We start from the raw sequence: 72089 nt of genomic DNA on the forward strand, positions 1-72089 counted from the left end.
TGTAATCATGTGTACTCATTCTGTGTCTCCTGATGACATCACAAAGTTACAGCCTGTACATGTTAAAAGCACTGGTCCCAGATCTGACCCTGTGGAGCGCCATAGTTCAGTTTGTCACAACACTGGTGCCTCACAGCAACAAGGTCCTGGGTTTGATTCCATCACCTGACCCGGCCGGTGGAGTTTGCATCTTGTTCCCGTGTTTGTGTGGCTTCACCCAGACAAAGACACGCAGTTAGTCTATCTATCTATCTATAGATAGATAGATAGATTAAATGTCATTTTTAAAGTTAACCATTTTCAACTAGTTTTAATGTGCTCTCTCACTCTACTGTCATGCTGCTTGTTTCATCCTTCTTGTACTTTTTAAAGATCAAAACAGCGAGCACAACAACGATCAGAACAAGTAATAAAACAGAAGCTACCACTGCACCATAATGTCCTCTAGCAACTCCATCTTTCACCTCTCCATCCTCCATGTCTCCTCCTGGTGGAGCTGCAGGTGAGAAAAAGATGTGAGGTGTCAGCTGATCACATCGCACATCCTCAACAACATCTTTAGAAACAAACATCAACAACCAGGAAGCAGCTTCACCTCTGATCACACACACACTCAACTCTACTCACTCACCTGGAGGATCAACACTCAGGTAGATGATGCTGATGGGTTTCCACAAACGGGTTCCTCTCATGACGACACGACACTCGTATGTTCCAGTGTCATTAATCGTCACATCCTTCAGACTCAAAGACACGTCTCCATCCTTCATCTGTCTGTCCTGCAGATCCACCCGGTTCTTAAATGATGGATGCTGGTTGTCTGGAAGAAACTGATCATCTCGATACAAAAGAACATATTCTGGCTCCAGATCAGCTCTGCTGCAATTTACAACTATGATGTTGTTGTTTGAAGCTTGACATGTCAGAGTGACATTCTGTCCAGACTCAGCTGTGATGATTTTATGGCCTGAAAGGGAAACAACACAGAGCAGAGAGAGTAAACAGAGGTCTGAGTATAACTGTTCATTTCTACAATTTCCAGCTTCTGTAAACCTGCTCAGGCTCCCCGGCTCAGTTCTCACTAATGTCCCTAATGTGTACACACATTAGGGACATTAGTGAGCTTGTGTTAATAGTACAGAGTTGAGGGGTGATAGTCGAAGTAAATGTAGATTTTTATTTATAATCAGAAGTGTCTGAATCAATAATAACAAACCTTTACAGCAGTTTTTCCATGTTTATCTGACATTGTTTTTACTATGTTTATTATTTTATCTCCGTTTTCAGTGACCGAAAATGCCGTTTACGTGTGGACGAAAGGTGCAAACGCATAGAAAAATCTGCGTTTTCAAAAATACCCGGGTACGTGTGGACATAGCCTGAATGTATGGTTTTCCCTCTGGTGTTGTTGTCAATAAAAGAAACGGGAAAAGTAAGCCACAAAAAAAGGGAGAGAACATGGGCGAAGAAGAAGAAAACTCTTCGAGCTCAACACTCTGTTTCAAATACTGCTCTTCAGGAAACATTCAAGGCACATTTATTTCTGTTTCTATATTCAAATATTTTCCTTTTAATACACTGGCACCACTACATCTGAAAGCTGACTTATATGGGTAATAACAAACTTTTCAAGCTGTGGTTAACTGAATAAAGTCTGGAGTGAAATAATTAATTCAATGTGAATCATTTCATATCATAACTGTTTCAAATCAGATGGAAATGGGCTTAAACAGGCTGATTGTTGCTAAATTAGTCTAACCTTTAAACAGCACGACTGTCGATCCTCATACGCATGCGCACAGAGCAATCATTTCGAACCTCAGCAGCTTCCTGTTTTTATAAATAGCTAAAGACTGAAATTTTTTGCAGAGATTCTTGAATGTCGCCTGTGGAATCACTGACCTGTACACTCAGGATGTCTGTAGTTATATTTTGTTCAATTTAACATTTATATTTTTATAAGTTTTTTGACTTTGACTTTTCATATTTATGAAATATTTTATCTGGGAGCAAAAACAGCATATTAATACGTGGAGATCCTGAAGGCTGCTCCAAAAATGATCTGATTTATTTTAAGTATTTCAATTATCCTCCAAATTCCAGGAGCTGTCCTGTAAGTGTCTACTAAAATAAAAATTAAAGCGTTCTAAAATCTCGTCTGGTTGTTTTTTTTATTAAGGCATACATGTGTACTATTTTTATTAATAGAGAGATTAAGATTGTCATGTAGTCATGTGGTGATTGTGCTTAACGGTATGAAACTTATTAGACATTATGAAACAGATGATCTGTAAGCTACGTGTAGCGATTCGTATTTTGCCAAAGTGCTTCAGATACTTTTTAAATTTTCTTTTTGTCTTAAAGAAATCTATTACGTCATGTGCATTTTTTATGTCATGTGTAATTTCTATTGCAAATATTAATCAGAGTTAATTTAAGAGGAGGCGGCAGTAAGAAGATGTGATGTCATCAAGTTAACTGCTGTGGGATTAGAGGAATATTTTACTGGTATTGTTCATAATCGTCATCATTACAATTGCATTAATAACATAATCTACAGCATTGATATGCATTCAGATGTTTAAACATACTGGCATCATATTAACCTTTATTGCAGGTGCAGTTATAACCACTTTAAACTGTTGAGTTAAATTTATAATCTTAAATGCTTTTGAATGCTTTTTTATAATCTTAAATTTTTATATGCTGATTATATGGGGTTATAAAAGAAACGCTCAACTCTGAGTATAGCAGAGATCATGAGGGTGGCATGAGGGCCCGACGTCCACAGGTGAAGGTTGTGCTTACAGCGCAACACAATGCAGGATGTTTGGCATTTGCCAGAGAACACCAAGATAGCAACTTTGCCACTGGCAATGAAAGCAGAATCACACTGAGCACATGTGACAGACGTGACAGAGTTTGGACAGCGTGGAGAACCTTCTGCTGCCTCCAACATCCTCCAGCATGATGGTTCAGCAGTGTCTCCAAAAGTTGAATCTGTTCATCTGGACGTAGCGTTTTGTGGGAGAAACGTTTTGTCACTCATCCAAGTGACTTCTTCAGTCTCAGCTGACTGCAGGTTTCCCCAATCTTATAAACAGTACATTTGCATAATGACTGAAACCAGCCCACCGAAGGAACAATGGGCTGTGAGGTCAGCTCCTTAATTATAATTATGCAAATTCCCATGACCATTGATCAACAACCACTGACCAAAACCCACTGATCAAACAACACTGATCAATGGCCATGAGTACCATTCACAGAGAGTTGGGGAATGGCTGCAATCACAGCATTGTAAGATGGTGAAAGATGTGTTGTAGCGTCCTGATGACACCCAGTTTGTGCTCCAGTGGATGATGAGAGTCAAACCTTAGATGCTGATCCGTTTGTGTAGGTTTGCGGTACATGTCTGCTTTTAGATGTCCCCCATTACTGATGGAAATCTCACAGTCTAAGAAGGCTAACCTGCCACTTTTCATATCCTCCCTGGTGAATTTGATGTGTCGGTCCACCGAGTTAATGTGATCCGTGAAGTGTAGTACGTCCTGAGATTTGATTTTCACCCAGGTGTCATCCACATATCTGAACCAATGGCTTGGTGGTGTTCCAGGGTAGGATAGCAAAGCTCTCTTTTCCACTTCTTCCATGTACAAATTGGCCACGATGGGTGAAACTGGGGAGCCCATGGCACACCCATGTTTCTGCCTGTAGAAGCAGGCAGAGTGTAAGTGTAAGTTATTTTGAGGAGCTGTTTGGATGATGCTATTTGAATAACCAGGTTATTAATTATTATCTTTTATTCATTTATATCTTTTGAGTAAGCTTTTAGTAGTGGTTTTTGATCAAAACATTTGTTCAACATATTACAGATATAGTTTCAGTTAGGTTAGGTTATTCAAATTGTAGAGCAATGGTGCTGCGTTCTCGTGTTCTCGGCAATTGCGGACAAACAAAGTCTGGACTTCGCGTGAACGCGACTACGGGCTCGCGTACTCGGGAATTGAGAAACTGCTATCATAAGTGGTTGCAGGTTATCACTGTCCCCTCAGGGTAAGAAGACTGCTGCAGTAAATTCCGCTGGCCTCTTTCTGTGTGCAGTTTACACTCAGGGTCGATTTCCTCCATCACTGCTGTCTACATCCATCCAGTACTAGTCAGCTGTTAGCCATTATAGTCTGTATTCTCTGTAAAGGCCAGCAGACTACTTAATTTATGAACTCAGTCACTTGTTTTCAGTCATATTGAATAAAAGATTAATTTGAAAATCCTTTGCATCAAACTGGAGGAATGCCTGAGTTTTATTGTTGAAGACCGTCTCCTCCACCAAAGAAGTGAGACCACGACGAGGTTTGGAAAAGCAGATTGAGTCAGATGGTTCATTGAGGGTAAACGTACCTCCTCTCCCTTCTGCAGATACACTAAAGGTGACCCTGAATCCTCCCTTAGTTATGCTGCAATAGACGTAGGCTGCCGGGGATTCCCATGATGCATTGAGTTTTTCCTTTCCAGTCACCTTTCTCACTCACTATGTGTTAATAGACCTCTCTGCATCGAATCATATCTGTTATTAATCTCTGTCTCTCTTCCACAGCATGTCTTTATCCTGTTTTCCTTCTCTCACCCCAACCGGTCGCAGCAGATGGCCCCGCCCCTCCCTGAGCCTGGTTCTGCCGGAGGTTTCTTCCTGTTAAAAGGGAGTTTTTCCTTCCCACTGTCGCCAAAGTGCTTGCTCATAGGGGGGCGTATGATTGTTGGCTCTTTCTCTGTATCTATTATTGTGTGATCTACTCTGCAATATAAAGCACCTTGAGGCGACTGTTGTTGTGATTTGGCGCTTTAGAAATAAAATTGAATTGAAAATTGAATTGAATAAAGTCTAGATTTGTTTGTGCTTCCTGATTTTTGTGCTTCTGAGTTAAACAGTGACTTTTATATTTTTGAGACAGGAGGACAAAGACAGTCCTGCAGTCTGCCAAAGGACTGCAGCTCATAACTATACTGGAAGCTGAAGATCTTTGTCCTCTTGGCGTCCTGCAAATGACCACATCAGCAAATTAAAACAAACAGCATCTATTTGACAGCAATTTGTTGTTTTTATAAATCTGATGACTGTCATGAAAGTTTAAATACTTTTTTCTAACGTTAAACTTAAAGAAGAAAAACTTCTTTTGAAACAACTTCCTTGTTGACACTGAAACACTGATGCGTCTCCATTTTGTATTGACTCCATCATAATAACTTTTCTTGTAGATGTTTAGGTTTTTTTTAGCAGCATAAAGAGATCACAAACTTGTTATATGTTTGATAAAGAGAATAAATCTGTAAATTTTGAAGTTTGAGACTTAAAGTGAGAGAAGGTCAGTGAGCAGGTTTTCCATCAGGTTTTCCTGCAGTTTGATTCTTGGTTCAAAAAAGTGTCCCTCCGACAGCCAAACCCATCTGTTCTCTGATTGGATTGTTACATTTGTGATTGCCATGACATTGTCCAATCAGATGAAAGGAAGAAAAATAGGGTCAAAATTCTTACTTGGAACTTTCAGAAATTCACATATTTTTTGGGTTTTTTTTTTTTTTTTTTTTGGCCAAGTCCACACACAAATCTTTTTTACACATACAAATCCTGTTTTACAAGTACAAAATATTTATGACCACATTTTGAGCCCAAAATTGGCCAACATACCTTCTATCACACAGGTGATGCAGGTGCTGCTTACTCTACAAGGACATTTAAATCTAAAACAGGAGGCAGACAAACACCAGAGTCCAGCAGAATATTTTCACAGCATCCATCTTCTGTTTTCTGTGGGTTTCAACATCTCTCATAATAGTCTCATAATAAGGATAAGTACACTTATAACATTTTCATTATTGTTCCCACTGTTTTCTATAGAAAGACTGGAAATCATATGCAGCCATCTGCCACTAGATGGCGCTGTAGCCTCAGTATTTCCAGCTCTGTTAAATTGGCTGTGATTAAATTTGACTGGTTATCTTGAAGGCCTATTTTTGTTTTCTCTTTACTTTAGATTTTAAGCCTTGTAGAGATGGTTGTCATGGACTGTGGGACAATGTGTGTCATTCATAAGACACAACACAATCTGCCACATGCTTTAGTCAATTATGTTTCTTTAACAGATGTTCATTTGGCAAATGTAATATTAGATCATATTAGATATTTTAATATTAATGAACATCTTCTACAGTAATGTGTTTTCATAATGCACAACAAGTTTAAATTATTAAAAATGCAATTTTCTTCCTTCTTTTGTAATTTGTGACATAAAAGGTGTTTAAAGTCTAACATGATGTATCATAATGTGCAGTCCAGACAGTAAAGTGACATTTAAAGTAGGATTCATGGTTGAAAATGTGATCAGCAGTTTACTTCACACAGTCTGACACTGAACATTAAATGTAACTTGATATCTGAGTGATAACTCGAGTAGTTTAGACTAGTTGAGTAGTGGAGTTTTCTTAGTGATGTAGTTCACCACAGTAGTCACACACCTGAATGTTTCATTCGGCACAGTTTTTAGAAACTTGTCTATGGTTGGAATCAAACCAGCAACCTTTGCCAAATCAAAGTGTTAATCACTATAAGAAACACCAACAATGATCCTCGTAAGTCCCCTGAGGCGACTGTTATTGTGATTTGGAGCTGTATAAATAAAGTTGAGTTGAATCATCCTGTGAGTAACCACTTGGCAACAGCGGGAAGGATGATCCTGTGTTTTGATTGTTTTACAAAATGTTAATGTTAATGTTAAATGTTGTTATTATAAGCTTACCAGGTGTTTAACTCAAGGATAAGTTATAATCCTACTAAAGTATTTTAGCAGTGATTACATCGTGTTTTCCAAATATATTTAAAGTACCTCAAGTTGTACTACTGGTTCAACATACCCAGACTATCTTTGTGGGCCTAAATTTCCGGATGGATGCAAAGATATAAAGGATGGAGCCACTCGCCTAGCTTGGGAGTCATCAAAACTAGTGCTCCGATTACCACTGGGACCACCGTCACCTTCACCCTCCACATCTTCTCCAGCTCTTCTCTGAGCCCTTCTCGAGCTTCTCGAGGTCCTTCTTCCTCATGTTGCAGTCATTCAGTTTTGCTACATCTATCACTGCAGCCGTCTCCTTCTGCTTGTCCACCACTACTACAGTGGCTTGCAAAAGTATTCGGCCCCCTTGAACTTTTCCACATTTTGTCACATTACAGCCACAAACATGAATCAATTTTATTGGAATTCCAGGTGAAAGACCAATACAAAGTGGTGTACACGTGAGAAGTGGAACGAAAATCATACATGATTCCAAACATTTTTTACAAATAAATAACTGAAAAGTGGGGTGTGCGTAATTATTCAGCCCCCTGAGTCAATACTGTGTAGAACCACCTTTTGCTGCAATTACAGCTGCCAGTCTTTTAGGGTATGTCTCTACCAGCTTTGCACATCTAGAGACTGAAATTCTTGCCCATTCTTCTTTGAAAAACAGCTCCAGCTCAGTCAGATTAGATGGACAGCGTTTGTGAACAGCAGTTTTCAGATCTTGCCACAGATTCTCGATTGGATTTAGATCTGGACTTTGACTGGTCCATTCTAACACATGGATATGTTTTGTTTTAAACCATTCCATTGTTGCCCTGGCTTTATGTTTAGGGTCGTTGTCCTGCTGGAAGGTGAACCTCCGCCCCAGTCTCAAGTCTTTTGCAGACTCCAAGAGGTTTTCTTCCAAGATTGCCCTGTATTTGGCTCCATCCATCTTCCCATCAACTCTGACCAGCTTCCCTGTCCCTGCTGAAGAGAAGCACCCCCAGAGCATGATGCTGCCACCACCATATTTGACAGTGGGGATGGTGTGTTCAGAGTGATGTGCAGTGTCAGTTTTCCACCACACATAGCATTTTGCATTTTGGCCAAAAAGTTCCATTTTTGTCTCGTCTGACCAGAGCACCTTCTTCCACATGTTTGCTGTGTCCCCCCACATGGCTTGTGGCAAACTGCAAACGGGACTTCTTATGGTTTTCTGTTAACAATGGCTTTCTTCTTGCCACTCTTCCATAAAGGCCAACTTTGTGCAGTGCACGACTAATAGTTGTCCTATGGACAGACTCCCCCACCTGAGCTGTAGATCTCTGCAGCTCGTCCAGAGTCACCATGGGCCTCTTGGCTGCATTTCTGATCAGCGCTCTCCTTGTTCGGCCTCTGAGTTTAGGTGGACGGCCTTGTCTTGGTAGGTTTACAGTTGTGCCATACTCCTTCCATTTCTGAATGATGGCTTGAACAGTGCTCCGTGGGATGTTCAAGGCTTGCGAAATCTTTTTGTAGCCTAAGCCTGCTTTAAATTGCTCAATAACTTTATCTCTGACCTGTCTGGTGTGTTCTTTGGACTTCATGGGTTTGTTGCTCCCAATAGTCTCTTAGACAACCTCTGAGGCCGTCACAGAGCAGCTGTATTTGTACTGACATTAGATTACACACAGGTGCACTCTATTTAGTCATTAGCACTCATCAGGCAATGTCTATGGGCAACTGACTGCACTCAGACCAAAGGGGGCTGAATTATTACGCACACCACACTTTGCAGTTATTTATTAATAAAAAATGTTTGGAATCATGTATGATCTTCATTCCACTTCTCACGTGTACACCACTTTGTATTGGTCTTTCACGTGGAATTCCAATAAAATTGATTCATGTTTGTGGCTGTAATGTGACAAAATGTGGAAATGTTCAAGGGGGCCGAATACTTTTGCAAGCCACTGTATGTCCGGTTGATTAGCCACCACCAGTTTGTCCATGTTGATGTATGTTGTCCCTCCATGGTTGGTCAGGAGCTTTCTGGTCTTGATGTCAGCGGCTTCTATCGCCTCCTCCAGCTTATTGTCCCAGCAGGGTACCTGATCACAGGCAGAGCGTAGGTGTTGATAGCTTCTAGGTGTGACAGTTGATCTCACTGAGGGGGTTCAGGCCTACGCAGAACAGCAGTGGAGACAGTGCATCTCCTTGGTAGATTCTGCACTGGTGCTGTGAGCTTGAAGTTGGCCTCTGGTGTTGTTCCCCACATCCCCATTGAGTTCCTGATGAAGGCTCTTAGGCAGTCTTGAGTAACTGCTTCATTTACCAGCAGCTGGTGTTTTGCACTCCTGGTATTTTTGCTTATTCCTTTCTGTGCCCCGCTCATGTATTGACCCATGTGCCTGTTCTGTTATGATGCCTAACAGGAGGTTCCATGTGGTACTGAGGCAGGTTATTGGCCAGTAGTTGGATGCAACATGTGCTATGTGGTGTCGTCCATTTAGTCTATTTTTATATGACATTTCTTTTTAGGATGCGGAGCGCAACTGGAGTCAAATTCATTGTCCCTGTGCACACACTTGGTCACAGCAGCAGCACTGAGAGGTACTCAGTAATAAAATCATTACTGGAATTAAAAGGATGACTTTCGTCTGTGCACGCAATCACCAGATCAGTAGTTTCCTGCATGCAACATCTCTTTAGAGTAGCTACTACTCGTGGCTACAGATGATTGTTGAGGAGTCATTTGATCAGTGAAACGCTGGTGTGAAATTAGTCATTTGCTGCCGACACCGCTCCTTTTAAGTGAGCCGACAGAGGAATCCTGGGTTAGCTTAAGTTTACGGCTTTGGGAAGTAAAGAGGCGTCGCAGCAGGGAAGCAGCCACCTAATACAAAAACAAATGAACAGATAAAGGTGTTTGAACACTTTAACACAATCCCTGATGATTTCTTTGCCAGAAATGTGTGAATCAGGTCGATTACATCACATCTGCAGTATCATAACCTGCATCCAGCTGAAGGAGAAATTTGGCTTATTATGAGCTACAAATTAAGCAGTAACTTCACAGCCCTGGCTATGTTGCAGAAACATCTTTAACTACGTGACATGCTGTTTACAGTTTGCATTAGGGCCGATTAAAATATTATCCACGTTTTTAGATCTGTTCTGGTTAATTGTGTGCAAACAGGCTGTGTCCTCACTGGTGTGTCTAAAGAGCCTGGCATACTTTTAATGGATTCATACGGAGTTTGTGGCTGACATGTGCGTCCTGCCAGCTTTACTTCTTATATCAATTACATAAAATAACACAGGCCTGTAAAAAGTAAAAGTACTAATGTGTTGGCTCCAAACATATGACCCTGGAGGAAATAGACCCGTGAGACTACAAACAGAAGACAAGAGCAATACGTACGATTTACTTGCAAGGGAGGTGGGAACCACAAGCTGACACAAGCACACCTGTAGCCAACTCTAAATTCCAGCCTCTCTGTACCTGTTTAATTTCAGTGAACACAAAAGCAAAACTCATATGTTGTCATACAAGTTAAGGCACTGTGTGTGTGTGTGTGTGTGTGTGTGTGTGTGTGTGTGTGTGTGTATGCATGACTCCCTTCATCACCATGGATGTTTACAATCTCCCGAGCTCTCAAGTCATAAAAAGGGTCCTCTCCCTTTACCTTAATATATGGCTTAGCCCTTTAACTTTTCACCAAATATAAAGCTTAGGTGAGGCCCTACAGGGCAGAAAGTAAACATCCTTCTGAAGAATACCTATAACCTCCCCCAGCACTCTACATACAGGGGAGAAGAGTTCAGTTCTTCTCATCATCATATTTATTATAGAGCACCAGTTTATGGTTCTGTCTGACTGTGGATTCAAATCATGAAAGCAGTGCTCCACATTTCCCATTTCATCACATTTTATTCGATGTGTCGTTGTTTTAAACTGCGGACTCAGATCTGTCTGTTTAAAGACTGAATAAGAGAACTATGTGACAAACCTGGTTAAAGAAAGAATTGAATTTTGAGCTGCAGTCAGTCCTCACACCTGAACACAGTCCTCCTTCTGACAAACTGTTCCTGCTCCTCCTCTTCCAGACTCTGCTCTTCTCACTGAAGCTCCTCGAGGACAGACTGCACTCTTTTCGTGTGTTAGCTAAGAAATCTAGGAAACACAGCAGGCAGTAAAAGGCAGAAATAATAAGTTTATAATAATAATTACATGGAAAAATCTGTTTGGTCAAACAGCAGATGTGGAATTTATGTTTTTCAGGGTTTTTATCATTAACTCAGTTTCCCTGGGTCTTTTTCCGTGTGTTATGAATACATTTTCTCTTTTATTGCTATCAGTACTGGGTTTATTTTGTTGTATTTATCCACAACACGTTAAAGGCCGGTCCGTGAAAATGTTGTCGGACATAAATTGGTCCGTGGCGCAAAAAAGGCTGCTGCCTTAGATAGGAAACCTGTGCCCCCTGGTGGATAATGATAGTACTGCATTACACACCTGCCACACAATATTGTACACACCAATATGGGCAACAGATGTTTTTCACTTTGAGCAGCTGCAAACCTGAATCTTAGTTCCTGTGCAGCCTCATGTGTGCTGAAGTCGTAACCATCTGTGACATCATTCAGTGTGAGAGAGTGTGGAGATGCTGCTGGTTTGATCCAGTTTACACATCTGCTCAATGAGGTTTGTTTGAGTCCAGCTCAGATTATTCAGCTTCAATTCTAGATTTGTTCATGAAGCAGCAGGAAACAACAACCGTCTGAAGGGTATTTTATAATAAAAAACATTATAAACAGAAAGTCCCTGAAAACTGCATGAACTGAGTCAACAGGTCAGAAAATGTTCTGATAAAAACAGATTTAATATTAAAGAAAGAAAAGTAAACAAGATTCATGCTCATAGAAATAAATATACTGAATACAGTGTGCAATAATAAAGTTAAGAAGTGCATGCAGTGCTTAAAGCTGTATATAATAAACATTAGAAGCTTCTGTGATAAAAACATGAGTGTTTTAGCAGCAGGTAGTTTGACGTTAGCTCAGCAGGAAGTCGAGAACAGGAAGTAGCAGCTACAGCTCACAGTATGAAGACAAGTTTAGTCTGATAAACTAAACTTCTTATGAAGACTTCAGCTGGTGTTCATGAAGGTCGATGAGCAGACAGGGAGGAGCTAAAGACACAACTTTCACTTTGGGACAGTTTTCTACTTCTTAAAAACTATTATGGACGTTTAAACATGAAATATGAAAATGTTTGTTGATGTTTTACACCAAAGAAAAAGAAAATTACAAAAGAAATTAATGAAAATCTTATTTTGGCACTTCTTGAAGGCACGGTGGCATATCAGTCTACTCCTGTTTCACTTATAATAACTAATTTACATTTCCTGAAGCACAAAAAAATCTGTTTGGAATAAATAAATGTTTAGTCTAATTTCAGATACTTAACATCAAAACTTGGTTGTCATGGAAATTAATTTCAGGACATTTTCAAATGTCTTTACCCTGATTGCTCAGTGTCACCTTGGAGAAGCTGGAAGAGAAGCAGGAGACTCAGAGGAGGAAAAAAAGAAGTTCTGACACATTTCAAACAGGCTGCTGTTCAGCTGGAGGCTGGTAGGGATCCTTATTCTGTTGTTGTTTATGTTTTCTGTAGATCAAAAAACCAACAACAGCAGCAACAAGAAACACAGCAGGAACTAACAGACCGACTATCAGTCCAACAGATCCATCCTCTGTGTGTCCTCCTGTGTGACCTGCAGGTGAGAAACAGGTGTGAGGTGTCAGCTGTCAGGTAGGTGATGAGTGAAGAACAGAACAGAATCCATTTCCTCTTCAAACTGCTGTCAGACATTATCTACTGCACTCTGATCACATCACTCAGACCAGCTGCTTTCTACAAAGTCTCATCAACAACATCTTTAGAAACAAACATCAACAACCAGGAAGCAGCTTCACCTCTGATCACACACACACTCAGCTCTACTCACTCACCTGGAGGATCAACAACACTCAGGGAGATGATGCTGATGGATTTCCATGAGCGTGTTTCTCTCATGACAATACGACACTCGTATGTTCCAGCATCATTAATCGTCACATCCTTCAGAATCAAAGAAACGTCTCCATCCTTCATCTGTCTGTCCTGCAGATCCACTCGGTTCTTATATGATGGATGCTGGTTGTCTGGAACAAACAGATCATCCCGGTACAAGAGGACATAATCTGGCTGCAGGTCAGTTCTGCTCCACTCTACCACTATGATTGATGTTGTTGTTTGGAGCTCGACATGTCAGAGTGACGTCCTTTCCAGACTCAGCTGTGATGCTTTTGTGCCCTGAAAGAGAAAACAACACAGAGCAGAGAGGTTACAGATGTCTAAGTATAGCTGTTCACTTTTACAGCTGTCCCCCCCCCCCCCCCAATCATCTTTTTTTTTGCCTTTGTTGTGATGATAGTTTACATCAGAGCACAGAGGGAAAAGCTCATTTGCTGCCACCTTAAGTGGTGCGATGTTGATTTCCGCCAGTAGGTGGCAGTGGCGGCTCAGAAGAAAGAGTTACTGGCAAAGTAATCCCGTACAAAAGTAACGCAGGCCAGTTATTGTGATGGAAGCTGCCAGTAACACAGAACTGCTGCTTTGTTGTTTCAAGTGAGAGCAGCATACGAGCACTGTATACATTCATGTAAAGTTGATACTTATTTAAAGTGACATGTTTGGAGGGTAATTCCTGTTTATGAGGCCTTTAATGAGACCAGATAAAGAAGTTAATTCAGGTTATCCGTGGCTAACACTAGTAACGCCAAGTGATGTTAATCTCCTGCATTAGACTGTGTAACCGCGCTGTTCCATTAGAAATGTGATAGAAAACAATTACAATTAAGTTACTCTGATTACTAAAGTTCCATTACATGTAATCCCTAAAAAAAAGTAACGTAGGCCAGTTAACGGAAGCCGTGAGTAACACAGAACTGCTGTTTTGCTGTTTCATAGCAATAAATCTCAATGTGCACCTGGATGAACCTTGTCTTCCTTCAGTGTGTGACGTACACACTGGATCTGTCACATCAGGCTACACACACATGTTTATACCAGTGTACCATCACAGTGCAAAATATTCAAAATAAATATAAATAGATATTCAACTCCAGCTTCTCTAAACCTGCATTTCTGTGCAAACAGAGTTTGAATGAATTTTTCCTCCTTAAGAAAAACAAAAATATGTTCTTAATAATAATAAAAACGATCTATTATTTATTGTAACGCTTGTTTTGTGAATTTAACTAAAAGCAGACAAAAATATATTTTGCTTAAACAGTCAGAATATGTTTTTATTCCACAGGAGAAAAAAATACAGCTGCTGCAAAATAAAACCAAGACAGTGATGTTCATTTGAGTTCTGTGGCTGATCAGTTAGTGTGACCACTGTGGGACATCAGAATGCTCTCAAGGTGATGATGAGCTTTTATTTCAGGCATATGAAACACACCAATATACACACACATGCCTGCATAATATGTACGCACATAGACACAACGTTCAAAATGGAGGAGGGAGCAGTACACACGTTTGTCAATCACTACACCACGATCAATACTTGATTCACCATCAGCACTTGTAAGGACTCAAAAGAAACACATTATGTACACATTTAATGACAGCTATAATTCAGCTATAGTTTATGTCTACCATCTAATTATATCCACCGTTTCATTCATTCATCATTCATCCACCGTTTCTCCCAAAAGGTTTCCAAGAGTTTTTTATGGAATATCACCTGAACATTAGTAAACTTGTTGCACAGTTTTACTCCACAAATGGAAATAAAAAGGTTTAAACTGTTGTTAATGCATTAGGAGTTTTAAAGTTTATCTTTTCCTCAGGTTACAGTCCTCTTCTCTGTCAAAAAACATCTTTTGCTAGCATTATATTTGGCTTTATACATGATTTGTGTATTTTATATTTTATGAGGTCCATGGACTTTGAGGTACTTGACTTAAAAAACAGAAAGTTAATGTGCAAATGTGTAAATCCAGCCTAAATAACAATCCTGACAGCTGTTTTCTGAAGTTTACATAAACATTTACATGTTGCCCCAGACTTTACCACTGTCCTCTAAGTGTGGCAAATCTAAGTGTGCATTACAAATCCCTACTTCACTACAGTGAAGTAGGGATTTGTAATGCAAACTTTATTAGTTGTCAGTGACATAAACGGTAGTAACCAGACCGAAAAGCAGCATTTCGGTGCTTTTCTTTTTTTTCCTGAGATGTGATACACTTTGAATTCTAGCCAATCATTTTACCTTTGCAAGCATACACCGTAAAAAAAACAAAAAAACTGTAGATTTTACGGTAAAACGCTGGCAGCTGTGGTTGCCAGAAATCTACCGTAAAATTACGGGTGAAACATTTTCTTCTTTAACGGTAAGAAGGTATTGTTATTGTTGATTTTATGGTTAAAAATAGTGCTAGGGTCAATATTTTACCGTAGAAGAAAATGTTTTAACTTGAAGAAAAAATTTTATTTTTCCCTAAAATTAATTTGAAAATTAACATATAAAATAAAGTTTGTGCCAGAAAACAAATTTTTTCCCTGTAAAATTAACTATCAAAAAAATAATAAAATACAATTTTATTCTGTAAAAATTGTATTTTATTATGATACAGAACCGTTTTTAGACTAGAGTGCTTTTAAGTGTTCTACTCTGTAAGCTTAATACACAAACTATGATTTTATTCAAATTACTAAATGTAACACAAAAATGTCCACCTCAAATTTCCAAAAAAAAGTATTTTATTTAAAATCTTTGATGTTTTGAACATCAAACATTTACAACCTTACAACAAATCACAAATAAGTTATCTCCATGACAGTAACAGTGAGGAATCACAGAATTCTTACAAGTTCTGTTCAAACAGTGCTGTAAGTTGAGCACACATTATCTTTAGCAGAAAATTCAGACACCTTTAAGTGTTTTTGGTGCTGTTCTCACTACATAAATGTCCGTACACGTAGAATCTTGACTTTTCAAATTATCCAAATACAAAAATAGAGAATGAAACATTTTTTCTATAATTGAAAGAAAATCTGAATTGAAGAAATTACAGGAAAAAGTTTACACCCACATATTTTGCACACAGAACTGAGCAGTAAAGCTGAAAATGTACATCTTTAAACTGCATCAGGTAACAAACAAAAACTTTACACTTGTTTTGAGAACTTCAACTGCAAATTTTTGGATAACTACAAAATTCCAGCAATGTACATGCAGCATACTTTTACACTATTGGAATACAAATATCTTTAAAACTGGGAAAATTAAAATCCAAGAAACAAAATCGCAGGTTTACCACATTTTTACCAGATACATTTTTCAGATATAAAACAGTGAATCAAAAGTAGAACATGTACTATTAGAAATTGTGTCTAGTAAAACTTCACATTGTTAAAAACTTCCTACTCACAATCAGAAATGTAACAATGTTTCAAAAACAGAACATCTGTAGAGTAACATAGTATACCTTTATCACTTTGTCTCAAACAAGAGGGGTAGGACTAGATCCACTCATGGTCAGCAATGTCTGAGATGAGAGTGAGGACTCTGGGATTGACTGAGAACACTTTTTTTCTTCTTGGATTCAACCTTGGTGCCTCTCTCAGGATTTATGGAAAAGAAACACCTTCATGAAAAAAGGGCAAGAGAGATTGAGGAAATTAACAACCTGAGGTGGGATATCAAATGGCCAAGTTTGATAAGCACAAAAATAAATCCATAATAAAATAAATTTTACCGTTGAAGGAACTCCAGTGTTGATCGTAGTTCCACAGGGTAGTGTATGTTAAAGCAGTAGTAACTGCCAAACATTAGGCAGATAGCAGAGGTGAAGGTTGTGATGCGGTCGTTGACAATCTTCTTGTCAATGTTCAACATGAATGTTTCAGCAGCGAAACAGGAGGAACCTGAGAATTAAAACAACAACAAATTAAAAACTTTAATAACGAGCTTTAATGTCAGTCATATTGTGGTTGTGTTATCCAGTGTATTAGTGTGGAAGCAACAGAACATGAAACTAAACAAGCCAAGAGTACAAGAACATGGCAGTTACAACAGGAACAACAACAAAAAAAAGTTGAATTTTGCTCTTTCGGCTTACCGCAAACAATGATGAAGGGCGTTGGTGGCTGTCAGGGGAAAATTTTCCAAATAGAAGGCTGCCAAAGTAAAACAGAGACACAGTGAGACAATATAATCAATCACATGTACATGGGTGAACGTCTCGAGAGAGAGTCACACAGTACTCTTCTTTATTGCAGGTTATATAGGCACGTAGGTTACACAGCAGACGGAGGCAGTCTCCGCCTGTTCTCAGAATATATATTGCTTAACTGACAAATGCATATCTTACTAAACATTCTGTCCGTACTATACTAAACGTCTGCTTAAGTGGCATTTTCCGTTCCTCTTTATACAGGAACTTGTCTTCACAGGCATTTGATAAGCATAGGCAAGGCTTCATGTTTATCAGGGTGAATCGTCATTCAGAGTTTACACAATCACAAGCAAAGCATATTTGAATAATAAACAAAATCTTTTCACAGTGGCACTTTCTCCATCTGAACATCTTCTGAAAGGCTTGTCATCTCAACGCAGTGGAACAGAAGCTCTCCCTTCTCGTCAAAATGAGCCAGTAAAAGAAGCATCATCTCAATGACTTCTTGCAAGCAACCACTGGACTGACCTCTGGTAGATGCTGGCAGAAGATGCTGTCCCTGTAGTTTAATGTAAAACATGCACACATTTCTGAGATACAGGTCACTGAAATTAGACCCATCCATACCACGGTGAGAAATCAAAGCTTTAGTTCCCTCACATTGGCGTTCACAAAGTGAGACAGTGCAATTCAAACCCACTAAGGTAGCATTCTGAGAAACAGTTGGGGTACCAGTGTGGTGGCGGTAGAAGTGAGACTTTAAAGCAGCATATCCAGAAAACACCTGCTTACAACTTACTTCGACACATTTAAAAATACACCGGGGTTCATTACGATGCAGTCTGCAATGCAAAACATAAGCTTTCACGGACTGAACCGATTCTCCACATATGCTGCAAAAATACATAGTCAAAATGACACAGCTGCGAGGCTAGCTAACTTAAAGCTTCAGCCGGTGTTCCAGATCTACTGGCGTTTAGATCAACTGGCGTTGGTCGAACAGATGTGTGGCATTCTCGCGTTTCAGGAGCTGCTACCGACAAACCAGCAAAAAAACGCCAATTGTGTCATCTGTGACACTTGTTAGTTTATCTCAAACACACTCCGTCAGTCTTAATGCTGTTGAACAACAAAGTGTTTAAAAATGTCGCGAGTTTACCTGGTGATATCCTACCTGGAATCACTGAGCCTAACACTGGAGCAGGATAAACAGTCACAAAAACCTCTCTAAGTTAAGCCAGGGTTTCCCAGCGCAGTCACATGAAAGTTTTGGCAGCATCAAACCAACTAACTAGATCTATGAATCTAATTCACGGTTCATATCCATGTTATTCCACAGAAATCTATCCTTATTAGTGCCAACTATTCCAGAGACGTGAAAATCTAAATCTATAATAAAAAATCTATAATCTATAGATTATCTATAATATAATATAATAAGAGTTCACACTGCTCATGGAGCCAGGCTCCCTGACAGGATCAACCTCCAGTGGAGTACGATACAAGGAGAAGAGTGCCACGAGTCTCTGATAACAATCATCAGGATTTTTGCACCCTGTGTGTACTTCCTCTGGTAATGTGACCAGTGCACTCTTTATCTTCTGTCAATGTTGATGCTTTAAAAATAATATGAGCGTCCAACTTTTATGTGTCAACTGTGATTGTGTTTCACTCCATTGTACAACAAGGGAATGTGCTGCTTCAAGCAGATGACTCATAAGCTGAAGAGGAAGTGGCATTCAACCAGTTACAAGATTTAATTCAAGGAAGTTTCAGCTATTTACAGCCCAAACACAACAACATTGTCCTCAGTGTATTATAGAAAACTCTCGATAAGCTAGAACATCTTATTGATAGAGGAGAACAGGAGCAGCATTTCTCTGCACTGCAGCCAAGTCCTGCATCTCTTTAACTTTAACTAATCATGACTTAGTGAATTTCTCTGCAACCTCATTACCTAGAAATTTGCCTAATCTATTGATTTATCTGACATCGTTTCACCTTTTTGACCCCACCCTACAAGACTGCTCAAGGAAGACTTACCATTAAGTAACATTTCAATTTGAATATAATCTGTTTATGTTTAACAACACTAGAAACCACAAGCCTTTTATTTAAACAATAAATTAAAAAGCCTGTACTTGACCCTGCAGCGGGATATAGAGTTTTTCTTTTGTGATAAAAGTTATAATAAGGAACTCAGTGACCGTAAAACTAAGTCATGCCGTCATAGGTCACAGGCTGCTGGAGGAATTCCCACTGAGCAGTTCTTCTCCACTCATGTCTTTTCAGTCTCCAGGTGTTTCTATGTCAATGCTGCTTATCATTGATTTTTTTGTTTTGCTTTGTTTCTCTCTGTGCTCTCTTTCTCTCTTCTCTTTTCTCTTGCTCCTAACTGGTCACTTCACATGACCACTCCTCCTTGAGCCTGGTTCTGCTTGCTGTTCTGAGGTTTCTTCCTGTTAAAAGAGAGAGATCTTCTTTGTAACTTTTATTTACTTTTTGCTCATATGGGTTTGTTTGATTGGGATTTTCTCTCTCGCATTGTGAGGTCTTTAGCTTACAATATGATGCGTCTTTATGGTGAATAAAGTATTTAAATAGAATTGAGTTTGTGTGTGAGAGCTCTATGATCTTTTTCTTTGTAGCTCCTGACTCTGATCGGCTGCTATATCCAGTTATGCTTTGACCTTTAACCTCTGAGCTCTGTGTCATTTCCTCTTTCAGAAGAAAATGTTATTCTGCCATGTCGAGCTCCAAACAAAAACATTGCAGTCGCAGACTGGAGGAGAGCTGACCTGGGAGAAGAATATGTCCCTTTGTACCGAGGTGAACAGTTGGATCCAGATAATCAGCATCCATCGTTTAAGAACAGGGTGGATCTGCGGGACAGACAGTTGAAGGATGGAGACGAGTCCTGATATGGAACATATGAGTGTCAGGTCTTAATAAAAGAAACACGGTCATGGAAATCCATCACCACAAAATTTCACAGTTTTCAAAATTTCACAAAAAAATGCTAAATTTCAGGAGTGAAGTAAAACCAAAATGATGGCGACTGTTTGTTTGGATGATTGGATAGCCTGGTGCTCCTGACGCAGGGTAAACACATTTTGTTGGACCTAACAACAGTAGCTTGGCTCGACACCTGTCCTGCTTTTTGCCCCATGTAATCAACTTTGATATTTAAAGGTCATCTGTAAGGTCAATTTGTACTGTAACTGTTGGTGATTTGCAGCTGCAGTGTTGTGATACATCTTAGAGTGATGAACAATGTGGGACAGCCATACAACAGCCTGTGGTTTTCATGGTCAACTGGAATCAGCAGTTGCAGCTTTTATGCTAGATTTTACCTGGATGATGTTCTGAAAGCTCCCGTGATGGTTGTTGTGCCACATTATGCATTGAATTACTAAGCAAGTAAAACAGCCTCAGATCCAGAATGGTAACACAGGGATGAAATAGTATCTGCTGAGACACACTTGTCTTTACTAGGGATGGGTATCGAAAACCGGTTCTTGTTGAGAACCGGTTCCCACTGTTTCAATTCCTTGGAATCGTTTGCCATTTTTGCAAACGATTCCCTTATCGATTCCAGTCGCCCCGAATGACGTCACCACGTTGCGGAGCGTCATTTACCTGGCAGGAAACATGGCGTTCAAACGCTCAAAAGTTTGTTTATACTTTACGAGAACGGATGGCAACTTGCAATACTTGCAAAGCAGATATTTCATTTAAGGGAGGAAACACTACGAATATGCAAAAGCATTTGCTCACAAAACACGCGATGACCTTAAATGAATGTCGTGTTTTTAATTCCGCTCCGGACTCGTTAATCTGAACTCAGCAGCAGCGGTAATGTTTGCGCGTCCTCTCCCGTTAATGCGGCAGGTAAATAATCAGCTAACAGTGCATATTATGTTAGCGCGATCTGCTTTATTACAAAACCTGCCGTTACTGTGCATTTAGGTGACCGTGATGAGAGAGACAGACAGAGTCTGGCTGGCTCAGATGCTGGCAGTTGTCGCTGCAGTCTACCGGTAGCGTCTCCTTTCAGGCCAGAATGAATGTCACCGAGCAGTGACTAAGTTTGTGGTAAAAGGCTTGCACCCATTTGCCCCGATTTTCGGTAAGTGAAGGTGTTTATGTCACGGTCCTGGGTCGGTTCGACCCAGCATTTTGTGTTTCCTATGTTTTGGTTTAGTTTTGCATTAGTTCTTCTCTGGGGATGCTGTTTTGATTATAATTACGTTCTGTTTCTTTAGCTGTCTGATGATGATGATTATCATTGTTTGAGTTCTGTGTTATATTCGTTCTGCCTTAGTCTGTGTCTCTGTCTGTCTATGATGTCACCCCGTCTGTTTATGAATCTGTTTAGTTCAGCGTCTTGTCTGGTTCCCCGTGTCTGAGTTTCCTGTTTTATTGTGAAGGTCGGTGTCTTATGTGAGTGTGCTCAGTTTATGTTTCCCCTGTCCCGTCAGCTCTGAGTTCTCCCAGCTGTGTTGCCCTCCTGTTTCTCATCCCCTGATTACTGGTGTGTGTATTTAAGCCCTGTGTGTTCTCCTGCCTGTTGCCGGTTCGTCTGTGTTACTCTGCGTCAGTCTGTGTTCCACGGTGTCCTGTTCCTCGTCTGCGTCTCTCTGCTTCTCGCCCCGTTTGTATGTTCCCAGGTTTGTCATTTAGCTTTCCCCAGTTTAGGTCCTTTAGCTTTGTCTTTCCTCTTGCCTGTTTTGCCACTTCCCCTCTTGTAAATAAAACTTCACTAGCATTTCACCCACTGCTTGCATCTTGGGTCCTCCTTCCTCCAACACCACACGGCTCGCCTCGGCAGCCGTGACAGTTTAATTGTAGGCAGGGACATTACTGGATATTCTTGTGTAATTGCTACAGAATAATTTATGTTATAGTACAGAAGAATATTTATTTTATTATTTTACATTTACATTTTTTTTCCTGGGGACCCTGTGACACCCCATTGAAGGCTGGTTCTCTTGAGATCTCACTGTTGGGTTTGTAAGGCCATGTTACTCCTAAATTTCTATCTTGTTCAAAGAGAAGATAAAAACAAAGTTCTAAGCTAATCGACCTGAGTGTTCTCCTTTTTCAAAAGAATCGATAAGAGAATCGATAAAGAATCGAATCGTTAAACAGAATCGAAAATGGAATCGGAATCGTTAAAATCTTATCAATACCCATCCCTAGTCTTTACAGTACGATTTGTGTTTCATCCGTTATTTCTACAACTGTATCAAATAAATCAAATATAAAGTAAATTATCTGGAAAGAGTCTGATCCAAGAGTCATTTAGTTGTCAGCGCTGCATTAATCTGACAGGTCAGGTTACAGGATACCTTCAGGTTCACATAGAAAACACTTCCATCAGCTTATAAAACACATGCATTAATCAATTACAGCATCGGTCACTTCTTGGCACTTCAAATAGGATCAAATATTCTTGAAGAGAGAAACTTTGTGATTTCACCTTTGAGATTATCTGTCTGCACTAAATACTTGATGCAGAATCAGTGCTGCGTTTGGAAAGAGTGGAAAATTCCATCCTCAGCTTTTCTTTGACTCACAAAGATTCATGTTCAGCAGTTAGAGTTATGACAGACCCACTGATTGCAACATTCAGTCATACTGATTTCTGCCTGTAGCTTGCCTACATTACACCATAACTCCACTTTGTCGGTCTGGGCATTATAACCAGTTGGCAAAGATGTAAAGTAACTTCCATTATTTGAACCCTTTCCACTCATCTGCATTGTATTCACAACCAATTGCTGCTCTCTAACTGGTCCACACACCAGCTCAGACCTGAGCACATTCACTGTGAAACACATTGGTTTCTCCTCATGAAGTTACCCTCACACAACCAGGTGTGGTTGTGATCCTGGCTGAGTGGCAGAAATAAATTGTTCAAAAATTGCCTTTAAATTCCACTTGAAGGAATTTGAAATCATTTCTAACTCGTCGTGTTGGGGGAAAAACTGACACAACTGTGGCCTGAATGCCTGCCTTATATAGGAAACATATGCCCCCTGGTGGATAGTGATAGTACTGCATCACACACCTGCCACACAATATTATACACATCAGTACGGGCAACAGATATTTTTCATGTTAAGCAGCTGCACATGTGAATCTAAGTTCCTGTAAAGTTTGACGTGTTCTTAAGTCGTAACCATCTGTGACATGATTCAGTGTGAGAGTCTGGAGCTGATTTAATAAGATCAGATCATCAGAGCCAAGAAACACAACTAAAGTGCCCAGCAGCAAGTTTCCATGAAGAGTTGATCTCAGACACAGTAGCTCAGTGCTGAGATGAAACTGAGCTCTGGTGCTGCCCTCTACTGGCACTGAAGTGAACTCCACCTCTCAGCAGAACCAGCAACCCGTTCTCACTCCCAAATCGTAACATTTTACGCTAGGTGACAAATCGTCAACATATTACGTTTTCGGGCACCCAAGGCGTTCCTACGTCACGACATCGGAAAACTGCGGACACATGAGAACCGTTTGGACTCAATCTACACATCTTCGCTTTTTCCCTTAAAATCGCTTTAGAAAACACTATTTCACCTCATTAAAGTGCTGGTTAAGGTTAGGAATAAGGTTATGGTTAGGTTTAGCGATAAGGTTAGGTTTAGGCTTAGGTATACGGTTATGGTTAGGTTTAGGCATAAGGTTATGGTTAGGTTTAGGGATAAGGTTAGGTTTAGGCGTAGGGATACGGTTATGGTTAAGGTTAGGAATAAGGTTATGGTTAAGGTTAGGCATAAGGTTATGGTTAGGCTTAGTGATAAGGTTAAGTTTAGGGCTGCAGTACAGGGCTGGAAACCACCGCGTACCATAACAACGTGGAAGGTCACCTTTCGCGTTTCTCAGGAACGCCGCAGGACGTGACAAAACGTCGGGATGTTACGCCTCGGGAGTGAGAACGGGCTCGAACCAGACTTTCCCTGATGGGAAACACATAGAACCATAGAAAGGGAATAAAATCTACAGGATGTTAACTCAAGGAGAAATTTCTCCTTAAGTTAAAATGGGATATAAAGTGTATATAAAAGCCGCTGTAGAGCAGGCTGGATGAGCCACGTGAACCATTTTCCATTTATACTCTCCTCATAGTGTCCATGATCTGTCACTTTAAACACCAAAGTGTTTCTCACCATGTTGCTGGTTACCTCATACTGATTTACTTTGACTGTAACCCTCTGAATACTCCACCTTTCACCACATCCAGTGGGCCTGTCACTGACAGGAGGTGGAGGACAGGCAGAGATGGTGTAAAAGCCGACCTGGGAGCCATTTAGGGCAAAGCATGAAGCATGCTTTTGTCACATTAGTGGAAAGAAAACATCCAAATCAGTGTGATGTGTAAAACATCTGAATGATGTTTCAGTGTTTCCATGTCTGCACATCACAGCATGACTTACATCACATCAGTTAAATCCTTTGTTCTTTCTCTCTGTGGTCATAAACAACCAGGTTCACAAATGAAAACATAAACATGTTTTACAACATTTATAGCAGCTGTTGTGTTTATAAACTCTGTCACAGTTTATGGGAGTCATTATGTATTCTTAATATTTATTTGTAAAATAATATTTGTAGTAAAATTGTCTGAAAACTGAAAGAAAAACAAAAACAAACAAACAAAACATGGATCACTTTGATTCCAGCTTCAGTTTTATTCAGGAAACAACTACAGTCATATCAAAAGGCACTTTATCTTTACAGTAGAAACTCATGAACCATAATTTCCCTGAAACAGGAGCATAACAATTGCATGAATCGAAGTCAATTACATTATAAATGAAATACATTTCATTTTTACAATATAATAAACAATCCTACTCATCATCACCAATAAAGTCTGCAGTCAAAATAAATATAGTAAATACTAGAGATGGACCGATCCGATATTAAGTATCGGTATCGGTCCGATACTGACGTAAATTGCTGGATCGGATATCGGTGAGAAATAAAAAATGTAATCCGATCCATTAAATATCAAAAAAGCACCTCACAAAACTTGCAACACGGCGTAACTCGGCTCATAACCGTAGCACATCGAAGCAGTGTGCTCACGTGATAGAGCGGCTGTGTGTATTTGTAGCCTCGCTAGCAATCCAGCATTTCATCTCCGAGGAAGTTATCCCAGAGAGAAGTAAAGCAAGTGTGTAAGTTCATCTCTGAATGTTTGTAAAGCGTACCTACGTTAAGCTTAACAACCGATATATGGAGCGACTGCCTCTCTCTCCCTCTCCTGCCTCTACTTCATGAAACTGCTTAATGATCAGCTGATCGGCTTTTCTGTCGCGAGTCCGTCTCTCTTGTTTGTTTTTGGCCCACTTTGCACCAGAAAGAGGAAACCAGCGGCTGAACAACAGCAGCACGTTTAACCTCGATAAGCTGTTGTTAGAATTTATTTAATATTACTTTCTAGACCAGGATCCTTTTCTACGTCGCTGACGGCTGGTAACTGTGCAGGGGCGGATCTAGCAAAGTTTAGCCAGGGGGGCCGAAAGGGCATTAACAGGGAAAAGGGGGCACACAGACATACTTTTCTTTCTTATTCTCATTTAAAATGTCTAGCTTTTAATAAATAATTATCTGAATCTTACACCCAAAGTTTTAATCTGATGTAAAATGTATAGAAGTCCATTACTGTATATAGTAACTGTTAAGTCTAATATACCCTAGTAAGCTTTAGTACACTGTAAAATGTAATATTGTGTTTAATTAAAAATATTAAATAGGCTGAACTCATTTTTTATCAATTTGTTATTAGAACTCGATTTAAATAACTTACCAGTACTTTTTATGCAAAAATGCTGATAAACTCCATTTATTTGAGTTGTCTTAACTTAGAAAACCTAAGTAAGCTGGAAGTTTTGCTTCTCAGGGTGAAAGGATGAAAGATGTGTTTTGAAAATGCCACATGACTACCGTCCCCCTCCCTCCCGGATCAGTCCGCATGTTCATGGCGCCAGCATTTGTTATGGAATATATTGAGCAAACCTGGAGATATTATTGTTGTCATTGCTGTGGATCTTTACTGACTTGGTGAGTAAATGTTTACTCTTATTCAAACTGATTTTGTGGCTTCTCTTAGTTTAGCACCAGGTTTATAATCTTGCTAGCTAGTTAGTGTTAGCCTAGCGTTGCTGCTGCCGCTGGGCTCATCTTACTTAAAAATTAACACCACAGTCTTAAAAACCTTACATAAAACTATGTCGGTGAAATTTTCTGTTGATTGTTTGAAATAAAAAAGTGAGTTAAGAGCCCAGACAAAATTCTTCGGGAGGTGCAGCCGTTAGGGGTGGGATAGGTAGGGGTGGGGGGTGGATAACAGAGCTCTCCGAAAACGTGGAAGCACTTTTGCAAATATGTGATATTTTGATAAATTAAGTAGATATTTGAGCATTACACAGCTACATTCTCGCCTGAAAGTATCTTAAAAGGTTATTTCGTGACCCAGAAAGGGTAGTCTGGGGAAAAGGAGGATCGCATTTGTCGGCTATGTTTGTCAGAGGAGCGCGGCTAAAAAACTTATTACTTTTTCTGGGTCACAAAATAAACTTTTAAGATATTTTCAGGCGAGAATGTAGCTGTGTAAATTTCAAATATCTGCTCAAGACATCACATATTTGCAAAAATGCTCCGACGTTTTCAGAGACGTCCATTTTTTTCATGCTTTGTGGCAGCTTTAGAACATCTGTGGCATCTATTAATGTCAAATCTAGCCTTTATTTAACAACATAAGCAAACTCTATGTTACGATGATTGCACAGCCATTAAGGATCAAATCAATGTTCTGTTTTTTCTCCCTCTGCTTGCTTCTTACTGTCTTTGAGGCCGATCGGGACCAACACTCCTGTTGTTGGACAGAAAGACATCAACTCAGTGGTAAGTGTTTTGGTTTTCCATTATATTAGCAACTGTCACTGACATTTATATTAATCAGGCTGAACTTTAATCATACTTTAGATCAGCCTGTTTTACTTATTGTTTTATTTGTGCTTTGGTTTGGGGAAGTTGTTTCTTTACTGATCTTTTCCTTTCTTCTGTTATTAGACTTGAGATATGACTGCACTATGCTGTTGCTGTGACTCCAGTTAATTCTACAAGACATGCTGTGTAAGTAAACAAACAACAACAGTTTGGTCTGCATTTCTTGAAAGATCACATCCCCCAAACTTAGTTTAGAGGGTCTACACTGTATATAGTGAAGTCTGCAAGTTTTCTAACAGCAAAATTTGTTTTGTGCCCAAAATCATTTTGCACAACATTAGAATGAAAGTTATTGGCCATGTTTGCATAGCCCTTTTTAAAATGATGCTTTGATGACATTAATGTATGTTGGGTGGTGGTCACAGCTATCCAGACTGACAATTGGGACATTGAATGTCACCTCTCCGGTGGGGAGGGAGCCTGAGATTGTCTAAATTGGAGTCTGTTTTATACCAGAAGCAGAAAAAAACATGTTTTAAGAAAGCAATTAAGTTAAAATATGATTGTTTGCTTGCAGGACACCAGGAGAGATGAGTCCTCCGTCACAGATGGTGTGGTCAGTGAAGGTGGTCGCCTGCAGGTTCAAGCTCATTGCATCTCCAACCATCAACCACTGCCACTGTACTTAAGGGAAGTTAAAGACTTTCTTCTGCACCTACATTTGGATCACCTCGATCCATGACAGTCATTCAGGCAGTAATGCCTGGACTGGAAACAAGCATCCTTAAAATATTACAACATTCTAGCTCATGTGTTGGAATAGAAAACAAATGTGTTGTTTAAATTAGAGACTGCACTTGTGACAGAACAACAAATATTTTATTTTGATTATATAAGTAATGTAAGTACAAAACAAACTTGTGGTAGGCCTAAACTTATTTTCAGAATAATTACATCTGAGACTTTGTTTCATTGTAAGATTATAACAGCGATGGCAATATAATTGTTTGTTGTTCAGCAGAACAGTGTCCATTTTTGGCTGTTATACTTTGTTGTGTTTGAAAATAAAAGTTGGGCTGATTTTAACATCATTACAAAAAGTGTTGTTAATTATTTTGAATCATATTCAGGTTACCACAAATTGTTTTTTCATTTAGTTGAACTTGAAATGTTTGTCAGTAGGTAAACAATTAGTATTGTACTGTCAGATATATCAAGTTATTCTTAATACTGCAGACTTGCAATGTATAAGTTGTCCTAACAGTCATCTTAAGTAAGCTTTACTTAGTTTTTTTGAGGCAACGAGTTTCCATAATTTTTTTGAGTTCTGGGAACTAAAAAAAGGCTGTACAGTGTACTCAAAATGAGTAAGTTGCCCTAACTTGGTCATCTTATGTAAACTTGATCCAATTTTTTTGAGTTCTGGGAACAAATGAGCTTGTACAGAATACTCAAAATAAATAAGTTATCCTAACTTAGTCATTTTTAGCTAAGCTTTACTCAATTTTTTTGAGGCAACGAGTTTCCATAATTTTTTTGAGTTCTGGGAACTAATTAGATTTTACAGTGTACTTTTTCCTTTGGGAAGATACCATCTGTGCAGTCTGCAATTCTGTAGAAGAAAGATGTTGAATCTATTTAATTATTCTTGAAAAATAATTTATTTCTGTGCATTTTTTTTCACACTGCATCAAATTAAAGTTGATTATGTCGATTAAGCATCATGAGGTGGAGGGTGGGGGGTGGTTCCCTTTTTTTTTTTTGCTGGGAGGTTGCTTAATATTTCTGCTAAGTACTCTTTAAAATACCAGAATAGGAAGGATGGAGTAGGTTTAAGTTTATTAGATTGATCAGTATTGCTGAACTATGAAATATATTGGGTGCAGTGTATTTTTTACATACAGATATAACAGAATAGCTTTAGTGTTGTTGTTTATTTAAACTTGAGTATGAACTTATACAAAATGCAGCAAGATATTAAAAAAACAGTTTTATTGATTAAAAAACACACTATATCGGATTAATATCGGTATCGGCACATATCCAAATTTATGATATCGGTATCGGTATCGGACATGAAAAAGAGGTATCGTGCCATCTCTAGTAAATACAGTGTGCTCTAATAAAGTTAAATGAATGCAGTGCTTAAAGCTAAATATAATAAACGTTAGATGCTTTTGTAATATAAATATATGATTTATCTGTTTAAAGTCAAGCAGCAGGTAGTTTGATATAACATGCAAAAGTAGCAACTTTCTCTTTTCACACAAATATAAATATAAAGGCTTACAGTTCAGATTGTTGAGCTAAAGGCACAAGGTGTTCTTTGGATCATTTTTATACAACTTAAATAAAAACAGCAACAATAATTATTAATGGATGTTTAAACATAAAACCTGAAAACATCTGCTGGACTGTTTATTGATGCTTCGCACCAAAAAAATAAAAATAAAACTTGAAGAAATTTGTGAAAGCACATGTGACATTTCAGTTTGCTCCTGTCTCACTTCCATGAAAACCACAAAATATTTTCTTTAAGCACCAAAAATATACATATTTGTGATGAATATTTAGTATAAGTTTACAAAGATGCTTAATACAAAATGTTAGATGTTATAAAATGTAATTTCAGGATATTCTAAACTGTACCATGAATGCTCAGTGTCGCTCTCACAACCAAATCCTGACACCAACGTCGGTTTTGAATAAATTACATTTTTGTTTAATTAAATTTATGCATTTGATCATTCCTACGTCTACACCAGCCAAAATGCTGTCTTTGGTTATTAACATTTGAAATGATGAAGGCACTTGAAAAGTAACACAAAATCAGCTGCCTTCCTAGAAAAACACAAAAACTTAAAGTTCTTAAAGTTTACATAAAACCTTACAGCTTACTCTGTCGCTCCCAGGCTTCTAGACTTCTGATTGGCCAACATTTCTACAAGGCTAGGATTAGTTGTTTTGGATTAGCTAGGATCAGCATGTTCTTGACAGCGTTTAACTTCGTTTTTAAAAAAAAAAAAAACACGTGTGGACGGAATTTTAAAAAAAGAAAAGAAAAATCTGAGTTTTCAAAAATACCCGTGTACGTGTGGACGTAGACTCAGATCAAACGGGGAAAAAAAAAACAAAACCCAAAAACAAAAAAAACCCCAGAAACATTACAAACATGCTGCTGTTCAGCTGGAGGCTGGAAAGAACCCTGCTTCTTTTGTTTACATTTTCTGTAGATCACGACACCACCACCAACAACAACAACAACAGCAGCAACTGGAAGACCAACTTTTAGTCCAACAGATCCATCCTTTGTGTCTCCTCCATCCTCCTTCCCTCCAGCCTCCTTCCCTCCAGCCTCCTTCCCTCCATCCTCCTTCCCTGCATCCTCTGTGTGTCCTCCTGTCTGACCTGCAGGTGAGAAACAGGTGTGAGGTGTCAGCTGTCAGGTAGGTGATGAGTGAAGAACAGAACAGAATCCATTTCCTCTTCAAACTGCTGTCAGACATTATCTACTGCACTCTGATCACATCACTCAGACCAGCTGCTTTCTACAAAGTCTCATCAACAACATCTTTAGAAACAAACATCAACAACCAGGAAGCAGCTTCACCTCTGATCACACACACACTCAACTCTACTCACTCACCTGGAGGATCAACATGAAGGTAAATGCTGCAGATTTGCTTTGTTCCATTCAGGAGGACACATTCATATGTTCCAGTGTCATTAGTCGTCACATTCTTCAGAATCAAAGACACGTCTCCATCCTTCATCTGTCTGTCCTGGAGATCCACCCGGTTCTTAAAAGATGAATGTTGATTTTCTAATACAGACAGATTGTCTCGATGCAAAAGGACATATTCTTCATCTCCCAAGTCATTTCTGTTGCACTGGAAATTTTCTTTGCTGTAGTTTTGAGCTCGACAGGTCAGAATGACGTCCTGCCCAGACTCAGCTGTGATGTTTTTCTGGTCTGTAAGAGGAAACAAAACAGAGCAAAGAGGTTAAAAGTCAAGTCTACAACTTTTTTACTTCAGCAGCAGAGTGAGATATCTGACTGGTACTCTGGGATTGGTCTCTGACTGCTGTAAAAAGATCTAAAGGAAGCTAAAGTTAAGAAGTGTTTTTCTTACGCTGTATTCATAGACTCTCCAAACTGCCTTTACACTGTGCATGCATCATTTAAGACACATTCCATTTCATACATCCAAAAGCCCTGCTACACTACTTTAGGAGATCTATGGAGAGCTAATAGAGGCTGTTTGTAGAAATAAGAAATTCAAATTATTATTTTTCTGCTGCATACATTAACAGAAAAATACATTCATAAAAATAAAATAAAAAAAATACATACATTATGCCCCTGGTGGTGTTTTTTTTCTGTACTCTTGTATATGTCATTTGAAAACTAACTGGGTAGGGTGTTTTCAAATGGGTGCTCAAACCTTTGTACAGCGTTGTGCAAAGGTTTGAGCACCCCTGATAATTTTCATGATTTTCCTTCATAAATCATTGGTTGTTTGGATCAGCAATTTCAGTTAAATATATCATGTAGCAGACAAACACAATGATATTTGAGAAGTGAAATGAAGTTTATACGATGTACAGAAAGTGTGCAATAGTTACTTAAACAAAATCAGGCATGTGCATAAACTTGGGCACCACAAAAAAGAAATTACATCAATATTTAGTAAATGCGCCTTTTGCAGAAATTACAGCCTCTAAACGCTTCCTGTAGGTTGCAATGAGAGTCTGGATTGTGGTTGAAGGTATTTTGGACCATTCGTCTTTACAAAACATCTCTAGTTCATTCAGGTTTGATGGCTTCGAGCATGGACAGCTCTCTTTAACTCACACCACAGATTTTCAATAATATTCAGGTCTGAGGACTGAGATGGTCGTTCCAGAACGTTGCACTTGTTCCTCTGCATGAATGCCTTAGAGGATTTGGAGCAGCGTTTCGGGTCGTTGTCTTGTTGAAAGATCCAGCCCCGGCGCAGCTTCAGCTTTGTCACTGATTCCTGGACATTGGTCTCCAGAATCTGCTGATCCTGAGTGGAATCCATGTGTCCCTCAACTTTGACCAGATTCCCAGTCCCTGCACTGGCCACACAGCGCCAAATGGATCCACCACAGTAGTCACACCACCATAGTCCACAGCACCTTATTCCAGAATGAAGCTGGCTTGTCCAAATGTGCTTTAGCAGCTCTGTTTGTGCTGTGGGCGGAGAAAAGGCTTCCTCTGCATCACTCTCGCATACAGCATCTCCTTGTGTAAAGTGAGAAAGAGGTTTTAAGCACTGAGATTCTCTGACACACTGCTGCCAGAGGGTGGAGTTGTGTTTTGTCCTTTTTAGAAATAAATAGTGCTGTTACCACCTGACACAATTGCTCAGAATGCCCACTGTGCATTTTATTGTGTTGCGGTATTTAGGTTTTTAGGTTGATGCTTCGTTCATAAGGAACAGGCAAAACTTTGTCACTTTCTCAGAGGTGCGCGTGTGTGTGTGTGTGTGTGTGTGTGTGTGTGTGTGTGTGTGTGTGTGTGTGAGAGAGAGAGAGAGAGAGATAATCATCAATACATGATCCTACAACACGACACCTACACTGTACTTTAAATTTGCACGCAGACTAATATGTTTCAGTTCTGTTGATTTGCTCTGTTTTTTTTTTTTTTTTACCTGTTCTCAAACCATTAAACGCCACCAAAGCCAGAGCTAAGAGAGTAAGCATTGAAACAGCAATTTAATAATCATTTACTGATGAGTCTGTTAAATTACAGTCTGCATTTTTGATGGCTTTCTTTCCAGGATTCAAATAGGCTAAACTTTATTGCTGTATGCTGTATTAAAGAAATCCTAAAGTTATTCTTGACACAGAGCAAACAGTCGACAGATTAAAAAAAAATTGTAAATAAATGTTTTTTAAAAAATGATGCAAGCACTTAAACATAAACCACAAAGTCATACATACCGGCTTCAGCTCCAGAAGCAGCAAAGCAGAGGTGTCCAAAGAAAATCCACCAGAGTGACAAACGTGGGACAAAATCCATTTAAGCCTCGAGTTCTGCTCTTCAGGCTGCAGAAAGTAACAGTGATGCCTACTGATGCTTAGAACCTCCCCCTCCTGTCTACCTCCCCCTCCCTCCAGATGACTGTACAAAAGGGGGGAGGGGGAGGTAGACAGGAGGGGGAGGTTCTAAGCATCAGTAGGCATCACAGTTACTTTCTGCAGCCTGAAGAGCAGAACTCGAGGCTTAAATGGATTTTGTCCCACGTTTGTATAAAATATTTCATTAGATACATGTGGCTCTAGTGTCGAGCTCCTCATTACAGCTCTGTTATACTTGAATAATTTTATTGATGAGTTGTTTGTTGTTTTCTTTGGAGTTTATCTCTGAAAAGAACAAACCGCTGAAAGTTTAAACCAACCACATAGCAAGCAGGTCTGGCCCAGATCTGGTATCAAGCGGCACTGCTGGCTGACTTCTGGCATGATAAGACGTATGTCATCCAAATATGGGCCAGGCCTGGCATAGATGGCACTGTCTATGTGATGGCATGCCACATCGGGCTCTTCCCCCCACTTCCCCAGTCTGCATGTCGTGAGTATGAATGTAGTTAGGAAACACTCAGTTAAGAGAAAGTGTGTAGTTGGGTGAATGTGGCGTGTTGTATAGAGCACTTTGAGTAACTCGGGAGTGTAGAAAAGTGCTATATAAGAATCAGTCCATTCACTGTCTGAACAGAGTTTTGTCATGTTACTTTTGCACTATTATGCACATGTTGTTATTACATGGCTTAATTAAGGTACACATTAGGCTGACATCTGGGGCCAGAGCTGAAACTGTTCTGGGCCAGCAGTGTCTTTGCAACTTGCCCGTGGTTACACACAACTTTACACATGGCCCACATACCACAAAGAATGATGGCCTCTTGGCGCCCCAGACCAGGTTTGCCAGAGGTAATCCACACATGGGTCAGCAAAGGTACACCAGTGTGTCTGCAACTGGCCATGTGTAAGCACATTGTGTGGGCCAGACCATACCAATTTTGCTATGTGGGCATTTCCCCATAAATGTCAGTTCAGGGTGTGTCGGACAGCAGAGAAAATAAAACCTTTCAGCATCACTTGCAGTGTTTGTGATTAGTAGGTGCTCTGAAAGCACAGCAGAAACTCACATTATAATATTATATGATATATGATATTAGAACCATTCAGTTCACGTGTGATGACATGTTGTTAGGGTTAAGCTCCCAGAGACACGTTTTTCTTCTACAGCTTTTTACCGATTATGGTCAGGGAGACAGAGGAAGCAGGAAGTGGGTCAAGCATGTACTCTTTGGTACTCGTACACTCACAGTGTTGTTGTGGTTGAGACTTTTACAAGTCAGGGAAGAAACATTTACCATTTTAAAAGTACATTTATCTCCTTGTTCTGTATAGAAAGCAGCTCACTGATTTAGTATGAGGTGTGTGGCACAGTGAAGAGCACACAGCTGCAAACCATGAACATTCACTCTGTATGAGCTCCTCCATTTTGACTAACAGGAAGAAATCCTGGGATCGTATGAATGCTTGTTTGAAGGGTTCATGGATATTTTCTTTTCTGTCGGTCACTAAATCACAGTTTCACAACTCGTACCATAAACCACCGGAAGTCTATGCATGTTCATTAGTTTGATCTGGAAACAAGGAAGTGTAGTTATGACTGAGTAAGACAGGTGGTCATTTCACTGAGGTGCAGCATGAAGGTACGAGCTGTGCTGAGACTGCTCTGTAAGTACTTCTTATCCTCGATAGATGAATCACAGCTGTTTAAATAACTACATTAAGGATTTTCTGTAAAGAACAGAATATAATCTTTGAGATTCATTTTAGAACAATCATACTGCAGTCAGCACTTTGTGCAAACGTGTAGATGTAAAAGCTTTTTTAGTCTAACAACACAGAAACAGGAATTCTCTGCTGCTCCTGTTTTGCAAGATCACAGAGATAAAACAACAAAAAACTAGGGCCAGGAAGCTTGAATCAGACTTTCCTACACTGTGTCGACCTGAGAGGTTTCTAAACACTCGCTCCAATCATGCTTGAAAGCGCTCAGGTCACATATGACTAACTTTTTGATTGTATGATTACTGCCAGATGAGATGAAGCGAGAAAGGGAGAGAGAAAGATTGAGACTGCTGGGAGAACTCAAGTCACTTTTTCCTCTTTCAACAGAGCATTTTATTTGCTGCGACATGGGACCTTTTCCCCTCATTATAATCCGATATTCACATACTGCGCTGCCATAAACAATATGCAGGTGATCTGCTTCTTAACAATTTTCATGGCAATGACATTTTTTCTTTTCCTTTTTTTATTCCCACTGAGGCTTCTGCTGTGTAGAGCAAACCTGATGATAAAAAATAAACTACAGACATCGATAGCTTTCAGGCTGGGAGCAAAGAATGAGGCCGACTGATTGTCAAGGATCGCCGTTTTTAATGGTCCCAATATTGTAGGAATGTCTCTAAAACCTGTGTTTTCATAATCATTGACAGTCTGGTACAATAAAAAGCTTTGTTTGTAATTTTGCAGGTTTCTTCTGTGTCACTGTTTCTCAGAACAGCATTTAAGATGTGGTGAAAGTCAAATTGTGCAGCCGTTCGATGTGGAGATGGTTTCAGATTGTGTCAAAGCCTCGATACAATTTGGGCACAAATGCTTTGAATGTTTTTAAAGCCTCACTTTTCCTGTCACTAGAAAAAACAGAACCACTATTGTCTAATCATCAGTTGACATTACTGCAAATATTAATCTAACATTTTTCTCTTCAGGTCTCTCCTTTCTGGCACGTTACACAACAAACCAAGGTCAGTAAATGTGTTTCCTAACAGTTTAAACCTGATCATTACTTGAACTATGAATTAATTCAATTAATGAAAATATTTATTTTAAATGTTTTTTAGCATGTCTTTCATTGTTTTCTGTGGTGTTTCCTATCGTTATTCCTGGAGTTCAGACTAAACACTGAATTTTCTGTTCTGATCACACAGAGGTCAAAGTGAGGCCGGGACAAAACACCACACTTGACAATCCCCTAGCAGCAAGCATTAAGCAAAAGTGGGAAAGAAAAACTCCCTTTTAACAGGAATAAACCTCCAGCAGACCCAGGCTAACCCCCAACATCTGCTGCAGCTCTTTAGAGTGAGGATGGCAGGTTTTCCCCAGAGAAGGTGGAGCTGCATCTTTTGGGTGATCGTGGCTCAAGAGTTGGGAGTTCGCCTTGTAATCGGAAGGTTGCCGGCTCGGACAGTCTCGGTCGTTGTGTCCTTGGGCAAGACACTTCACCCGTTGCATACTGGTGGTGGTCAGAGGGCCCGGTGGCGCCAGTGTCCGGCAGCCTCGCCTCTGTCGGCGCGCCCCAGGGTGGCTGTGGCTACTATGTAGCTTGCCATCACCAGTGTGTGAATGTGTGGATGACTGGATATGTAAAGCGCTTTGGGGTCCTTAGGGACTAGTAAAGCGCTATACAAATACAGGCCATTTACCATTTAGTTGCTCACACAGAAGTAGAAAGGGTGAAACATCAGGGAGTGTTTTTCCAGCATGAAGACACAATCATGAGAACACACTGAATCAAATGTCCATGTTTTATTCCATTTATTCCCTCGTCTAGATTTGCAAGCTATTAAAACTGTTACAGAATCTAATAAGATGCATTTGCAAATATAATAGTTGTCCTGTTTCCAATAAGCAAGTCAAAAATCCCAGTCTGGAAAACTGCTGCGTTTGTAATATGTTGGGGTTTGTTCTCACTCACACTAACTCTGCAGCAAAGTTATCCATGGACTTGTTGTCGCTTACATTCGTTTATGTTTCTTTAATTACCTTTTGTTGTGGTCAGTGAGTGTCTGTCTCCCTCAGACTCCTCACTAATTATAAGCCATGACTCAACCAGCTAACAGTACTGATATAGTTCCTGTTTCTTGCAGATCCTGGTAATTTTCCATTATGTAGTTTTCCAATGCGGGAACTTGACATAGACTCAAGGTGGCAGTTACTGCTGTGTTTCTCTGAGCTTGAACTAAAAAGCTCAAACTAACAGGGCCTTCGGTCTTTACTGGAGCACATTAATGACACAGCGCAGCTCGGGTCTACTGAGTTTTAACAGCTTTCTAAGGCTGTCAAATTCCTAGAGTTGCAGATTTGTGATCAAATGTAATTGAAGAGATAAAGTCAGTGAGCCATGAACATGGCATGGCTTACAGCAAAGATGGTCTAATTCCCTTTAATCAGAAGGATAAAAATTTACTGTAAACAAATAATCTCAGACTTCTGTAACAGCAAAGGAGATACTGATGAAAAAATGAAAATAAGCTCCTTTTAACTGTATGACTAAGCATGTAACATTACACCAGTTAGGTTTGAAATGGCTCAGGCCTAAACAAAATGAACAACACAATAAAAAAAACAAGACAAAAAACACAATTTGACAGCAAGTAAAATCTGTGTTGAAGCCAGTTTAAACAAGTAGGGTTTGAGTTGTGACTTAAATGAGGGAATCTATATTTCTTAGGACTGAACGAAGTGAGTTTCAGAGCCGAGGAGCAGAGCGACTGAAAGCTCTGTTCCCCACAGTGATAAGGCGAGCACAAGGAGCAACAACATGAAGATCTGAGAGAGCAGGAAACTGTGGTGATATGAAGCAGATCACAGAGATCAGGAGGAGCAAGGTTATGTGTACACTTAAATGTGAGAACTATGTTGTTCCTTCTTTGTGCATTTAAGTTCAGCAGGATCAAACTATCTGCAAGTCTTGTTTGCTCAGTGCTAAGGATAAATACACAATATTACATGTAAACTGCAACAACATGGTGCACATGGATAATGACTGACTGACTTTAGGAACCAAACAGCCATTTGACAAACTGCAATCTTCTGTACTTCTGCATTATCTTCATGTTTCAATCTGCTTTACTTTTTCTATAATTTGGCCCTGAAGAGGAAACCGATGGTCGAAGTTCTCCAGTGATCAGAAGAAGAAGTTAGGAAGTATGTGCTCAAAGCGAACAGCTGTACTCATCTATCTGACTACCTGCTGTAACTCTGGTTTTGCTCTGTTGGCACATTATAGGAGGTTCACTTCTAATGTCATGCTACCATCAAGTGCTGTACAATGTGGAAAATATTACATACACAACATGAGAGGAGTCACGAGAGTCACAAGACAAGTTGAAAAGGAAACGAGTAGGTTTTTTTCTGCCTCTGGGACTGTACTGCTCCTCATTATAAACTGCCTAAAAATGATAAAGTGGCACAAAGCCCTACAAAATGACCTCCAGCAGGCCGTGTTTCTGACCAAACAATCAGACACAGACTTCACGTGGGTGTCCTGAGTGCCAGACGTCATCTAGTGAGCCCTGTGCTCACTGCCTGCCTGCCTGATATTTGCCATAGAATACAAGAACTGACAGATCCACCACTGGTGTCCTCAACCTACTGAGTGCTACCCTGGTTCACCCAAAGCACACGTGACCGAGATGAAAGAGTCTGGAGAAGCCGTGGAGAGCACTGTGCTGCATCTAACAACATCAGCGTGACCAGTTTGGTGGTGACTCAGTGATGGTGCTCTATACAAGTTATAAAACACCTTTGCTACAAGAGCCATCTCCACACAGATGAGTACGGGGTCATCGTGTCCTTCTACCTTCATCACCTGTCTACGTATTTATTCTTCCTCATTCCTGTCATCCACATGCCTGCACCTTAAGTGTTGCACAAAACCACTGCCACATTTTTCTTTGTAGCTTGCAATCTGCTTTTGTTTAGTCATTAGTCCTAATATTAGCAATGAAGGTGTTATTAGGAAAAAAGTGTTCTTTAAAGTTGGTCAGACTGACAGTGGAGGCATGTTTTTCTCTATAAAACCACAAACACTTACACACTGAGGAAACAGGAGGTGGTTCTAATGTTTGAGTGTGAACTGCTAAAAGGAAAATAGTTTAGTAACACCAAGAGGTATTATGGAGAAAACATTTCAACTGTGGCTGCTCTGTAAGTACGCGGTAATTTTTGTTTTTATCTAGAACAAGGTCTAAATGTTGTTCTTTGTTTATTTCAGCGGAAGTGAGTGATTTCCTTTGATGTCTTGTTGAATGTGAAACTTTAACCTAATATGAATTTAATTTCTTTAGTTCTGATCTCACTGTTGAGCTGCACAACAAACCAAGGTCAGTAACCTTCTTCTGTCACCGTTTAAACCTCAAATAAAATTAACTACACTGTGTCCAGTCCTTTTCGTGCTGTGGTAGTATAATATGATCATTGAAACAACTGAAAGTTTATTAACTCTCATAAGTATGAAGGCCATGTGTTCAACCCTAAAAGTTTCACCTTCTTAGACCTGTAATAAAAAGGAAACTGATTAGTTTTTCACCGGAAGGTTTTGTTGAGTAGTAGAGTAGGTTGATTTCACAGATTATAAGAGGTTAGTTTAATGTAAATGTACATAACATATATCTCTCTCACAGCTCGTCTGACTGTGAGTCCCAGCAGCTCTCAGTTCTTTAAAGGAGACTTTGTGTCTCTGAGCTGCGAGGAGGACGACAGCTCTGCTGGATGGACTCTGAGGAGAAACACAAGCAGAGACACCAGAGCTGAGTGTGAATACTGGGCAGACGCTGCTGGTTCTTCCTGTAACTTTAGCCACATCGTCCCATTGGATAATGGAGTTTACTGGTGTGAGTCCAGAGAGGGTCCCATCAGTAACATGGTTAACCTGACAGTCACTGGTAAGCTGAGTGTGTGGAGTTAGTGTTGATGAAGCTGTGTGTAAATGGATGAAATGCTGTAGTTTGTCTCTGTGTTGAGGTGGATCAGTGATCCTGCAGAGTCCTGTCCTCCCTGTGATGGAGGGAGATGACGTCACTCTGCTCTGTAAAACAAAGACCACTCCCTCCAACCTCCCAGCTGCTTTCTATAAAGATGGCTCCCTCATCAGGAAGCAGCCTACAGGTCACATGACCATCCAGCATGTTTCCAGGTCTGATGAAGGCCTCTACAAGTGTGACATCAGCGGTCATGGAGAGTCTCCATCCAGCTGGATCACTGTCACAGGTGAAGCTTCACTCTTGTTTAATCATTTGTTTCATTTATATATTTACTTGAACAGGTGGGATTCTCTCTCCACAGGTTGACCTACAACCACAATCCTCCCCCCTGCCTCAGCACCATCCCCTGACCCCTCTTCCCCCCACCTTGTGTTCAGACCAGTCTTCCACCTGATGGTGTTCTGTCCATACTTCATCTCGACTCTCCTCATGGTGTCTTTATATAGAAGCAGAGCCAAAGGTAACTTTCAGTTATTTATCAAAGTGGGTTCTTTTTGAGTCCATTAAAAAACCTCTGATTACCTCATCTGACAGGAAATGACCTCATCTCTGTGACAACAGGACCACCCACCCAGGCTGTACAGAGACTGGCTGAAGACTGTGATGACATTGTGGAGATAACCTCTGAGCACCATTTCTGAGCTGCACAGCTTCAAAGCTCCTGTTTCCATCAGGTGGTGAACTACGTGTGACATCATATTGTCATAAACTTTCTTTCTGTTTACTCACGGAAGCAGCTGATTGTACCATTTTCAGATGTAAGGTTTGAGATCATGGACATCATGGATAATTGCTTTTATTTAGACTAACAAAGTCCAGTGCTATTCCCATGAGACAGGGTACATCCATGCAAACATTCATACACTACAATTATTATAATTTTATTATAATTTTTGTGGATTCATTATTTAATCTTTTGGATTTGAGATGTGATTTATGTTCAAATTCTATATCTAGTCTTTTAAGTGTCATATTATTTCCTGGTGCCTCCATATTATCTTTGGTTTTAGTCATTGGTTTATTGTTAGGTGATGTTCTCTTTTCTGTCCTTTCTGTCTCCTTTGTGAAGTGTGCTTTTTCATTGTTTGTTTGTTTGTTTGTGAAGGCTGAATTTTAAGTTCACATTCTGGCTCCAGAGTCCTGCACTGGGGTCCTAATCCTGTCTGACACACAGCAAACCATAAGATACATTCGACTTGGTGCTTAATTGAGCTATTAAATTTGTTGTATATCCATTCATTTATCCTTTTCAGGGTCGTGGGGGGCACTGGTGCCTATCCCAGCTGTCACAGGGCGAAAGGCGGGGTTCACCTTGGACAGGCCGTCAGTCTGTCGCAGGACCAACACACAGGGACAGACAACCATTTGCACTCACATTCACTCACAGATTCACACCTATGGGCAATTTATATTAATCACTTAACCTATTCCCACTAACTGCATGTCTTTGTGGGAGGAAGCAGGAGCACCCGGGGAGAACCCACGCAAACACAGACAGAAAGTACAAACTCCACACAGAAAGACCCGGCCTGATGGGGAATTGAACTCAGGACAGAGAACAGTGCTAACCACCGTGCCAATGTGCTGCACAGGGTTTGTAACCGTTTTTGTAAGCATAACATAAATGCTGGCACTCAGTGCTCTCGGCAATGTTTATGTAAATTTTGATCAAGATTGATCCACTAATTGAGAGAAGATAGGAAACAGACATGATTATTATAGCATGATTTCATTCAGGTGTTTATGACTCTGTGCACTGATGCTGCTTGGTAACCTCACATTGTAAAGGTGCAGCACCTGCTCATGTCCAATATGGAGGACACGAGCTGGTCTTACTGGTTAATAACCAGCCTGGTTGGTTTAATGTGAAGACAGTGAGATGATGCTGAACTGGACTGAAATTCCTAGCATAGATCACCAGGTTCAGAAGTTAGTTTTAACTGCCCCTCTCACTAAGACAAACTATAAATAGTCACACTGCTGACAGGTGGCAGTGGGTGGTGTTGCTTGCAAAACTCTTTGTGGTTAATGGAAGTTTACGTCACTGTGATCGTTCAGTTTCCTGTTGATGATGAACACAGGAGCTGAATGTGGAGCCGTAGGTGTTTCAAACTGTTTGTTTAGGATTTGGATTCCATGGCAGTTTGTCCTGTATTATACACATTAAAAAAATAACTAAACCAAAGTCAAACATGCTTTATTCATCACATATACAATTATACAGAGTACATCATGCAGTGAAATGCTTGTGCCTGAGCTGCAGACATAGCAGGGCCATTCCAGGGTTTGGTTTTAGCATGGGGGGTCTAGCCAGGACCCTTACTAGATACTGGGTGAAAATGGAACTTGCGACTCCCGCAAAGGTGTCCAGTCTTACCACTACACTATCCAGCTGGTCATCATTTACTACTAGAAACAGAAAACTATAACCCTAATCCAGTTTTTGGTAGGAGATGATCCCAGTTATTCCACATTGTACAGCACTCCCACCATCAACTTATTACAGTTCCTGTTGATAAATATCCTACAAATACAACTGGTTAGTTCTCTAATCTGTGTAGCAGCAGTGTAAAAGTCACACATGAAAGCATATGAAGACAAAGCATAACTATTTAAACAAATGCACATTGTAGTTACAAAGCTGTATGCACTGAATATAAAACATATTCCTTCAGCAGGGATCTGTAATATAAATAAAGCATAAAGAAAAAAGGAAAGAAAACTGGTGAAAATACGGCACTATTATGTGATTTTAATCTGAACTTCCTTCTCTGGACTTCTGCTGATTGTGTATGTCCAAAGTTTTTCTTCCAGTGGTGAACTGTACAGATATTACAACAGTGGGTGTGTGAATATCTGTACCTGTTACTTGGTGATGTTAGTTTGCATGTGGACTCAAAGATTTATCGTTACAAATTTGTAACCTACATTGCATTGTGTATGACCTGGTGCAGTCATTCACTGAGGACTCAGTGACAACAGTATGTATCTCTGTCATGGCTGCCGGGGTAAGCCACGTGTGTTTGTGGAGAAAAGGACCCAAAACTGCAAAGGCTGTGATGCGAGTGATTGTTTATTTACAAAGTGGCATAAACAGAAAACGAGGAGTAAAAGCTACCAAAACCTAGACTGGGAAAACATGACACCCGAGCTCACACACAAGATGAGACGCAGAGAGAAGGGCCGAACACTAACTCATGCAGAAAACATCAGGAACACTGACGAACCCACACTCAGCACAGAGCGACACCCACTATATATATATATATATACACACACAAGGTAATTAGGAAATGACACACAGGAGGGAAGCACAGTGAGGTCACATATGGATCTACAAAATAAAACAGGAAGTTTAACGCTGTACAAAATCAGAATAAAACAAGAACGTGAGAGAAAATAATAATAATAATAATGATAATCACAAAACGCCGACCCAGGACCATTAACATCTTTTTATATCTGATAAAGATAAAGAAAAGTCAGGCTTTTTATCAGTTATGTGTAGTGATGAACAAAAACAAACTGATCTATTATTTTAACCAGATACTTAAAAAAAAAACATATTGTTTAGATCTTTCCATGAATCTTACATTTACCAATTTGCCTTTTGAAGCAATAAAGCTGTTTACTGTATAGTTATCTGCAGCAATGAACTTCCTCGTTCAATTTCACCTTATTTCTAGTCACTGAAATGTTTTTAAAATACAGTTATCAAGATACATATTCAAGTAGAGCAGTTAGTGTACACTAAAATAATATTTGTTCCATCCTGTTTCACAGTTAAACGTAAAACACACTGCCCTTGATTTAAAAACATGAACTGATATGAAGACCATTATAATAATGCTGAGACCTTTGAATTATTTGCTGGTGTTTCCATTACTGTTCAGGGAATCAGGAAGAAGTACCTTTTCTGTCCTAACCTGAACTCTGCTGAAATCCTCAGCACTACACTGACTATGTGCACATTTTTATGAACTGTCCTTCTAACACAGTGGGAAGGATGGGAGTTCTTCCAAATTGTTCATGTTTTCTCAGAAGAATTGTAGGATCTTTACATATCTTATATATATATATATAATATCTTTACAATACAAAGTAAAAAAACATTGTTTTTGTGGCTGTAATCAACTTCATATTGTGTTTGGCTTGTTGTTAAAAGATAACTTCCTGTCAGTCTCTCTAATACAAAAGATCTTGTTCACTTTACATTTTGATTCCTAGTGTGTATTCTCCTGCTCACATACAGCGTTGTGTTATTTTAGAAGAATCCAATACTGTTGTGTTTTTTCACTGAGAGAAGTTCAGGAGACAGTCCAGCAGTTTGCACCATGTTATTATCAGGCAGTTAAAGATTTGGGTTGCACAGCTGTGGACTTCTCTCTGTCAGGCAGTCTGCACACGGAGAAGTGAAGTACAAGTCAAAGCATTTGTTGGACACATAAAAGCAGGAAATATTTGTGACTGGCTGTTTATGGGGAGATGCTGTGGTTTAGACTTGGTACTTCCAGATTTGTTTTCCTTGTGGTCCTTCTGCATGGCAGCAGTCTTTGCGAGAAGACTCGTCCGAACTCTACAGTTGTTAGCAGAGATGTTTGAATATCCATGCTGATGTGAGCTTTACCCGCAAAATGAATTCTCTTATTTCTTGTTGTAATTTGGCATTGTATGAATAAAAGCAGCAGGAATAAATAGCAAACAGGACAAATATAAACAATCAAGGCTCTGCCATTTGTAGTTGGTGAGGACTTGGATGAGGAAGCCCTCTATCCTACTCCTGTAGGGCTCCTTGGCCTTTGATGACCCTCCTCAGGTTGGCTCTAGCGATGCTGTACAAAGAGCTGGGTTCTGATCAGAGCTGAGTCTTCACTGGTCATCCGAGGTTTCTGGTTGGGAAAACCTGGATGGTTTTGGACACTGTCACATTTTCTGCGCAGCACCTAATGTAGAAAAGGACAGACTGAGTGGAGCTCTCCAGGTCCTGCCGTTCAAAATGGACCACCCTGCCAGATCAAAACAGTCCTGAGGAGAGCATCATCAGGTCACCTTTTAATAACCCGGGTGCTTGGAAGGGTCCTTTTCCTGAGGGGGGTGTAGGCAGAAATGAGAAGCAGAGTGAGGTGGTCAGGTTGTCCTAGGTGGGGGACGGGTGTCGCTCTGTAGGCATGCTTGATGTTACTGTGCACACGGTCCAGTGTCCCCCCTAGTAGGACACTTAACATGCTGGTGTAATTTGAGGAGTACAGATTACAAACTTGCCTTATTAACAGCAACAATATGGACGCACTCCAGGTGCTCGCTCCTTTTTACTGATATAACTACCTTCCAACAGTAGCTGGTACTTGAATCTAGTACATCTGATGTACGCTTTATGCAGATCGTCTTAAGAAAGGACAGTAACTGAAGTGGGATGAAAGCTGGAACATTCATGGAGGGGAAGGATGGAGTGGCTGAAGAAACATACAGGAACATCTTAGAACCTGTCTTAGAGTAGTTGGTCTTTAAGGCACATTTTTTTTGTGTGTCTTTCTTTCGCTCCAGCTAACAGTAATATTGGATTTTAAAACATCTTTTAAAAAAATTTCTTCTCCACCCTCTGTTTTAATGCCCAGTGGATTATTTCTTTCTCTCTCTGGAAATAATCCAAATGCTTATTAGTGGGTTTTTCTTCCCCCAAGGTAGGAGAGTAGATGAATTTGTCCTCAAATTCAGGGCTTAAACTGCTGTCTCTCATCTGTCCACATGTTCAATGACAATGCTTGAACTAAAACTACAACAGCAGCAGGAGGAGACTCAGTTCAGCTTTTAAGACACTGACGACGTCTGAAGCATTTCAACAAAGCGGCAGTTAGCAGGCGAGTATGAATCCTGATTCTTTTGTTGTTTATGTTTCCTGTAGGTAAAAAAATATCAACAACAGCAGCAAGAAGCACAGCACAAACAAACAGACCAACTATTAGTCCAACAGACCCATGCTCTGTGTGTCCTCCTGTCTGACCTGCAGGTGAGAAACAGGTGTGAGGTGTGAGACTGGGATTTTTTTACTTGCTTATTGGAAACAGGAAAACTGTTATATTTGCAAGTGCATCTTATTAGATTCTGTAACAGTTTTAATAACTTGTAAATCCAGATGAGGGAATAAATGAAATAAAACATGGACCTAATAAAAACATCCGTCTACTTGTGTCTACTAATCAAAGCTAAATCAGTCGCATCTGTCTTTGAACAAGGTTCAGTGTGTTCTCATGAATGTGTCTTCATGCTGCAAAAACACTCCCTGATGTTTCACCCTTTTTACTTCTGTGTGAGCAACTAAAGATGCAGCTCCACCTTCTCTGGGGGAAACCCTGCCACCCTCACTCTAAACAGCTGCAGCAGATGTTGGGGGTGAGCCTGGGTCTGCTGGAGGTATATTCCCAGTTTCGCTATGTGCTTGCTGCTAGGGGATTGTCAAGTGTGGCATTTTGTCCCGGCCTCACTTTGACCTCTGTGTGATCAGAACAGAAAATTCAGTGTTTAGTCTGAACTCCAGGAATAACGACAGGAAACACCACAGAAAACACTGAAAGACATGCATAAAATTGTAAAATTAATATTTGAATTAATTTAATTAATTAATAGTTTTTCTGCTTTTTAGGAAGTAATGATCAGGTTTAAACTGTTAGGAAACACATTTACTGACAGGGCATGTTGTGTATGTGCCGGAAAGAGAAAACTGTTACATTAATGTTTGTAGTAATGCCAACTGATGATTAGACAACAGACAGTTGTGTTTTTTCTAGTAACAGGAAAAGTGAGGCTTTAAAAACATTCAAAGCATTTGTATCGAGGCTTTGAAACAATCTGAAACCATCTCCACATCGAACGGCTGCACAATTTGGCTTTCACCACATCTTAAATGCTGTGACACAGAAGAAACCTGCAAAATTACAAACAAAGCTTTTTATTGTACCAGACTGTCAATGATTATGAACAACACAGGTTTTAGAGACATTCCCACAATATTAAACACGGGGATCCGTGACAATCAGTCGGCTTCATTTTTTGCTCCCAGCCCGAAACCTATAGATGTCTTTAGTTTAATTTTAACTTTTCCAGGCATTCGTGTCATCAGGTTTGTTCTACATACTGAAAACGCTACGTCCAGATGAACAGAATCAACTTTTGGAGATTTACTTAGTTGGATGGTTGAGCATGCATCAAGACGTTCTATAATTAATGTGATTTATTTTTGTGTTGTTGATACTTGTGTACAGTCTACCCCCTCACATCACATTCTCCACAAGCCTAGGAACTTTTAAAACTGCTCTTAAAACTCACCTATTTTCATTGGCTTTTAGCAAGGTTTAACCTATTGTTTTTAATTTATTGTTTTATCAGTGAGGTACTTATGTACCTGTGTTTTTATAGTATTTTATATTTGTATTTTATTGTACAGCACTTTGGTCAGCCTTGGTTGTTTTTAAATGTGCTTTATAAATAAACTTGACTTGACTTGACTTGACTTGTGACGTTGTGTCAGTGACAGGACTGCACTGCCTGCACCGATGTCCTCTGTGTGTTTCAGACAGGGGAGACGTCACTTATGGATGACATCATCATCTAACGCAAGGTAACAGTCAAAGACTACAGAGGTACAGCTGTTGATCTTTTAGTACAAAGATGAAAGATCTGTTAATCAGAATTGAACTGCTCCTTTCTTATGAACAGGAAGTGAGAAAGGAAAAGAAGTTAAAACAAACAAACTCAAGTTCAAAGTGTGAGAGTAGAAAAAAAGTGCAGACACATCCTCATTCCAGTAAAATGAGGATGTGAGCTTATCCACAGCCGGGTCAGTGGGGCAGATAAACACAGACCAGACCTCCCTCTCCCAGGCCGCCTCCTCCAGCCTTTCCAAGGGAAACGGCGTTTCCAGCCAGCCGAGACATATAATCTCTTCAGCGTGTCCTGGGTCTGCTGCAGGGACTCCTCCTCTTTCTCCATCAGGTTTCAGAGTGAGCGCAGCAGTATTTAGATTTCACTCCGAGCCAAGTTGTGGTTCAAACGTATCAGAAACAACGCTGCTCATCTCTGCAGATGCTGTGTGATCTGATACTTGTCATGTACTGTTCATGCAGCAGCAGAAAATGTGTCCAAAGTTCAATATTTATGTGATCCAAACACAGAAAGTTATAACTCTCCTCACAAACCTCATACAACCACTGAGGGCCAGAAAGTTCAAATGGAGAGATATTATTCAGAAGAAGAAGAGGGTGCCAATAAAAATTAATTTATATTTCATACTTAAAAGAAAATTATTCACCAGTGTTTTTCAGATTAAAAACATGACTAAGACATCATTTATACATAAACAATAATAATGTTATGTAAGTAAAATGTAGATGTAATCCATGTTATTTTAATGTGTTCGTTCACAGTTTGGAGGAGAATGAATCACTGATTATGAATGTGATGTTTGCCTGTAAGCTTTTACAGCTGTCTGTGTCACTGGGAGATACAATGAACATGATTTAATATCAGTCGCTGCAGCGTGTAGGGAAAGTCCGCAGCTCTCTCACTGCCGACCAAGAATAAACCATAGTGTGATTCTGCCCTCTACTGGCACTAAAGTGCAACAGCAGGTCCTCCAACTGAGTGCACCACTGAAACTTTGTCTCCACTTTATGACGCAGCAGCAGCTGTTTTGTATCTGAGGAAACTTAACAGGAACTTCATAAAATGTCTCCTGTAAATACTTTATTTAGCAGGTTTGTTCACGCCTGGTCTTCACAGTCTCACATCCAGGTACTAACCAGGTCCAACTTGCTCAGTTTCTGACATCACTCAGGATCAGAAGTGCTCAGCTCTCTACAACAGTCCTGACCTGCACCTGAGCCTGTGATAAGCAGCTGCTGGTTAACCAACCAGAGAAGGTGGAGTTTAACAAGGAGGAGGACAAAGACACACCAGGGGCTGAGGGCACAGTTGTTATGCGAGGATAATGTCAAAAGTGGTGCCAATGGTAAAAGTAGAAAGCGGAGCTGAAATACCCAAACTGGAAGAGTGATTCCTTCAGCTCAGACTTAGGCTACGTTCACAGTACAGGTCTTAATGTTCAATTACGATTTTTTGATCAAATACGATTTTTTTGTCTTGTTGTTCATACTACAAATAAAATGCGACAGCAAACGCGCTCTAGTGTGAGCCCTCAAAGCAGCCTGTGGCCTTGTTATTTGCGTAATAATGTAAATAACCTAATAATTATCCTTATTGCTGTATTAGAGGAGCGGTGCTTCAAAGGATAGTTACAGATTTCTGTCAGAATCTGCAGATTATACAGTACAAATAAAATGTTCACGTTTCTCCAGCGTTGTCTTCCCAACAGTTTCACTGACATCTACACTGGATGGCCCCGAAGCGTTCGCGATGTCTTTTCCGGCGCTGATAATTGGCGTCTGTCTTGTGTAAGTGACGTAAAAGATGGATTTAATGCGACTTGACCATTCACCAGTAGCGGTTTTTGATACGGGCGACACGGGCGGTTGCCCGGGGCGGCATCACGGGTATCGGCAAAAAAATAAATACAAAATTGCTCGTACTCATGTTGCCACCTACGTCATGCCAGTGCATATTGGGAATGGCATAGGCACCGATCGGATTTCTATCGCCCATTTGCTGGGAGTGACGGTGCATTCACACCAGCGCAATAGAGGCGGCCAGAGCGTCAGGTTCACATGTAAAGTCAATGGAAAGAGCGGAAAATGCGGAAAATGCGGAAGCAGATTTGCGTCGCGAAAACGCCAAAACCCGTGAAACGCGCGTCAGTGTACCGCGTGGGGCGCGTTTGACTCGCGAAGAAAACCACACGTGTCAGATTGTGTGTTGCATTTTGTGCACACGCCCGTATCGCGCCAACCGCTCGAGTTGGAAAATCTGAACACCGGCGTCAAATCGCACCGCGACAACCAATCAGGAGCCTGGTGACGTGGCTGTAACTAGGTCAAAGGGGCAGATCCAGCCAAAGCCCTTCATTCGTCATTCAGTATGGAGGAAAAGCTCATCAGTGCCGTGGCTAATCATCCAGAGCTAAATGATGCTAGTTGCTACTTCTACCGAGACAGGAATAAAACGGACCTAGCTTTGAGGTACATTAATGAGGAGATTGGGCAACCTGGTAAGTTCATTCATTCTGCTTTTTAATTTCCAGACTGACCCGATGAAACCGTGCAAAAGCTAGCAAGCCCGCCTACTGTCCAGCTATTTTCCCACTGATGTACAAATACCTTTCCGCTAAAAAGATAATGGTCGTGTCCAAATTCATGGGCTGCCTCCTCCTGAGGCCGCATTGTAGACCGATTACGTCACAGCGACGCACCGAAGGCTGTCCAAATTCATAGGCTGCTCCGGATGCAGCCGACAAATGGGTCCTCATTTTCTCCGAATTTGAGGATGGGTCTGATGTATCCTTTTTTGCCCACCATATCCCAGAATTCCTAGCGCGGCCCAGCCAAACTCTAGTTTCCGGTAATGGCGGCCGGTACTACGTTTTAAAATTACTCTTATTAATTTTTCTGAGTCACAAAATAAACTTTTAACATATTTTCAGGCGAGAAAGTAGCTGTGTAAACATCAAATATCTGCTCGGTTTAATTGGCGTTGTCTTGTGTAAGTGACGTAAAAGATGGATTTAATGCGACTTGACCATTCACCAGTAGCGGTTTTTGATACGGGCGACACGGGCGGTTGCCCGGGGCGGCATCACGGGTATCGGCAAAAAAATAAATACAAAATTGCTCGTACTCATGTTGCCACCTACGTCATGCCAGCGCATATTGGGAATGGCATAGGCACCGATCGGTTTTCTATAGCCCATTTGCTGGGAGTGACGGTGCATTCACACCAGCGCAATAGAGGCGGCCAGAGCGTCAGGTTTACATGTAAAGTCAAATATCTGCTCGGTTTATCAAGATATCGCATATTTGGAAAAGTGCTTCGACGTTTTCGGAGACGTCTGTTACCCACCAGCTCGATAGCTAGCCGGGAGCTCGACGGTCACTGAAGCCGCCGAGAACGGCACAACTCCCGGCACGTCATTTTCAGATCACCGCGGACTTTCGCTACTCGGGTTAAACGTAGTATATAAGTACCTGAGACAACCTAAAAATGTTATTGTTGGGCTTTTTCAGTGTTTTGTTTGTTCGTGAGTAAATCGGTTTGGCTGAGATTAAAGCTATTAGATTAGATTAGATAAAATAAAACTTTATTAATCCCCCGAGTGGGTTCCTCCTTGGTTTTTATACAGCTGCGCCTGCTGCTTACTGCACAGGAGGAGAGGGCGAGGCGGGGGGGGATTCTCTGGCCGGCTGGAGCAGCATCTAATAACCAAATCACAAAACAAAATAAAAACAAAACAACAAACACGAAAACACCAGACATTATGATACAGACTTATAATTTGCACCGATGTTTTTTCGAAATTCTTTCCGCGAGAGCCCTCGGTGCGCCTCCTCGCTGCTGAAGTCAAAGTAAACTTTATTGTCATCTCCGCTACAAACAGTACAGTATAGTACAGAGAGACGAGACGACGAGGCTCCTGTTACAGCAGTGCAAGTAAACAAACAATAAATATAAGAAGAGTAAGAAAATAAATATACACTTTAGGACCAGGGGTAAAGGGATCAATAACAATTTAAAATTTATAATTTACAGTTTTAAGATTTAAAGTCTCACACACAACCTGTCGAAAGGGGAGGGGGACATGCTGCTTCCAAATAGAGCACATGTCATTCATCATGTTGTAAATCCAAGCTAATTATGTATTCATGATTTGAATCCTAGGTTGTGTGAAATCCCAGAAATACACCGTGAATCTGTGAACTAAGGTGTAGGTCTATTAGGTTATGTTGTGGTGATCCTCGAGTTGGGGGATTTGTGTTCATACTGGCGTGCAAAATTAAAACCAATGAAAGATGGACAAGACAAAGTTCAGAGCCATCATGTCCTCAGTTTAGAAAAAAGAGAAAAGAAGAGGAGAAACGAGCAAAAGATGCAGGTAAGCAGATGTGTCATTGGATAATGGCAGGTCATCCTGAAACAATCAGAATCAGAATACTTTATTAATCCCTAAGGAAATGATGTGGGTTACTGTTGCTCCAAGAAGAAATGGCAAAAATAGTAACAGTAACAGACTAAACTCCAAACATGTTACAGATTTTACACATTTAAGAAATAGCACTAATATATACAGATCACTCAATTATAAATATCAAGGATTAACAGAGTTGATTATAAATAAATATCAAGAAGATTGACAAGAATATTACAGAGTAGAAAAGAGCGTATATAAAAAGGGTGTTACTATTGCAGTGTTTACAGTGTGTTAGATGGAGGAGTTGTACAGGGAGAAGGCCACAGCCAGGAATGATTTCCTGTGTTGGTCAGTTGTGCTTTTTGGTAATCTCAGTGTTTCACTGAATGTGCTTATGTGACTAGCCAGCATGTCATGGAGTGGGTGGGAGGTATTATCCAACATTGTCTTTATCTTGGACAACATCGACCTCTCAGACACCACGCTAACGGAGTCCAGCTCCATCCCCACAACATTGCTGGCCTTGTGGATCAGTTAATTTCGTCTGTAGGCATCTGTGACCCTCAACATTAATTAATAACATTAATTAGTAGGGATAGTGAAAACGGCTCTTTACATTTGTTAGTCACTTGGCTATGATAGTAAACAGTAGACACTGATGTAGCTTACTGAATCTTTTGGACTCTGTTCAGCATAATATTAATTAGTCATTGTTAATTGTTGATTTGTCTGTTCTCATTGTATGAAGAATTATGATGTCTGTTTGGTAGCCGTTTGCATACTATGCATACTCTCTCGCTCTTCATATATGTGTGTGCGTGTTTCTCTGGTGAAATTCAGTATGGTTCCGACAACAGTTTTATGTTAATGTACAATCCTTAATATGTTTTATGTGTGTGTGTGTGTGTGTGTGGGAGGGGCGCCAGAGGGAGTGTTTGCCCAGGGCGCCAAAAAGGCTAGGACCGCCGCTGCCATTCACACAGCAGTCGCTTTCTAAAACATCAGATATGTATCAGATTTAGTACCACATATGAAAGTGACCCAGATCGGATTTGAAAATATCGGATTTGTGCCGATATGGGTCGCATAGGGTCAAAAAAATCAGATTTGATGCACTTTTGCCTGCAGTGTGAACGTAGCCTTAAAGATCTCTGTACAGAGGATCCTCCATCTGGTCTGAATAGATTATTTATTTGCTCATGTTTAAACAGAAAAGCTCTGCTGTCCGGGCTTGTTGTATTACAGTAATGAAAATGAATCGTGTCTCTCGTTACAGTTTCAGAGTCAAAGTGAGAGAAAGTCAGTGAGCAGGTTCATCTGTTCACTGCTGCTTCCAGCTGCTGTTCAGCTGGAAGCTGGTAGGAATCCTGAGTCTGATGTTGTTTTATATAGATAAAAAAAAAACCAGCAACAGCAGCAACAAGAAGCACACCCAAAACAGACAGACCAACTATCAGTCCAACAGATCCATCCTCTGTGTCTCCTCCTTGTTGACCTGTAGGTGAGAAACAGGTGTGAGGTGTCAGCTGTCAGGTAGGTGATGAGTGAAGAACAGAACAGAATCCATTTCCTCTTCAAACTGCTGTCAGACATTATCTACTGCACTCTGATCACATCACTCAGACCAGCTGCTTTCTACAAAGTCTCATCAACAACATCTTTAGAAACAAACATCAACAACCAGGAAGCAGCTTCACCTCTGATCACACACACACTCAACTCTACTCACTCACCTGGAGGATCAACAACACTCAGGTAGGTGCTGCTGATGGATTTCCATGAGCGTTTTTTTCCCATGAAGACATGACATTCATATGTTCCGCTATCAGTAATCCTCACATTGTTCAGAATCAAAGACAAGTCTCCATCCTTCATCTGTCTGTCCTGCAGATCCACCCGGTTCTTAAAAGATGGATGCTGGTGCTCTGGATCTGACTACTCATCCAGATACAAAAGCACATATTCTGACTCCAGGTCAGCTCTGCTCCATTTTACAGCTATGATGTTGTTGTTTGGAGCTCGACATGGCAGAATGACGTTCTGTCCAGACTCAGCTGTGATGATTTTTTGGTCTGAAAGAGGAAACAACACAGAGCAGATCAGTCACTGAAAGAACAGACAGTGGATGTTATTTTGGCACCTGGAAAACAAAGTAAAGAAATCCACCAGTTTCTTTGTTGTGAGTAGAGGTTGGATCCATGATATATATCTCTGCATTTTTTTTATCAAGTTGATGAATAAGTCAGAACTCGTTATATCAGCACTGAAACTTTAATATCAAACATTTCTCTCATATAACAAATAAATTATAATAATTAGTTACAGAAAACACTCATAAACAAAGTAATGAGAGCGGAGTCCATAGTTTAAATCCAGAAAAAGATTTATTAAAGATTTAACTCCACCTTACAGAAGCACTAACCAGGTTTTAGGAAGCTCCACATAAAGAACTTCATGAACTCACCCACAGAGGCAGAAAGCTGTGAACAGGTGATGGAGACCAAATACGTCCACAAGACAGAGTAAAACGTTCCAGTTAACATGTCTGCTTCTTTGAGCTCACTTTATTTTAACTGCTGTGAAATATGAGCAAACAACCAAATGGACAGACAGAAAGACAAAGCAATCAAACCTAAGTGGAGTGATGTGCTGCACTGCTGAGGGAAGTGACAGGAAATGCCCTCAAACTGGAGGCGGGCTTTACAGCAGTGTCTACTGTGAGCAGGAGGTGGAGCTTACAGACTGAACCTCAAGCTGATTTTAAAAATAATGACCTAAGTTTAAAGTCTAAAATAATAAAACTGTCAGGTAGCAACATGTGAAGACCAACGTGTTTCCACACTGTGGGTCCAGTCAGACAAAGACACAAAAACAACAATACAGTGGCCCAGATGGGACAAAATATTTGCTTTGCATGTATAAAAAATTAATCACAAGTGTTTATATTTAATAACCATGATTAAAAAGCCATCAGGCTTCAAATGAAATATTTGCCTTATTTATCTTACATTAAAATGCAACATCAAGAGAGCGTCCAGCCACCAAACATAGTTGAAACGAGGACGTTATCTCAATGGTTGAAGCTGGTCGCTGCACGGCAGTAAGTTACCGTTAATGTTGACGGTCTCACCGTCTCTTACAAAGTGAGGAATAAAGATCAGATCATTTATTTGCCTTTACTATTTTTATTAAACACTTACGAATATGTTCAGAATGTGGTTGTGAACAGACGTCCACACAGTGACTTTTCCACATTCAGTGATTAGTGTGCCAGAGCCTGTTTGTGTTTCCTGTTCCCCCGGAGCGCGCACACACACACACACACACACACATTGAAATGCTGATTCGCTGAGAAGTGATCCACACACATACACATGCACACACTTGTGCAATGAAGAGTGACACACACACATGCTGATGCAATGAAGAATGCTTTGCTTATGCTGATATGCAAAATGCTGCACACAAACATCCCAATACATAATTTTTATGAGGAGCCATTGATTACCATTGATTACTTAGAATGTGTTTTATGTCACCCAAAGAGTGATGAACACACACACACACACACACAAACACACACACACACACACACACATGCACACACACAGACAGTGCGCTACAGTACGAGTGGGTAATTGTAACATATGAGTGGTTACAGTGTTTCAGTCACTCACATTAACACAAACACTCACCCATGAAAACTCAGCAAAATGTTTTCTGGGACTTAATGGAACATTATAAAGACGTCATCAATAATAGTCTATGGATGCATAATCACTGAGTGTGTGTAGGTCACACTGCACTGTAAGAGCAAAAACCTCCCTCTGCTGATCAGAGGTGTCGATTACACTAAAGTACGTTCAGAGTTTTTGATTGGTGATGACTTAAGACTCTCTGAAAAGTTCATTTTTTCAGCAGATTCTGGTTTATTTGAGTCATCTTCTTCCTTTTCAGAGCAGAATGGCAGGAATATAAAAAGGTTCTCAATATGAACTTCACTGGAGCCACTTCATCATGTCTGCATGCCAAAGGGTAGTGATTTGTGCCGTGTGATTGGCTGCTCAGATATATCTGCACCTATTCAATGGCTTAACTAGAAGTTGAATAGGTGTGCCTAATAAAGTGACCAGTGGTCCAAGTGTTTTCTAACAGCAAGCCATGGATGGACAGTATAACAAAGAAATGATCACTTCAACAGCTCAAATTGACAATGGCCAGTTCTTCAGCCTTATTGAAGTGAAAGAAAGAGCAATAACCATCTGCCAAGCTTACTGCTGACTGAAGAAGAAGAAGGAGAATTAAATGTGATCAAAGAAACTAACTATAAGGCACGCCTCTGTATCCACATTACTTCTTTAGTTGGTTTGCACTGGTGGCTGGTTGTCATTTTCCCCTGAGTGCTGGTCAGGACACAGTACCAGAGACTCAGTTAGTTCTTTGAACTAGCAGGTACGTGTAGGTGCACGTGGTCCCATAATTTAACAAGAGAACATTAAAATGGTGTCAGTTCAATGAAATGGCAGGATGTAAGTTAACTGAACAACAGTAGAGCAAGGTAAAGAACAGATCACGTAGATAAACTTATATACAAAGAAGCAACTCAGTTCACTTAAAGAAGTCATGTTAGTACAAATTATTTATAAATGATTTACTATTTTCTTCAGATCATTTTAAAAATCCTGAACATAAAGAAGAACATTTTCATCTGAAGCTTATTTAATGATCAGAGCTGTGAGTAAAGTTTTTGATGGGCTGCAGAAGATTTGCAGATTTCCAAATGGGCAGAGATGCACTTAGGAATATACGTCACTCACTGGCCACTTTATTATGTATCATGTCTGTTCAACTGCCAGTGAAACCATTATATTGATACAGATCTGAGCAGCCAATCACATGGCACAAATCACTACCCATTGGCATGCAGACATGATGAAGTGGATCCAGTGAAGTTCAAAGTGAGAACCTTTTTATATTCCTGCCATTCTGCTCTGAAAAGAAGATGACTCTCATAAACCAGAATCTGCTAAAAAAAATACTTTTTAGAGAATTAAATCAGAAGCAGAGCAGGTTCATATGGATAATTTCAGAGTTACGACACAGATCTGATGAGTTTTGTGGAAGCATGATCCTGTTGCTTCTGCAGAAGGGAGAAGTAACAGTTCGCTGGTGGTGTAGTGCAGTGGGGGATATTTTAATGGCACATTTTGGACCCCATACTGAGGATTGTTAAACACCACAGCCTGCTGAAGTATTCTGACTGACTGTGTGCATCACTTTATAACCACAGTGTTGCCTGGTGGCTGATTCCTGCAGGATAAAGCACCATGTCACAAATCAAACCATCTCAAACTAACTTCTTGAACATCACAAGTTCACAGAAATACTCCAATGGCCTCCACAGTCACCAGATCTCAGTCCAACAGAACATCTTAGGAGGTGGTTTTAACAGGAAATCCACATCATGGACAAATCTGCAGCAGCTGTGTGATGCAGTCATTTTAATGAGGACCAGAATCTGTGAGGAATGTTTCCAGTAGCTTGTTGAATCAGTGAAGAATGAAAACAGCTCAGAAGCCAAAAAGGGCCCAACATGGGACTGGCAAGGTATACCTAATAAAGTGGCCACCGAATGTATGCACTGTGTGTAAATGGAAAGAGGCATCAGTCACTGCATGATAACAGCCAGCAGGTGGCAGCAGTGGAGCATTAGTTTTCCCAATGCATGACAGTTTTTCATGCGACCTTTGACCTTTAATGTTACAGGGGAACAAACAGACTGTATGTTTCCTCCTGAGATGTGTACCGTAAACCTACACATATGGATCAGTATCTAAGGTTTGACTCTCATCATCCACTGGAGCACAAACTGGGTGACATCAGGACGCTACAACACAGAGCGAACACCATCCCCACTGACACAGCGGCCAGGGAGGTAGAAGAACATCACATCAAGAAGGCCCTGAGTAAATGTAGTTATCCCAGCTGGACTTTTGTCAAAGCTGGAAAGGCACCTAAAGAAAGCTCCAGCCGATCCAGGAGAGAAGGACAACCGCTCCCCAAGCGAAAACCTGTAGTGATCCCATATGTGTCAGGAGTATCGGAACAGTTGAGACGCATTTTTTTCTAAACACCGGGTCTCTGTGGCTTTTAAACCCCAAAACACACTGCGCCAAAAACTGGTCCACCCCAAGGAGCGTGTCCCCCGACACAAACAGAGTAACATAGTGTACGCTGTTAAGTGCCAGGAGGATTGCCAGGATTTATACATCGGAGAAACCAAACAACCTCTGGCGAAGCGGATGGCACAACACAGAAGAGCAACCTCATCAGGCCAGGACTCTGCAGTCTATTTACACCTACAGGCCAGTGGACACTCTTTCAATGATGAGGATGTACACATCCCGGACAGGGAGGAACGCTGGTTTGAGCGCGGAGTCAAGGAGGCCATTTACGTGAAAAGGGAAAGACCATCTCTGAATCGAGGAGGGGGCCTAAGGGTACATCTGTCACTATCTTACAATGCTGTGATTGCAGCCATTCCCCAACTCTCTGTGAATGGTACTCATGGCCATTGATCAGTGGTTGTTGATCAATGGGTTTTGGTAAGTGGTTGTTGTTGATCAATGGTCATGGGAATTTGCATAATTATGATTAAGGAACTGACCTCACAGCCCATTGTTCCTTCAGTGGGCTGGTTTCAGTCATTATGCAAATGTACTGTTTATAAGATTGGGGAAACCTGCAGTCAGCTGAGACTGAAGAAGTCACTTGGATGAGTTACAAAAAGTTTGCCCCACTGAAAACATTATGTCCAGATGAACAGAGTCACCTATAGTGTTATTTTGCACTGTAGCAACAGTTCTTTGCATGTAGGAATACCTCCATTTAAACTCAAAATATCATAAAAAGCAAAACAAAACACAGTCTTATCATATTTTACAAAGAAAGAACAGAAAAAGAAATATTTAAAGACAAAATAGGAAAATAATAATTTATTTCCTGGTTTATTCTTGTTCCAGGATTTGAATCCACCTTCTGTGTGGAGTCTACATGTTCTTTCCATGTCTGAGTGGGTTCTCACTGAGTAGTTTTGCAGGGTTTCCTCAAACAGGAGGGTGAAGATTGTTGTTGTTTTTTTTAATAAAAAAATTAATACATAAACTAAAAAGTTCATATAGAGCTTTCTATGGTGGCCCCAAGAGGTCAAAAGCAATGCAAAATAAGACATAACATATCAATAACATAAAGGAACAGATCTCATGGTGACAGAAACCAAAACATGCACAGGATTGTACTGAGACATGGTTAACAGAAGCTTCTTGTGAGGGAGAAAAAGATCGAGGTCTTTACATATAAGTTTGATATTACATTGTTTTTACTTTGAAATCCAAAATGAGACTGACTTCCCGGACAGCAGCATGGCGCTGATGACTGCAGCTGTTGAGTCACTAAATTTAAAAAAAGAAAAGATTATTTTCTGACTTTACTGTCTAATAACGATGATTGTGACAGTCACACATCTACAGCATGTACTGTATATAATACTGATGGAAGAGGGCGATGACTAACAATAACTATTAATACGTTGTAACAGAGCAACTTAGAATCGACGTTATTCCAATGTCAGTATTATTAAACAGGTTCACTGTTTTTAATAATTTATTCAGCATTAAGATCTTAATTCCAGTCAGTGATGATTCAGATGAAAAGTCAATCTCTTACCGTGTAACAGACCTCATTACAGCTGCTCTGGGACTTCATGATTATATGCTGCTACTGCACATACAGTAACGTTTTCAGAGATTACCTGCAGATGCTGAAACCATGAACATGACGCAGCAGAACAGCAGAGCACAGAGGCGCGACGCAGATGCTACAGCATCCATGTCGTTGTTGTTGAACTCCCACTGCAGGTGTGTCAAAGTGATGTATCCAGTCAGTGTTGCAGTCCGAACGTAACAGACAAACTAAGACTTTGAATTTCCATGCACTGACATTTCCATTCCTCTTCATGATACTGTCTGGTGCGGTGCTGCTGCTGGAACTGGTGTCAAGCCAGCCTCCACTATGTTTTACGTTCCCTGTGTATTCTGAGTAGGGTTGGGTTTTTATAATCGATTTATCGATTAAAATCGATTCTGGCTTGGATAACGTTAAATCGATTCATTAAAATCCTGAATCGATTTTTTAATATAAATTTATTTTGCCCGAAATGCCAGAATCTCAGGTTAAACCTCACAAAATTTCAACAACCACCAAATAGCTAAGACAGTAAATGAGAGCAGGTACACGGATTCTGCACAAGGACGTAAACACACAGCGCGGACCCGCGGATCAGAATCAGTGAGATGTCGCCTTTCTCACCTGATGCACAGACACGGTCGGGGCTGAAAGCCGACAGCTCGCTGATTCTGATGTTTCGGCGGGTCCGCGCTTTGTATTTACGCCCTTTTTGCGCCGATTCTAAAGCTGTTAGTTTGATCTCTCTCCAAACAATATTGACCGAACCAGCAGCAAAAGAAGATCCAAACTACGCTTCACACAAACATCGTCATTAATTCCCTCTGACTTTTACTGTTTTGCTTCCACCACGATAAAATCACACTTCATGCACAGCTCTCTCTCTCTCTCTCTCTCTCTCTCTTGTTACGCACAAGTCTACCGTTGTTTACAGCGCTGTCGGCCGCTGTTTTTTTCGTTTACATACTTCCGAAAAGAAAACCTAATTTCTGCCGTTTAATACTGAACAAATTTAAACTGTTTAAAATTATGCAAAATGCAATACGCTTAGCCGTGTCTCTAATAAAACCGCTGTAACGTCAGAGTACATGTACAGTCTAGGTAACAACTGAAGCAGATCAGGTTAGTATTGTGTAGCAGAGTGTGAACCTTAAGTTAGACTTGTGTTTGTAAATGAACCACCTCATGTTGTGTAGCTTCACCTTTTTTTAATTTACAGTTTTTTCTGATTGCTTAAGCACATTTTTTGTAACTATTGGCTATTTTTGCAAAACTCTACACACAAATAAGAAAACTCTTCACCCAATCAGCAAAACAGTGTAGTTCTCTTGCAAAAGCGAACACAGTTAGATTAACTCTTCACACCTTCGTAAAAATGGTGTTTTCGTATCAAACAGTACACACAAGCCATCATCTACTAAGCACACAATGCGCCAACTGCACACTGATGGTATGAATACAAAACACATCTGGCTTTTGCTTTCTCTGTGTACAGATGTCAATTTGAGGTCACACTTTTGTCATAGTGTCATGTAAACATACAAGGATCCAAACTTCAAGTATTGGTGTTTATTCACACTCATCAAAACCAAGACAAAGTCAGAACACAAAATAGGAATTTCACAAAAAAAAGGAAAAAAAAAGACAATCAGCCTACATCATGTCGTCTTTCTGGGTCCAGCCACAAAATTTTGTCCACATCGCATGCGATATCCTCCAGTCCAAGGCACCGGGGAAAATATCTCCTTGAATGCCGTATCCAGGCCTGACATGATGCCTGGTCAGAGCCCGTTCTCACTCCCGAGGCGTAACATCCCGACGTTTTGTCACGTCCTGCGGCGTTCCTGAGGAACGCGAAAGGTGACCTTCCACGTTGTTATGGTACGCGGCGGTTTCCAGCCCTGTACTGCAGCCCTAAACTTAACCTTATCACTAAGCCTAACCATAACCTTATGCCTAACCTTAACCATAACCTTATGCCTAACCATAACCTTATTCCTAACCTTAACCATAACCGTATCCCTACGCCTAAACCTAACCTTATCCCTAAACCTAACATAACCTTATGCCTAACCTTAACCATAACGTTATGCCTAACCATAACCTTATTCCTAACCTTAACCATAACCGTATCCCTACGCCTAAACTTAACCTTATCACTAAGCCTAACCATAACCTTATGCCTAACCTTAACCATAACCTTATGCCTAACCATAACCTTATTCCTAACCTTAACCATAACCGTATACCTAAGCCTAAACCTAACCTTATCGCTAAACCTAACCATAACCTTATTCCTAACCTTAACCAGCACTTTAATGAGGTGAAATAGTGTTTTCTAAAGCGATTTTAAGGGAAAAAGCGAAGATGTGTAGATTGAGTCCAAACGGTTCTCATGTGTCCGCAGTTTTCCGATGTCGTGACGTAGGAACGCCTTGGGTGCCCGAAAACGTAATATGTTGGCGATTTGTCACCTAGCGTAAAATGTTACGATTTGGGAGTGAGAACGGGTTGCTGGTCAATATCTCCTCGATGGGATTTAAGAATGGAGAGTATGGAGGGAGGTTGAGTGCCATGAAGGATGGGTGGTCTGTAAACCAGTTGCGGACCAAAGCAGCCCTATGGAAACTAACATTGTCCCATATGATGACATATCGGGTCTGCTCTGGTCTCTGAACAGTGAGCATGTCATGCAAGGTGTCCAGGAATGCAATAATGTGTGCAGTGTTGTATGGGCCTATGGTTGCATGATGGTGAATAACACCATTTTGGCTTATAGCTGCACACATGGTTATGTTACCACCACGTTGTCCTGGGACATTGATGATGGCACGGTGTCCAGTAATGTTCCTGCCACGTCTCCTGGTTTTACTGAGGTTAAAACCGGCCTCATCCACAAAAAGTAGCTCATGTCCCATTGCATCTGCTTCTAGTTCCATCACTCTCTGGACAAGACAAAACAAATGCAACACATCAGGCCCATGCACAGCACTACAGTATGCACTTCCAAATTCAGAACCAATGACACTAGCTTACCTGCACATAGTCATATCGCAGTTGCTTTACACGTTCTGTGTTTCTCTCGAAAGGAACTCTGTAAATTTGCTTCATTCTTATTCTGTGGCGCGCAAGTACACGACTCAGTGCAGAAATGCTTGCACTGTGTACATTTTGAAAGATGGTGTCATTATCAATTATGCGCTGCTGTATTTCGCGCAGTCTTATTGCATTATTGGCAATCACCATGTTCACTATATGGGTCTCTTGCTCTGGAGTGAACATTCTGCCTCTGCCCCCAACGTCTGGACGTCTGGCAATTCTGTAAAGTAACAATTTCAGTATTTTTGCATGTATGGTACTGTTGTGTTTCTCATTAGAGTATGGCAGTGCTACAAAGTACTTACCGATTCTCATTTCGAAATGTCCTAATGATGCCTGGCACAGTGTAGCGGCTCAGTTTAGGCTGAACCCGTTGGCCAGCTTCCCTCAGGGTCATCCCATGGTTGATGACATGGTCCACTATTGTAGCTCTGATGTCATCAGTTATTCTGTTTCTTACTCTTCTTACCCTTCCTCTTTCCCCTCCTCGTCCTCTTCTTGCTCCTCCACGTCCTCTTCCTCCAACTTCTTCACCTCCACGTCCTCTCCCTCGGCCTCCTCTGATTCTCACTCTTCTCACTCTTGCTGCTCCTTCCATTGTACTCCACATAGACAGCTTACCTGTGGCCTGTTTATAGTGCTTAGGCTGATTGCAAAGTGGACTAATTATCTAAAACAGTTTTCACATGTGAAAGTGTGCCAGACAGTTGGCAAAATAGTGTTAATGATAGCCATACATGTGTATAATTTTGCTAGGAGTGTGTTGGAAATTTGGTAATTGAGTGTAAGCAGTGAGTTGTGTTTAAAGTTCTGCAAAAAGAGTGCTGTGCAGTGAATTGTGCCTACAGTTTTGCAAAGTGTGTGTTACAAAATGGCAAACTGAGTGCAAAGCAGTGTTTGTGCTTTTAGTTTTGCAAACTCAGTGAGTGGTTTTGCTATAAGTATTAATAGTTTTAGAAATTGTGCTATAAGAATCACAGTTAGGGTTTAAGCATTCAGAAAAAACTGTAACTGAAATGTTTAATTATCAGTGTTAAAGAAAATAATAAAGTTGTTCATATAAAATGTGTATATTTCATGTATTTTAACCATACATATGATACATATGCAGATGTTGCATTCTGTAATATGTGTAAAGAAATCACTTTGATTTTGCCACCCTGAGAAGATTTCTCTAGATCATCTGCCTCCTCCTCCCTCCCTCTGCTGGTAACAGCTGAGTTATGAACAGAAAAATCTTGTCTTCACAGCTTAATTGCACCAAACTGTTCGTGTGTGAGTACATCTAAAAACTAACATCTGCTTTGTCACATGACAGCAGAGGTTTGGTGACAGGAGACCTGTGTCCTCTCTGTGAGCAGCCTACAGCACTCAGCTGTTGTATGAAATGAATAAGATTTTGATATCAAACTCACCTGCACAGGTAAACCCCACGAAGGAGAAACACTCAAAAGTCCAAGGTTCCCTAGAGTGAAAAAGAAAACAGCAAAGGTCATACAGATGTCAGAGTGCGTCTTGAGAGATGGTGGCACAGAAACAGTTTCTGCCATAGGTGGTGCAGGTTGTCGCTGTCCTGCCAAGAAGGTTCTAGATTCAAATCCTGCTGGGCTTCTTTTTTCTGTGTGGAGTTTGCACTCAGCCACTCTGGAGTGGAAGATTCTAGGTTGGTCGTGTATCTGAGGGAGATGAAGTGCTCAGAATAAGCTGCTTTATGAGTGTGCGGTTGATTAAAAGCACTTTGAGTGGTCTGTAGCACAGTATGAATGTAAGTACATGACCTGCCTATTGATGCTTGTAGTTTGTGGGTGTTTGTGGTACAATGTAACAAAATCTACATCCCACCTTATACTAATAGCACCACACTGATGCATTGTAGACACAGCATAAAACATGGAAGCCTGCATTCTCTCTGAAGGCCACCAGATGGCGATAACTGCAAAAAGACGTCTCGCTTTAAAAGCAGAAGCAAAGATGATTTCCCACAAACTCACTTTTGACTGATTCCAGCTCAGATTATTCTGTTTCATTTCAGATTTACTCAAGAAGCAACAGAAAACAACATTCAGGTTAAGAAACTTTATTTACCGAACAAAAACAGATTGTACAGGTGAGAAAGGGCCTTGATGCAGGTTCAATCATCCAGGTAAGTAAATCTCCAAAAGTTGACTCTGTTCATCTGGACGTGATGTTTTCAGTGGGAGAAACATACAAGTGACTTCTTCAGTCTCAGCTGGCTGCAGGTTTCTCCAATCTTATAAACACGACATTTACAAGCTACGTCCAGATGAACAGAACCAACGTTTTGGGATACAGGTCAGAAAATATTTTTTAGGAAAAAAAAATTCATCTATACAAAAACCCACTCATTTTTTCATCAATAATAACAAAACAATAAAATCTGTACCAGGAATAATTTTAAAAGTGTATAAATAAACAGAAATAAATAAAAGCTCCGTGTAATTTAATTTATACAAATATATATGGCGCCGAGTATGGCAGCCTCGTCGCGAGCTCCCCCAAGCAACAGCTTTTTTTTGTGTTTAATTTTACTTTTTCTTTATTTTTTCACGAGTAGCACATGTCTCCTTGTGTACGACCGACAAACCTTACTGGACATAAAAGATGGACTTTCTCATCACTTTCCGGAGTTCAAGTTTTGCAACACGGACCCTCCGTTTGCAGACCCCCCATTCATCTCACCTGAGACGCCTTTGTTCTGGGCCCGTGGAGGCCGCAAACGCCGACGCAGAGGGAGAAGATCTGGCGTTCTGGTTCGACTGAGACGGCGCACTAACAGACCACCGTTACCCAGTTTATTACTGGCTAATGTGCAGTCTCTGGAGAACAAGCTGTGCGAGCTTCAGGCACGGATCTCATTCCAGCGAGAGATGCGGGACTGCTGCGTGATCTGCCTCACAGAAACCTGGCTATCGGACAAGGTACCGAACTCCGCAATACAACTACCGGGGTTCTCTGTGCACCGCGCGGACAGGTCACAGGAGCTTACTGGGAAAAGCAGAGGCGGTGGTGTATGTTTCATGATCAACAACAGCTGGTGTGATTATGCGAACGTGCACCCGGTCAAATCCTTCTGCTCACCGGACCTGGAGTACCTGATGATTAAGTGCCGGCCATTCTGGCTACCGAGGGAATTCACAGCAGTGATTATTACGGCGGTTTACATTCCCCCACAAGCCGACACTGACCGAGCACTCAGGGAACTGTACAGCGCGATCAGCAGTGAGGAAACCGCACACCCAGAGGCGGCGTTTATCACGACCGGGGACTTTAATAAGGGTAACCTGAAGAAAGTCTCACAAAAACTCCACCAACACATCCATTTCAGCACTCGTGGAGACCGGCTTCTTGACCACTGCTACACCTCTTTCCGGGATGCATACAAAGCCCTCCCCCGCGCCCCATTCGGCCAATCAGATCACCGCTCCATCCTGCTCCTGCCCGCCTACAGGCAGAAGCTGAAACAGGAAGCTCCAACCCTGAGGGCGGTGCACCGTTGGTCGGACCAATCGGAGTCTACGCTGCGGGACTGTTTTGATCACGCGGACTGGGAAATGTTTCACGTGGCTGCTAAAGACATTGATGAGTACACAGACTCAGTCTGCGGATTTATCAGAAAATGCGTGGAAGATGTCGTCCCATCCAGAACAGTTAAATCCTTCCCAAATCAAAAACCCTGGATTAACAGAGATGTTCGCACAGCACTGGCGGCACGGAGCACCGCTTTTGCCTCCGCGAACACATCGGACTACAAACACGCACATTACCAACTCCGGAAGACGATCAAAGCAGCCAAACGTGAGTACAGGGACAAGGTGGAGCAACAGTTTGACAACCCTCGGAGTATGTGGCAGGGACTAAACACGATCACAGACTTTAGAGGGAAAACCAGCACACCGCAGACCACGGCCTCTCTGTGTGAGGATCTAAACGTATTCTACGCTAGATTCGACACAGCGAACACCACGAGACCGGACAGTGTGCGCACCGCGGATGACGTCAGTGCGCACACTGTGTCTGAGGAGGATGTGCGGAAGTGCTTCAGGAGGGTGAACGCACGCAAAGCTACTGGTCCGGACGGGATTCCCGGCCGCGTCCTCAAGTCATGCGCGGCTCAGCTGGCTGGAGTGTTTACACACATCTTCAACCTTTCCCTCTCTCTGTCTGTAGTCCCAGCCTGCTTCAAAATGGCCACCATCGTCCCTGTACCCAAATCCTCCACCATCTCCTCATTGAACGACTGGCGACCCGTAGCCCTGACCCCCATCGTGAGCAAATGCTTCGAGAAGCTGGTCAGCGACTTCATCTGCTCTGCACTACCCGACTCACTGGACCCTCTACAGTTCGCATACCGCCACAACAGGTCCACTGATGATGCCATAGCCCTGACACTCCATGCTGCCCTGTCACACCTGGAGAAGAGAGACACGTATGTGAGAATGCTGTTTGTAGATTACAGCTCAGCATTCAATACCATCGTTCCCTCGAAGCTGGACAGGAAACTGCAGGATCTAGGACTGAGCAGCTCCCTCTGCAGCTGGATCCTTAACTTCCTGTCTGACAGACGCCAAGTGGTCAGACTGGGCAGCACCACCTCATCCCCCATCACACTGAACACTGGTGCTCCACAGGGGTGTGTACTGAGCCCTCTCCTGTACTCACTCTACACCTACGACTGCACGGCCACTAGAAACTCCAACATCATTGTGAAGTTTGCGGACGACACTACAGTGGTGGGTCTTATTACCAACGGTGATGAGACGGCCTACAGGGAGGAGGTCAGCGCCCTGACCCACTGGTGTCAAGACAACCATCTCACCCTCAACGTCGCAAAGACAAAGGAGTTGATAGTGGACTTCCGGAGGTGCAGAGGAGTACACACCCCCATCACCATCAACGGCGCCGCTGTGGAGAGAGTGAGCAGCTTCCGCTTCCTTGGTGTACATCTGGCTGAGGATCTTACGTGGTCAGTACACATAAACAAAACAGTGAAGAAGGCGCAGCAGCGCCTCTTCTTTCTCAGGAGACTGAAGAGATTCGGCATGAGCCCCCGCATCCTCAGGACCTTCTATCGCTGTGCCATTGAGAGCATCCTCACTGGATGCATCACCACCTGGTACGGCAACAGCACCGCTCACAACCGCAAAGCTCTCCAGAGAGTGGTGCGGTGCTCTGAACGGATAATTGGAGGTGAGCTTCCCTCCCTCCAAGACATCTACAGGAAGCGGCGCCTGAGGAAAGCGGAGAGGATCATCAAGGACTCCAGTCACCCCAGCCATAAACTGTTCAGACTACTACCATCAGGAAGGAGGTTCTGCAGCATCCGGTCCCGTACCAGCAGACTGAGAGACAGCTTTTTCCATCAGGCCATCAGACTGCTGAACACTTCATAGACACCTCACCCTCACTACTGGAACTTCAACATTATGCACTCCATACTGTATATAAATACCACTGTTTTGCACATACCAACCTCTGTATATTTTATATATCTTATTTTATTGTTTACTTTATTTCATTTGTAAAACATGTATATACATACTATATACACACTCAAACACACACACACGTAGAAAAACATATTTAGTATACACATTCAGTAATGTATATACCTTTACATATTGTACATATATTTATTACTTTTTAGATTAGCCATTTTTATATTTTGCTTGTTTTACATTATTGTATTTTGCACAACTCTGTTGCTTGTGAAGCTCGCACACAAGAATTTCACTCACATGTACTGTACCAGTGTACCTGCACATGTGATGTGACAATAAAAGTGATTTGATTTGATTTGATTTGATTTGATATTATAGATGTCTCGTCTATTTAAGCTACAGAAACAGTCTGAGGCTTCAGCTCAGCAGGAGGTCACGAGCTAACAGCTACACTCAGTAGAAACAGGACACGTCTGAAATTCAAGCAAACCAAAGAAAAAGAAGGAAATGTAAGACAGTAGTTCAATCTTCTTTTGGAATGAATCCATCTTTAAAGTTGTTCAACACAACGTGATGAAATCATTCACAAAGATGCTGAACAACAAATGCAGGATGTCCTCGTCTGTCTCTGCTCTGAGAAGCTGGAACAGCAGCAGAAGACTCAGATCAGCTGGAAACCCTCTGAGACAGTTCAAGGAGGCGAATCCTGAATCCTGACTCTGTTTCTCTGTTGGACTGTTTGTCGACGTTTTGCACCAAACAAAAATAACATTTAAAAACTTGTGAAAATCATATTTTAACATTTCAAACAGGCTGCTGTGCAGCTGGAGGCTGATATGAACCCTGCTTCTGTGCTTTAAGTTTCCTGTAGATTAAAAAAAAACACCACCAAAAACAACAGCAGCAACAATAAGGCCAACAGGAAGACCAACTTTCAGTCCAAGAGATCCATCCTCCTTCCCTCCATCCTCTGTGTCTCCTCCTGTCTGACCTGCAGGTGAGAAACAGGTGTGAGGTGTCAGCTGTCAGGTAGGTGATGAGTGAAGAACAGAACAGAATCCATTTCCTCTTCAAACTGCTGTCAGACATTATCTACTGCACTCTGATCACATCACTCAGACCAGCTGCTTTCTACAAAGTCTCATCAACAACATCTTTAGAAACAAACATCAACAACCAGGAAGCAGCTTCACCTCTGATCACACACACACTCAACTCTACTCACTCACCTGGAGGATCAACAACACTCAGGGTGATGTTGCTGATGGATTCCCATGAGCCTGTTCCTTTCATGTAGACCCGACACACATATGTTCCACTATCAGCAGTCGACACATTGTTCAGAATCAAAGACACGTCTCCGTCCTTCATCAGTGTCTCCTGCAGAGACACCCGGTTCCTAAAAGATGGATTCTGGTTGTCTGGTTCAAAGTGTCCATTCCGATACAAAAGGACATGTTCTGGTTCCAGGCCTAATTTTTCCCACTCTATAACTGTGTAAGTGTTGTTGTTTGCAACTAGACATGTCACAATGGTCTTCTGTTTGGACACAGCTATGATGTTTTCCTGGACTGAAAGAGGAAACGACACAGATTAGAGAGGTTAAAGCTTTAAATGATGAATCAAAATTGTACATTTTTGAAGCCATCTGTGAAACACGATGGAGGCTCTGTTAGTTTTTGGAGTTGCGTGTCAGTCAGTGTTGTTGATCTTGTCTGAATGGATGAAATTATGAACACACAGAAGTGCCATCAGATTTTGAGCCACCATGAAAGAATCTGATCGGTAACATCATTATTTTTCAGGCAATGATCCTGATCTTAATAGAAAAACACACAAGCGGAGGCCATGACTGATACCCACACTGCTTCAGCATTAAAGATCATTTCCATGTAAATGTGAAGCGATTCAGACAGTTTCCTCCTGCTCACTGGGACCGGAAGTACAACCCTTTTTTAAGACTAGCAGGAAAACCTCGGGCTCGTTTGTGACAGCGTTGCGTTTACTCGCTCCTTCTTTTGACGGATTTTCTAGTTTATAAAGTTGTAGTAATTATAAAGTAATGTAATGTGTACTTTATTACTCCAGAAGGAAATTAGTCCGCTGCATTTAACACATTCAGTCAGTGAAGCAGCGAGCAGCCACCAGTCCAGCGCCCCGGGAGCAGTGTGTACAGACGGTACCTCACTCAGGGATACCTCAGGGTTGGTGAAGCCCCGACCTCCCGATCATAGCACAAGCACCCTGCTGATCTATCTCTGCCACCACAGTGTGTAGTTACAGTGGATCGCAGTGTGTTATGAGTGTGTATTACAGTGGATCGCAGTGTGTTATGAGTGTATTACAGTGGATCGCAGTGTGTTATGAGTGTATTACAGTGGATCGCAGTGTGTTATGAGTGTGTAGTTACAGTGTAAAAAACAAAAAATCAGTTTAACTCACTTGTAGAGACAGCCGAGAGAAGGCAGGTGAAAATCACAGAGCAGCAGGCTGATATCAGGTCCATTACTCGTACTTCTGTGGGTGCTGAGATCAGAGTGTTTTTAAACTTCGCGGGAAAAGTTTCTGAAAATTTGACTTTAAAATTGTTGCCAAAGCCGGAACTGGTCTACAGATCTGTCAGCGACCTGCTGTTAAAATCCTTAAAACCCTTCATATAAATGAACATTGGCGGTGAAACTTCAGCCTATCAGATGACAATACCCTTCAACCTATCAGATGACAATACCCTTCAACCTATCAGATGCCAATACCCTTCAGCCTATCAGATGCCAATACCCTTCAGCCTATCAGATGCCAAGATGTCATTTTCGGAATTTGCCAGATATCATCGCGGGAATTTAAAAGAGACTCGTTTAAATAGCTCTAATATATCTCTCATGAATGATATCCAGTTATTTTGAGCCAGAAAGAATATTTCTGTCACAAGGTAGAACTGCAATCAGTTATATATATATAACTGATTGCATATATATATATATATATATATATATATATATATATATATATATATATATATATATATATATATATATATATATATATATATATATATATATATATATATATATGGGTAAAACTGTCATTAATATTAAAATGTCCTTTTAAAAAGAGATATGGCCAAGACGTTTGAAGAAATATAACATCACAGTTGTATGAGGATATTTAACTCACCACAAAGGACAGGATTAATTACAATGTGCTACAATTACACAGTGTCATCAAGATACTTAGACAGCAGCTCATTTCTTTATTTTATATGTAACTCATTCATAAATCATGTTCACTACAGTCTGTTTAACAATATAAACATATTTGAGAAAAACACACAGAAACATCAGAAATCACTGTTTGGTCCAACACACACATTTCTGGATTTCTGACGAACTCTTTCAGTCTAAATGTTCATTCTAATATAGATCCTCAGTTTGAATCAGTGAAGTAGAACATGAGCAGAGGAAAACAACAGGAAACAGAGGAAAACAAATATGTCTTATATGTACAGTCGGGGTTAAAGTGGATTCAGCAGGTGGGGAACCTTCAAAGTGCTGTAGTGGCTCAGCACAGGAAAATAATCACAGTCGTTTCTAACGTGAGCTTCAGGTTTTCAGTGTCCAGGCTGTGATCAGCTGACCTGCTGCTCTTTGTGGATGTACACAACTGAATTCAACCAGATGTGAGCAGATGTTTCACGAGCTATCCTGCCATAGCGTCTTCACTCCATGTTGTTTATAGTGTGTTTATACCAGACAGCAAACAGGTGGAGTAAAAGTAGAATTCAGTGAATGAATCCAAGCATCATGTAAATGAATCTCAGCTACAACATTGACCCTGAGCTCCA

The 72089-nt window shown here is 40.8% G+C and overlaps 1 protein-coding gene, 1 long non-coding RNA gene and 1 pseudogene across 2 annotated transcripts; 2 read left to right on the forward strand and 1 right to left on the reverse strand.

Moving 5' to 3' along the window:
• Nucleotides 1–323: 323 nt before the first annotated feature.
• Nucleotides 324–31930, reverse strand: LOC134623823 (carcinoembryonic antigen-related cell adhesion molecule 5-like; annotated as a pseudogene).
• Nucleotides 26849–27627, forward strand: LOC134617532 (uncharacterized). The gene is made up of 3 exons (XR_010091539.1): nucleotides 26849–26954; nucleotides 27123–27185; nucleotides 27577–27627. It is a non-coding gene; the product is annotated as an uncharacterized LOC134617532 (long non-coding RNA).
• Nucleotides 31931–39723: 7793 nt separating the features above from the next.
• LOC134617539 (Fc receptor-like A) lies at nucleotides 39724–40302 on the forward strand. The gene is made up of 3 exons (XM_063462819.1): nucleotides 39724–39778; nucleotides 39858–40103; nucleotides 40179–40302. The coding sequence occupies exons 1-3, from the start codon at nucleotides 39757–39759 to the stop codon at nucleotides 40181–40183; spliced, it is 273 nt and encodes a 90-aa protein (XP_063318889.1). The 5' UTR covers nucleotides 39724–39756; the 3' UTR covers nucleotides 40184–40302.
• The last annotated feature ends 31787 nt before the right edge of the window (nucleotides 40303–72089 follow it).

The sequence above is a fragment of the Pelmatolapia mariae genome, linkage group LG3_W (genome assembly GCF_036321145.2).
Source record: "Pelmatolapia mariae isolate MD_Pm_ZW linkage group LG3_W, Pm_UMD_F_2, whole genome shotgun sequence".
Taxonomy (NCBI): Eukaryota; Metazoa; Chordata; class Actinopteri; order Cichliformes; family Cichlidae; genus Pelmatolapia; species Pelmatolapia mariae.

Coding starts and splice junctions, on each gene's coding strand:
- LOC134617539 (XM_063462819.1), top strand. CDS start 39,757: ATGGTTAACCTGACAGTCACTG. Junction 39,779..39,857: donor GGTTAACCTGACAGTCACTG/GTAAGCTGAGTG, acceptor CTCTGTGTTGAG/GTGGATCAGTGATCCTGCAG.